Raw genomic sequence first — 59,774 nt, 5'->3', positions numbered from 1 at the left:
AGACTATGGAAGGAATAGAACTCGTTTATTGAAGGAAGAATGGTATCATACAAGACAGAAATAAAAGTTTCCATTTGCCATGAAACATATTTGCATTTGCTGTATTCTATCATCCAAGTCTGTGTATCATGAGTCTTGCATAAAACAATTTATTTAATTTTAATCATCCGTAAGTAGTATTCTGTCCATCTGATTTTGGTTCAGTTCAGTTCAGTTTCAGTTTATTTTCATATTCCACATGTTGTATAATACATCATTACATTTGGCATGTTACATTTTTTGGCAACCACTCCCCTCACCTTCGGCATCCCTCCCCCTCTTTCTCTCTCTCTCTCTCTGTGACACCCCTCCCCCTTCGAAGGGGGGAGGGGAGAGGGGGACCTCCTTTTAAAAAGGTCAATATTATGAACTAGAATGAATACATATATAATTAGGAAAAAGTGGGAATCGACCCATTAGCTCCGCACTGTGAAGCGACCATTTTTTTCAAAAGACCAATCTACCCCCGGCCCCCCACTCAGAGGTCGGAATGACCGTATGCGTGTTGCCAAAATGTCCGGTAAAGGGGTACTTTTCGTGCGACAAAGTCCGGCCCGAGAATTGTAAAAAGGGGTGTATTTGACTTTTCTTTAAAAAGGGGGTGTTTTTCTTTTTTTCTCTCATTTCTTTGGGCTCCTGAGAAGTTATTCCGAATTTAGGGGGTTACATTCAGCATTTTTCCTGATTTAGGGGGGTCTCCCAGGCAGGAAAAGCCCGCGAAAAGCCCGCGAAAGGGGGGTTCGGATGTTGGCAGTCCTCAGATAGGGGGGTGCTTTAAAAAGAGGATACGAGCATATGCGTACCGTAAATAACACTGAGTGGGGGGGGGGGGCCGGGAATCTACCTCCCCAACCTCACTTTTCGCTTTAGTCCCTTTAGCCTGGCAAAACGTCACGTTGCGCGCTATACGACCTTTTGCCGGGCGCGTTCGGGCTTTTTTGTTTCCAGCAAAATGTAGTGAAACAAAAGAAAGGTATATTTGCAAATTAATTTGAGAACATAATAAATCAGGTAAATATCTTTCTCTAAGAATAGTTTTGGCTGCATGGGACATAGACACATTGTCGTTTTTTGCACTTGAAGTAGTTGTTAAAACTTCAAAAGCGTTTTTCTCGGTCCCCCCTTTTTTTTTATCAGCGCCCACGCTACGCGACCCTTTACTGGGCAACCGACTAATATATCAAAATATGCATGATATAACTGGACGAATCAGAAAAATATATATTGTGTTTAATATCAGGCTTTCCCGCCCAAATAATGGAATTAATTCCCGCCAAAATAGTTGAATACTATAAGTGGATCGAGTTTCTCATGTCTATTTATTTATGTGGGATATGGAATCATCTTTACTTGTCTTCTTCCAACTCACCCTCCTCTCCCCCCCCCCCCTCTGTCTGTCTCTCCCTTCCCTCCCACCCTCTCTCTCTCTCTCTCTCTCTCTCTCTCAATTTCTCTCTCAATCTCTCTTTCCATACCTCTTGATCAATTCACATGTACATGTACGGACTATCCAAAATTAACACAAATTCTGTATCGTTCATGTGAAATATATTGATTTCGAGGAAAGGCATGATGATTAATTAACGGCATCAACTTATGTATTACAAAAGAGAAAATATAAAAACAAATATACAACAAATATACAACAAAATATCCGCACCCCGGTGACTTCAGCTCACGCACGCCAGCTATTCTCCACTCCTGACGACGGATAGTCAACATGTTCGTAACGTCGAGCCACTCCCTCCACCCATCCTCTCCAACCGCTATAGTTCTCCTTTAGAACTATAAGCTAAGAAAGATAATCAACAGTCTCTTTCAAGACTACACCACCAATCCTTTTCAGGACTGCACAACTTCAAGAAAGATTACAGAGAGTCCTTTTCAGGACTCCTCAATCCTCCCTCTCTTTCTCAAATGGTGCATCCGCAAAGCCTACTGTATAAATATACAACTGTAAAACACAAATGAGACATATTTAATGCATGATTTACATCAAGAATAATATATTTCATCAATTTCCAGACATTCTAGATGAGAGTTACTTTCAACATCTTGAAACTTGGATGCCCGGTAGGATGCGAAAGTTAATGTGGATACATGACGCCTGGCTGGAATGCTCCACAGGCATTCATTATGTGGCCGGGGTAATAATATATCTGCAAAGTGCTTAGAGACATCATTGATGTTTTAATCGCTATATAAAAGCGGAATATTATTGTTATTATTTATATAAATGGAAGTTTAATTTTGACCACTTAAGTTATGTCCTCAAATAAAACATCGAGAGTAAAGTAAAAACAATTCCTATTTCATATACAGATTTCTGAAATGAAAAATTACACTGAAGCATTATCAAGAAAATAAAGGATTTATTTTAATGTTTATTGATTCAAGTCCAAACTTACTTTTCCCCATAAGTTTGAAATTGATGGTTTGTTTTTACCAGCCTGCTGAAAAGCATGTATGTAACTTGCTTTAACCATAAGAAAGCCAGGCTATTTGAGGTCTTAATAAGGCCGGGGGGGGGGGGGGCATTATAGCCCCCCTAAGATATCGGCCGCGAAAATTTGCACGCTTGTCGAGTGAAGTGTATAGAATACTATCATATTAAAAATATATTTTTTGAAAAATTCACTCATTTGCACATTTATGGTAATTTATGCAAATAAGGTCATACAATTCATCTTTTTACCCATAAATCTTATATTCTTTATATTTAAGCATTCCTTTTCACTACATGTATTTGTTAGGTCATTTAAAACAATAATACAAACAAAAATTTGAAAGAGCTAGGTTATTCCTTATGTTATCTCTTGTTTTTATATTTTCATATCTATTTCAATGTTTGTTTAACTTATGTATTTTATTGTTGTTGTTATTTTATTTCATTTCTAACTACAATTCAACTATTTTGACTCCCAAAACAAACACCTAAACATTAAACAAGACCCAATAACCAATGTTTTGTCTCTTTTTAGGAAAAATGGCATTTACATATGTTTTGTACACAAATCACGGAAATGAGCGATTTTGGGGCTGACATGCAAAGACAAAAGGTCACGTGAATTTGTAACTGTACTTCCGATTTTTAAACAAATTGTTTTAAAAGATGCGCAAGACTCGAAAGAAAAAAGTCCATGAGCAGCGGGGCGTCATCAGTTCCTGAACAATAAAAAAAAAGAACCGCGGAGGGAGGGAGGCGATAATTGCCCCCGGCCTTATTAGGGTTAAGTCCTCTCCTTGGGACTCGGTAATGAGGATTAATGCCATTAGTACAACAATAACGAAATATAACAACATTATAATTCATTCTTAAATAATCATATACAGCAATTATGGTGCAAAATTGTATTTATATATTACAAGTTATAGGCATATACAATTTCAACTAAAATTATAGATAACAAAGCATGAACATAATTAATGTCAAGCATTCCATTTTGTCATATATTACTCAACAGGTCAAGCAAGAGATATACAAATCAATACACTCCTGATTATAGTTTGTTATGCTCATTATTGACAAAATATAAATAGAGAAGTACACTCAAGATATGTTTTTCATTTCATTTCTATAAAAATATATATATGATTTTGACCTTGGAAAGATTGTAGGTGCTTTTTAAAAGCGATTAAATGCAAATATGTTTCTATTATAGATTTCTCTTGAATTAACCATTCCTTTTTAATAATAAGTATTATTATATACCTCACTTAAGAAATCCAGCCATCTGATTGGTCGAAATTGCATTCATAAACTTCAACTATTTCTGTAAAATTCCCAGTAACCATGGTTATTGGGAAAATAGTTCAGTCTCCATGGTTACCCCATAGGTTTACATGTTGAAAAATGGTCTGAGCGATCGAGGATACCGTATGTGTGCGAAGAACTGGTCGGTAATTTCAATACAATTGAATCTCGATCGATCTTACCGACAATTTTATCTTGCATTGTTGACATGAAGACGAAAATAAACTTCCAAAAACAAAAAAACAACATCTGCCGATAGATCTTGATCTAAGTTCGTGCCAATATGCATTGCAAAAGTAAAAGAACTGCCCGTTTAACGAAGCAGCGGCGAAGCATCCACGTTTTCAATCCATTTTAATGTATATATTGGAGAAAACTGCTATCTATGGTAACATAGCGCGCTGGCCGAGCGGGTTAAGGCGCTGACTTTAGTATCATCACCTTTTGTACGCAAGAGATCGATCCCCATCTTCGACAAAAGTTTTTTTTATTTTTTAGTCTATTTTTTTTTCGGCATATAAAAGTATTAATGACTGCTTTAATATTCGAGAAATAGTTGTTTTTATACGCTCTCGGGAAGGTTACAATTGGGCTATTGCCCTCGGCACGCCTCGGGTAATAGCACAATTCTAACCTTCCCTTGAGCGTATAAAAACAACTATTTCTCTCAAAGCAGTCATTAATACTATAATATTAAATTAGACTAAATCATTCAAGCAGACAGATCACTGTGTCGCAAAGAAATATGATGTTCTTCTTGAGATGGGAAGCATCTAGACATTCTAGTTATATGTATGATTAGATGAATACTTGTGCTATGTACAGCTTTGTTCCTTTGGAAGTTCTAAATCACTTTGGGATGCTTCAGAATACAATACATTTCAAAACAATTGTACATGTACCATTGAGATATACATTATCCCACCAGCTGTTACCAAAAAATTGAGAGCCATTGAATATTACAAGAATCTTTTTTCACACTTCATTTTTCCAACAGGCATTGAAAGATGATGTTTTGTTGAAGATCTGTGTTTTCCTGTACAGTTGTATCTATGATTTTCCAGTCAACATTTGTCTGGAGGTGCCAAGGACATGTGTGAAACACTGGTGTCCTTTTGCAAGACATTAATATACATTTTCTACTCTCCACCCAGGCACAAATGGGGACCGGTAATATTAAATTTATTCAATGCTGTGAGTGCCGGGATCATTATTCTGTACTCTGTGCAGCAAGAATAATATTGGAACGCCTTGTGCACCATGTTTGGTAGATATGTGCGCTATAACATTATCTAATATTAATATATTTATTATTGTTCTTAACAAAGCAAAGACAATTATTACTTTTTTTTTCCCTTTTTATAAACTCTGTACACTACCGTTAAGTGAGGTCATTGAACTGATCGAGGAGATCAGAAGCGGCTGGTCTCTTCTCTGGCTTCTGTCTGAAGCATGGTTCAAGGATCTTCTGAACCTTAGAATCTACAGCTGTCAAAGACTCAGGTTTACTCATCTGGCCTGTTAAAATACGAGCCATCAGGGCAAGAGGATGCACCGAGTCTCCCCACAACCGCTTATTGGAGTATAGCTCCACTAATGTTCCTGCAACCGACCAGATGTCATGTTTGTTGGAGTGCCTGTAACCGGGTTCCGTTGCGCCAAGTGCCTCTGGGGGCATGAAGCACGGTGTGCCTCTGATGTTGACTGCGGATTGGGACATGAGGTTGCGGTTCTTGATGTGGGCCAGGCCCAAGTCACAGATGTAGGGACGAATTGTTGCAGATTCCACCTAACAGAATAAAAAACACTATATGTTATGATGGGTAAATTCCCTTATATAAAATTGAACCTGTGATAAAATACAGGACACATGGTTTTAAAGATCAATATATACAACATGAATATAAAGGGTTGCATATCAACTGTTTTTGTATAGTCTTGTATGGTGTGTATCACGGGTATCACACATATATTTAGCCTACCAGGCATCATCAGCACACAAAACGTATCAAGACATACATGTAAATCTTACCAGACCCATCCAGCATGAATTTACAGTAACCCTTTAAAAGCATGAGAAGTACAGTTGAGTGAGAAGTACATAAAGTGTTTCTCCTTCCATGGAATTCAATACATCAATAAACTTTCTGAACTTTTAAAATGGCTTCCCCCATGTACTTACTAGAATATTGGCAGGCTTAATATCAAGATGTAAGATGTTGCAGGCATGCATGAAGGTTACAGCCTGGAGAACCTCACAAGATATCTGAAGCTTTTTGGCCCAGTCTAGAGGAATCTGCAAAATGATTATTGATATGCAATAAGAAATAGGCCATTTCAACAATGTACAGAATCGTTCGGATTCATAGATGAGGAAAATTGGAGATTTTGATATGATCATAAAATCATCTATGTCTAGGGAAATGATGGTTTTCTAAAGCTCTGTACTCACGTGACATGGTAAACTACCTTAAAAAAAATAATGATATTTTGAATGAAAAAAAGATGTATGCAGCTGTGGCCCCTACTACACTACACATATTCCTGTGAGTTAAACAATGTGAAGGGCACTGGGACATGTAATTTCATTGATGTAGCTTTGTTTTTGACAATTATCACATCATATGTGAATGAAGTCGAACTTGCACTTACAATCAGGGAACTGAATGGTATCCAGTCTACCAATCATTCACTTTAATGGGTCGTTTCCCCGCTCCCTTCAGCCCTGCATTTTCCTGGAAACCCTTGAATTAATTACCTTAACGTCATCCCTATCAGGGAAAATGACGGTGTGTAAACTTGGTCCTTCAATGAACTGCATTACCAGGAAGGCCTCTCGTCCCTGGTATCCTAGAGCCATCATCTGAACGATGTTAGGATGACATGCCCGTCTTAATGGAGAGAAGAATATGGAGGAGAAAGAAAGTTTGATGATCATTTCTCATCACAAATATCTCTGGTCAATAAAGCTAAGTCCTGAGTAAACCTATACTCACTACCCTACAAAGTTAGGCATGACATTTTAATATAAATATTCTGGATCCATATATAGCCGAATAAATCAATGGTTGTGTCCCAGCACTTTATAGATATGAATCTATCACGGTCAGCGAATCAAAGCTTGCTTCCGTATAATGGATGTACATTCTGCGATTCCAGGGGAGCATAGCAGACATGCATAATGCTAGTCAACCACCAAAACTTTCTGATCTTCCAAGATACCCTTTTAGTACTTGTCAAAAAGTGTTTAGATCAAATAGTAAACAAACATTAGAAAAACTAACACTCTAGATTATCCTTTTCGAACTTCAATTGATTGTGCTATTCCCGAAAGCCACTTTCTGCCATTTTTGGTACGATGTGACACATGACTCTCAATTTCTTAGAAAAATGTAATTAGACACGAGACTATCCTAACAACACATGTGTGATAAGAATATATCTGGATACCTGTGTATAGCGACTTCCTTCTCGATTTCATCTTTTCTGCTACCCATCATGGAGATCTTTTTGACTGCCACTGGAGTCCCCCTCCAGGAGGCTCGATGGACCACTCCAAACTGCCCCTTCCCAACCACAGGACCCATGTCTAGGTCAGAGACTTCAATTTTGTGCACAAGATCGAAGACTGGAATGAGAATAACATGAGAGAAATATGATTTCATACATATATACAATCTAATATATAAATCAATATCAATATATACAATCTAATCTGTTTTTATATTGTATAGCAACATTTATTGTACATCAAATGTCACATAATAATTAAATCTATATGCACTTTCAAAGGACTTTGGATATTATTTCCCCAGCTTTAGCTCCAGCTATCATAGCACCGTCCATTCGAGGGACAATTCCTTCCACATACCCATTTCATACATCTGGATCAAGTGTGGGAAATGAAGATTAATGCCTTGCCAATGTATGTCAATTCAGCCGCAGGGCTTCGAACCCTTTACCTTGTGGTTCACAGTCTGGAGACTTATCCACTTCACCACAACACCTCTACTACATAGTACATAATAATAGTGCATAATATAATGGTGCTTAGACATTATTATCCTGGTTATAGCAAAGCCATCAAAGTAACCTGCACTCAGTTTTATCATGTATCCATTTACATCTGGGTAGAAAGTGGCTTGGTGCCGGGCTGGGATTTGAACCACATATCTTTGAGATCTATAGTCAGGTTATTTATCCACAACACATTTAAAATAGCTTTACAGTGCATACCACATTATCACACAACTTCCCTCTGCCATTTCAAAAGTGGTTTGAGAATTTAAACTGTAGCTTTAGCTTTGGCAGCTTTTATCAGTGTACAGTGCATTTCAAGCAAAGATATCAAATGACAATTCTCTTCATATGGTACTCTTGTACTTCGCACTAAGTCAATAAATCTATTTTCAAAGACATCTTAAATACTTAAACCTAATTCACTTTAGGCTTTCCTAAATATTGTATTGGCAAACACACGATAGCTAGGATGGTACTCTTCCAGAAGTAATTGAAGCAGCTTTAGGGTAATGTGCATAGAAGGTACTGTATGTCTAAATTCCTGGTCCAACCTGGCTGACCCCAATATATGTAGGTCTACAAACATTTCCATTTAAAAATCAATCCAACCCTTGTAATAAGTTCATTTGAATGAACGCAGATAGATGAAACATAATGAAGAGAGAAAGAGAGAGAGTGACTTGCAATAGAAAAAAGACAGAGAGAAGAGAAGAGACTGTAGAATTCTAAAATATCAGACACCTGATAACATTAGAATACATGTTTATAACGCCAGGTCATTTAACAATTGGTAGTTGAATGAATAACATAAAATGAAGATTAAAGCACAAATTATTGGTAATGGGTTAGGAGCATAGTCTTTACAGCTATTTTGGTAGAGAATGTCGACTTCAGATTTTGAATTACAGTAGGGAGTGAATTCCAATTGTATCTGGACCAGCATGCCAAATGGATTTGAAGGCTAATACGGTTTTTGGATCTCTCAAATGGAATTTGTCAGCTTGTCTTGTGGAATACGAGTGTACATGTTTATTCATATCAAATAATGGGGAGAAATAGAAGGGAAGTTGCCCGTTGTGTAAGCGGAACATAAAAAGTGCAGTCTGCAGTTTGCAGGGTATAAATATCATCAACTTTTAGAGTTTTCAGTTTAAAAAACAGTGGATATCATTGTTCACGATAAGAAGAATTAGTACAATGAGGTACTGCTTCTGGTTCTAAATAATGATAAGAATATTAACATCTTGAATTTCAGTGTATTTATCTCTTCAAGTCAGTATACAAAAGGAACTACCAGCCTCAACGGACGCGTTGTTTTGACATGTACTACCGAAAAGGAGTAAAATCATCGATAAAACTCCTATTTCATAACGCGATGGTCTCTTGTTTTGCTGCTGTGTATTTTTATGCCAATTGTGGCACTTTGAAATGTGATTTGGAAGTTTGATAGTGGATTCTTCGAAGTTTTATGGAGGTGAAAGTGAATGATCTGATGCTTGTTACTGTTCAGTGAATGACTATACAGTCCCATATGCTATCGTTGAGTGCGGGTGACTATATATACAGTTATACACATTTGTGTTAGTTCTTCAACCTACATCATAATTTGTGCAGTATACTCCGACCTATTATCTGTTTGTGTTGCTACACAAGAACATACATGAGTTAACTGATGTTTGATATCATTTTTAGCGAGGAATTATCAGACATGTTTTGAAAGATTGTCTCCTCTATTTGCGGAAATGTGTTGGTGAATATGTTTAGTATGAACGAAGGTCTAGTTCGTCAACTTCAACTGTAATATTCTGGTTGCCTGAACAATTTTTCTTCGACTCTTGGTTATATTCATATATTTGTACCGACATATCACATTCCCCCTGAGTGAATCACTGGCTTCAGCAATATGCCAGTTAAATCTAAGGCTGAAGAAGCAGCCATGAAAACTATTCGTGAATATCTCCAAAGCGACGATTACTACGACGGCATTGAAAAGGCAGTCGATAAAGCCGTAAGCAAACAATTAGGTAAACTTATCAAGCGACTGTCAAAGATTGAAAAGGTTCACGAAAACATAATAGAGCGACTTGACCATAATGACGTCAAACTGTTGGAATTTGAGTCCATCCTGCAATCAAAAGAAGTAGAAATTACGAGATTGAATCATCAGTTACATAACCATCAATCATCTATAGACAACTTCAAAATGTCCCTAAACGATACTGAATAATACTCTCGGCGAAATTGCATCAAGTTCTACGGTGTTGAGGAGATGAACCGTGAAGGGAATGGCAGTATGAGTGAGAACACTGATGACGTCATATGTAAGTTGGTGACGGAGCGTCTCGGGGTATCCCTTACCCCGAATGACATAGACCGGTCCCATCGGATCGCTGCTCCCAAGCGTGACGAAGCACACGGAACTACGTCACTGGCACCAGGCACAGCGCGAGCATCGAAGAAACCAAGACCGCGAGCAATCATCGTGAAGCTCACTACTTATCGCATGAGAACTGAAATCCTGAAAGTGCGCAGGAAGCTAAAGGGAAGTGGTATCGGAATCGACGAGGCATTGACGAAGACCAATCAGGACCTTCTCTATGCCGCTAAGCAGCATGAGAAGGTGAAAGAGGCATGGACCTCAGATGGGCGCGTAATCGTGTTACTGCCGGCAACCAGAGGAAACACCATCAAGCGAGTGATTTGCCCGGCCCCCCCCCCACTCAGTGTTATTTAGGGTACGCATATGCTCGTACCCTGTTTTTGAAAGCACCCCCTATCTGAGGACTGCCAACATTTCCGAACCCCCCTTTCGCGGGCTTTTTGCGGGCTTTTCCTGCCTTGGAGACCCCCCTAAATCAGGAAAAATGCTCAATTTACCCCCCTAAATTCGGAATAATTTCTCAGGAGTCCAAAGAGATGAGAAGAAAAAAAAGAAAAACACCCCCTTTTTAATCTCCGGGTGAAAAGTCAAATACACCCCTTTTTTTTTAACAATTCTCGGGCCGGACTTTGTCGCACGAAAAGTACCCCTTTACCGGACATTTTGGCAACACGCATGCGGTCATTCCGACCTCTGAGTGGGGGCCCGGGGTGATTCGTAGCAAAGAAGAATTAAAGTGGTTATAAAGAAAGACAATGAATGACCGAATGAGAGAAACTGATGAAAATAAAATGGACAGTGAATGTTATGGATAATGAAAATAAGTTAATGAACCATTTTGACACTGGGAAAGAGACAAATTAATGAACAAATACTAGTATACAATCATTTTCACTGATGCATTTCCATATGCATTCAATTTTATATTTTCTGTTTTGTTTTTGCCCGATATATTATATATATATATATATATATATATAGATATACATATATTAATTTGGACTACTCAATAGACCTGTTTAATTTTGTAGTTTACGTAGTTTTTTTATGAATATTTTGTTCCCGTATTTTGCATGTCTATGAATTTGTGTTCTGTCTTTCCATTCTCTTCTGTCAACAATGATGAATACCTTAACTGTGTTGCACAAGTAAACAAAATACGTATAACTTACGATGATTTAAATGACATGAGTGAAGATGTAAGATTAAACGATTCTATTCCAATTCTTGATTCTGACTTTGATCAACAATATGTAAATGATTGCAAATATTATTTGGAAGATGAATTTAAAGAGTCTATAGATCCAAATTTAGTACAATTTAGTGCTATACACTTTAACTCGAGGAGTATGGCCAAAAACTTTGATCAGATTTCTGCCTACCTTAGCAACCTTTCTTTAAATTTTACGGCTATTGGTATGACAGAGACGTGGCTGAATTCAGAAAACGAAAATTGTTACATGTTGGATGGATATAATTTTATTAATAATAACAGAAAAATTGGTAGAGGAGGAGGCGTGGGAATATTTTTAGACGAAAAGTTGTGTTATCGATTACGGGATGACTTGAATCCCACGTGTTCTTCATGTGAAACTGTATTTGTTGAAATTAATATACCTCGATTAAAAAGTATAGTAATTGGTGTAATCTACAGACCCCCGAAGTCCAATTTATATCAATATATGACATATTTTGATAAACTATTGCAAGAACTCTCCAAGGAAAATAAACAAATCTATCTCCTTGGAGACTATAATATTGATTTATTGAAAATTACTTCAAATAGTATTATTACTCTAATGAACATAATTGCGTCACACGGCTTTTACATTCAAATTAATCTTCCAACCCGTGTAACCAACTCATCCCTTTTTATTATTGATAACATATTAACGAATGACAATGATGTTACTCCAGGTATTTTGTATTCCTCAATTACTGATCATATGCCAATTTTCTGCTATAAGAGAGGTGTTTATAAAAATGTTTCAGAACAGTCCTATACTTACAGGAAAATCAATGATTAAACGATTAATAGTTTTTTTTGTTGAATTAAGTAACATTGATTGGGGTGACGTACTAAGGTGTATGGATGCTGATAAAGCTTATACTTTATTTATGAATATATTCCTTAAATTGTATGATAAACATTTTCCTCTTACATCAACAAAAAAGAGAAGAAAAAATAGGAAACCGTGGGTTACCAATAAAATATTGAAATTGACTAAGAAAAAAAATAAAAGTTTTAAAACATTTTGTCAAACAAGACGTACAAGTGATGAGAGAAAATTTAAAAAAAATTAGAAATAAAGTTATTAATGCCCTTCGTAGAGCTCGTCAAGAATATTATAAGAACTTGTTACAATTGAATCGAAATCTAAATTACTTGAACGACTAATCTATAATCGGTTATATAAATTTTTAAATTTCAACGATATTTTAAGTGACACTCAATATGGATTTAGACCCAGCTATTCCTGTGAACATGTTCTTTTAAAAGTGCAACAAAAAATATTAGATTCATTTCAAGCTAACGAACATATAATAGGGATTTTCTTAGACATATCTAAGGCATTCGATTCTATGGATCACTCGATACTTTTATTTAAACTACAACAATGTGGAATACGAGGGATTGCATTAGACTGGTTTAGGGACTATCTTTTAAACAGAGTTCAACATACTTTTGTCCACGGTGTTTTGTCTTTTTCGTTAAATGTCTTTATTGGGGTACCTCAGGGATCAATACTGGGTCCCCTGCTATTTCTTTTATACATAAATGATCTTTGTAAATCATCTAACTTATTAACCTTCTATCAATTTGCTGATGACACTAGTATATTTTTTCATCTAAAGATTTGAATAATACTGTCCGCGTTCTAAATAATGAGCTTAAGAATATATCTGACTGGTTAAAAGCAAATAAATTGTCCCTGAATGTTGACAAAACTAAATGTGTTTATTTTCGAAAAACTAAATATAATATAGGATCTAAAATTTCCAAAATTTCCGATATAGCTAGCAATAACGGTCCTTTCATTAATAACGATAATATTCCCATTTACATTAACAATAAACTTATTCAATTAAGTAATTCCGTTAACTTCTTGGGTGTCGTATTAGATAATTGCTTGGGATTTAAGGACCATATCACAAATGTTTTACATAAGATCAGCAGAAATGCTGGCTTGATAAATAAGCTAAAATATAGTTTGTTACCCGAAAATTTGATAACTTTATATCATTCCATTATTTTCCCTTACTTGAAATACTGTAATATTGTATGGGCCATTAATGCAACACAAACTGAATTAGACTCACTATTTAAAGTTCAAAAGAAATGTTTAAGAATAGCTACCAATTCTCATTATCTAGCACCATCAGCACCCTTGTTTAAGAAGCTATCGTTATTAAATATATATGATATAAATAAGCAAGAAATTGCAACGTTCATGTACAAATATAAAAACACTAGCAGGACCCGCGGAAATCCGCGGGATTTTAGAGGTGGGCGGGGGGGGGGGGGTGTAAATAGATATATAGAGACTGTCTAAATTAAAACCACCAAGAACTTTATTTGCCATTCAGGCCATTAAAAAAATATACATGTTTAGCGTCCCCGCCCGCTTCCTTTTTGGGGGCCGCCTCCTATTTTTTTTTTTTTTGAAAGAAAAAAAAACAGCGTCCCCGCCTGCTTCCTTTTTGGGGGGCCGCCTCCTATTTTTTTTTTTTTAATTTATTTATTTTTTTTTTGAAAGAAAAAAAACATGAAAAGCACTGCTAAAATGTATTTCTGATTTTAAATAAGAAAAAAAAAAAATTGTCGGCCGCCATCTTGAAAAATAGCCTGAATGTCAGGGAAAATGTACGGAGCGGCCATTTTGAAAGAAAAAAAAAAGGGCCTCCTCCTTCCCATTTTTCGAAAAAACAGGATGCTAAAAATTTTTTTTTTTAATTTGGCCTTATATAAAAATTTAAAAAACGATCCAACTGTACCGGTAATTATTCTTTAAGCCACTGGAACTGCGTAGAGTTCCGTATTGTGGCGTACCGACTACGCAGAAATTAGGCTGCGTATTAATGGGAAAATAGTCCCTGCGTAGGTTATGCGTAGGCTGGCGTACAGGTTTGCTTATGGTTGCTTACTGTGTGGAAAGCTTTTACTGCTTTGTCGATCTGGCGTAGGGTAGCGTACTGTTGCGTAGGCATGTAGCGTAGTGTTGCGTAAAAAGGCTGCTTTCTGCGTCAAGTTTCTACGCCGAAAGTACGCAAAAAAAATTAAACATGTTGAATTGTTTTCTTTCATCTTGCGTACCCCTTTTCGTTCCTCAGCATATAGTAACGTAGGCCAGCGTAGTTTGTACGCAACACTACACAACTCTACGTATTGACCCCACGCCAATTAGTGACCCGCAAGTGTCACAAATAAAGTATTAAAAATATACTCATCTGACCCTAATTAAACACCTAAACCCCCCGAGCTTTCGGGGGTTTATAGACCCTTGAAACCCGTGGACCCCACGCCTATATTATATATACACTCAACTCGCTGCGATCTGATCTCGATCTCCCACCCCCCCCCCTCCCAACTTTGAAGAACGTAACCCCCGAGCTTTTGGGGGTTTATGGCCCCTTGAAACCCGTGGACCCCACGCCTATATTATATATACACTCAACTCAGGACACGCGGAAATCCGAGGGATTCTAGAGGGGGGCGCAGGCAAAAAATTAAGTTTTTCATTTCGGGGGCTCCATTTCAAATTTTTGGGAAATTTTCGGGGACTACTTTTTCCAACTTTCGGGGGCTCTTTTTTCTGGGGCTACTTTTTCATTAATTCATAAAAGGATAGGCCTACACTTTGTTGAGATTTGTTTAGTAGGCTCAGGACAGGTTACAGGCTTCCTATACTTCATAATTGCCTATTTAAAAAAAAAACATTTTTCTAGTTCAATAACTAAGTTTTCATGCATTGATTTGATGCAAGAACTGTAACATAATAGACCCTAGATTGTGATTATTTCTGACCATGAATTTCGATAATCATTTTTCAAAGTAAAATTTTCACAAGAAAATCAGACAGTCGTTTAAAAACGTAAACATTAGTAATACTTTTACTAATTCTAAGATCAGGTTTCGTAAATCTATTCACGAAACTAAATCGCGGCAATAATGATGCAAACCAACAGATAACAATTTCAAAGTGTCAAATCTCTTCGACTCGAGCTCAGCTCAGCTGAACTCACACACACACACACACAGTGTAACTCCAGAAAGCTCGAACACCGGCGCCGCAGGCCTCGGACGCCTGCGGTGCGCGGAGCCGGTGTTGGAGCTTAATTGCTGGAGTTAAATTGCAGCTCACACACACTGCACAGCAGCACTGCACTGACTGAAGGCAGCTTGCGACTGAATTGTCAGTCCAATGGTTTTCTTGTGAAAACTTTCCTTTAGAAAATGATAATCAAAATTTAGTAGCATGGCCGTAATAATCACAAAATAAGCTTTCATTTCATACCTCCATTCATGAAAACTATATAAAAATCGCGGCAATAATGATGGAAATAGGTCCCTAAGTTTGGACGTGGACGGGAAGCTTCGTGTGTATCTCTGTGGCTTGTGCAGCTACTATACAATGGATATCCTATAGAAAGATGCTTTACTCGGGTAAGCCCGACCCTGTGCGTCGTGCATTTAATACGCAACTTAATGTGAGTGGATAGTCATCGGTCGTGTGTCTACGGATGTAATTTTGAATATCCATGAGGTATCTCTATCGTCACGCATATCCTGCATTATGCATATCGCGTCTGTTTTCGCCCTGGACGTCGACACGGAGGAGGACCTCGGGCGGAGTATAGCCAATTCCACAGAGTAGACTCTCCCGCGGACGATGGCACAGGGCACGGGTACCCCGAGGGGAGGGTTCAGGAGGAGATAGCTGCACCAACTTCGGTCGGCGATCTCATTAAAAAACAATAGAATACAAAGGCTCGCCGAGACGTCGCGCCCCCCGCGGAGCCTTAGCGTATTATTATTATAGAAGTTGTTACCTGCCCCCTTTTCAGACCTCTTTCAATATAATAGTCAAATTCATAATTACAATACACGGCTTTCCAACAAATTTCATTTATGGTCTGTTAAGTCTAGTTATGAAGCTAAATCAATGAGTTATCTAGGTCCTAAGCAGTGGAATATGATTCCCCAAGTAATAACGAAATCACAATTCATATCTTCCTTTAAAAAACAATATAAAATCTTACTACTAAATAATTACTAATCAGCTCAGTTGTTGATTTTTTTCTTCTAAATTGTATATCTGAACCCTCTTTCATTGTTATCTTGTTTTCCTTTCCTTTCTTTTCCCGCTTTATATATTGTTTTTCTTCTCTCTTTTTTACTTTCTCTTGTCTTATAGATAGTTGAAGTGTTTGTACTTTGCTTATTTTACTTAATTTATTGTTGTGTGCTTATAATATGTTATATTTCTTTTTGTATTTGTTTTTCATTCTTTAATGGGCGATCCAACTTCACAGGTTTTCGCATCCTTCATGGAAAGCCCCGCATATAACCTTTGTAAACATAGTTAAAATGTACTGTTACTTTGTATATTTTGATTTTTATATTGCGAAATAAAATTGAATTGAAATTGTAGACGGCTTCAAATTCTCGCACTCCTGGTATGACGTACTACGATTCTGAGCCGATTTAGCTTTCCCCCCTTAAAAGGAGCATGAAATCCCCTAAAATTTAGATTCTTTTAATCAAATAACTAGTCAGCTCCTTGGTCATGTAAACGTTCAAATAAAATGCTATCACAAGTTCTTCCGAAATCGGATCATAGTCATATGGTGTAGCGTGCAGCAGGCTTAACTTGTTTATATTATATAAAGATGTTTACCTTCAATTTTTGGTTTGCCAGATTTCTTTTGGTTTCCTACTGGACGGCCATCAGCTCCACTCTCACTCTCAGCTGAGTCCTGTCTTATCCGATTTGGAGAGCCTTTATCAGTGATGCTCAGACCATCGTTTCGCTTAACGATAATATCATCGTCATCAACACTGATGGAGTTACTGCTCAGGCGTCCCTTCTTCACATCCTCATCTTCCCCGAGGTCCTCCCATGATGACATATCATCAGATCTAAAAAAAGGTATTGATAAAATGCATTATATCCTAGACATAATTACATTGCAATAAGTGAAGAAAATATATGTGTAAGTACACTAGTTTCATGAATGACGAAGGTACAAGTACTTTTGTTAATAATGCAAGGTGACAAGAAAAATGATTATTATGTAAGATCATTTAGATAAGAAATGAAAATGTGAAGATGGCATTAATCAACTAAAAATAAAACAGAACTAATGATTCAAAAATGTAATAGAACAAAGAAAATATAAGAAGGGACTATAAATTATGTGATTGGCCAAGAAAGAATATAAAATTGTTAACAGGAATTAAAATGGTAAATATTTATCAACATCAGGTTTGAAGGGTATGAAGAGCATCATGTACACAGAATATTTTGCTTCGCATAACACAAAATAATAACAATACAAATTACATTTTTTTGATCTCATATGATTTTTGACATCTTCTATAATTCTTTATATAACACACAAATGATTCCTCTGTGCCACATTGGCTTATTCAAGTATTAAACACTGTTTCCAGTGCAAGATTTATCTTTACAGGTGTTACAAGGGTTTTCTTGGAGCTATTTATTAAAACTGAAACCGGGCTATTTTGCAAAGCTATTGGGTTGCACAAAGAAATCCTTCTGTCAATTGTTGCCTATTGTTTTGTGAAAAATTGCATTTGTGCAACCAAGCGACCTTGCAGACAGGCAAAGAAGGCAACCAAAGTGTTAAGGAAATTGACTTACATCTTTTCACGAGCAATCTTCTTCAAAGTTTTCTTCAGCTCAGCATTCCTGATGTAATATAGCGGTGTTCGACATCTGACATTATCTATGTCTATGGACGCTCCTTTAAGAACCATGAAGCAGAGTGCAGCATCAGCACTGTTATCAACTCCACAATCTCTAAAACGCTTGCGAATCTGGTAGAAAATACAGAGCAAAAAGTCAATTAATCTTTGCACAAATGTGGATCGATTTGATATTTTTAACTAGAACACCAAGTTACGATACCTGAAAATCTGAAAATATAGGACCACTGGTTATCATTTGGGGGATGGTACCAGTTGATTTAAAAAAGGTGTTTATGGAGATTCCTCCAAAGTAATGAGCATCAAAATCATATAATAAACTATTATCACATGATCTTTTATTTACAGTAGCTATCAGTGAATGTATATGAGCCCTGGCAGTCGAACTGATTGTTGCTTTGCATTTTAATGGTGGCAGCGGTGGGATATTCTAGAAATGACTTGTCTCAAAGTCACATGTATATCATTCATCCATATATGTCTCTCCATTAGGGACGTCACCTGACCATAACCAGGCCATGAAAGTGACTGCATGATGTTTGAAACTCCTTCACTAACATTGGGTGCTCTGTCTGGAATATTACACAGCACCAAATATCATTCCTCCTTATCCGTCTCTCCATTAGGGTAAGCATCTTGTGGAAACAGAACATAATGGATACCATCTTACATCAGCGCCCAACTAAGCTATCTTAATAAATTGCATTTATATTATGTTTTTTTCTTGAAAGATCATGGTATAAGTACAGTCATTGGCAACTATTATATCAATATACATCAATAGCAACAAAATAATTTCAGACATTTGTGTACAAACACAACATTAATTAAACCTAAATAGCTTAAAGCTAAAGACCAGTTATGGTCATGCGATTGCATTGTGAAAGAAACGTTGTGGAATCGATCAGAAAAGGTTGATCATCTAGCATCTAGCATCTGCAAGGTTTTGGAATCATCAAAATGATAAGAAATTTGGCCCATTCTTTGTAAAGTTACAAGCACTATACACAGAAAGATGTATATGGGACTACCCTATATCTCTCACAGACCATGAGAGAAACAAATTTACCAAATATATGAATTAGTAGGCGGTTTCCCGGCAAATTGTTTATCATCATGTATTAGTCAAAACATATTCTTTCACATGATTGGTAATGAGAGCTTCCATTTCATTTTTTGAAATTGGGGCGTTTCCAATACTGGTCTTTACCTTTAAGCAAAACATCTTTGGTATGTTTTGGATGAAAAATTCACAAACGAAATATGGTTTATTTCATAAAATATTTGACTTAATAATTTCAGTTTTGGAGAATATGATCTCTGTATCAAATTGATCTCTATTCACACCAGAGCTTTTACTATGAGACATTCATACTCTTTTCCCTGGGCACACACAAACGTAGACATACCTTCCTCAGTGTAGGAGTGTCTTTGATATCACTTGGATCTTTCACTGCTTTGTGGGCAAGGAGGTGCAGGGCAGTGTGATCATGTTCACCATGAAGATTGATATCAGCACCCTGTGACACCAGAAACTCTATGCTGTGGGAATATCCCTTATAAGCCGCCAGGTGAAGTGCTGTATCTGCTTTCACGTTCTTAGCGTTCACATCCAACCCATGATCCTTCCATCAGCACAAAATATACAACTTTCATTATTTAGTCATCGTAATAGATACATAAGTTTCATCCTTATCTAAATAAGACTGTTCAACATGCTTCACCATTGCCTGCATAAACTGTGAGGCCCCTGTATTATAGGCCTGTGGTAATTAGACAAATTAGTAGTCATACATAGAGATATACGTTGCACAATGTGTCTCATGTATTGATAGCCTACATGTACATGTATTAGCTTCTACTACACAAATAAAGTTGACTTTCAGGAACATGTATCTTTACACATTCACCATACCATAACAACTACAGATATTCAACTGTCATATATCTCATCCAGTCCATTAAATTTGTAAAATCAGAAGTACATAAACATGAAAATTAAAACAAGCTACATGCAGATGGGGAATCTCTTTTTCTCAGACAATAAATTTGCTTTTATGTTTCATACTTGTCTGGTAGCTTACTCAGAGAAGGAGGTATGTAAAGTCATAACTGAAACGCAAATCCCTAATCGTTTAAAATTGAAATTTTTAGCACAGGCTTCAAAAATAAATAACTGTTTCCATTGCAAGATCAATCTATACTGGTGTATTAAGAGGGTTGTCATGGATCAAGACCGGAAGTGGGTAATTTTGTAAAGCCGTTGCGTTGCACAAAGCAATCATTCAGTCAATTGGTGCTTACTGTTTTGTGCAAAATTGTTTTTATGGCAAAGTAGTGACTATGCAGAGAGGGTACAAAGAAAGCAACAGAAGTGTTAAATTCAAGATCATCACCAACAATTGTGTCTTTGCATTCCAGACGGGTGTTGATGTGCCTTAACGTTTTGCTAGGGTACTTGATAGTCTTAGTAAATTACCTTTATAGCCATAACAACCTTCATGACTTCTACATGGCCATTGACTGCACAGATATGCAGTATGGTGAAACCGTCATGCTTTACATAAGCAATAGATTGAGGAAAACTTTTTGCAATTAACTCAGCAGGTCTAAAATGTAAAATAAATAAAACGAAAATAGTCAAGATCAGACAGGAAATTTTCATAATCATAAATTTCAAGTTGAAGTCAAAGTCCTTTTATTATTCTTCATCTTAAACCTAAACGTAACCTAAAATACAATCATAACCCGATCTCTTCGACAAAGTAAAGAACAGGACAAATGTCCCCAGAGCTTAACAAGCTCGGGACAAATCAAAATATACTCTTGGCCACATCTCAATCCTGGCTCAATCAAGAAGATGAATCATGCCTGCCTGTGCTTGACTGACACAATGGAACAAGCATAAAGGATACTTGCCGATGGTGTGATATCATATTCAAAGGTGAAACCCATGATCAGTAGCAAAATTGAAAAAAAGCCTTCTATTTTTCATACATTAAAGAATTTTTTCAGACAAAAAAGGTTAGAAATGTGCTCTAAATAAAGCCGAATTTGGGAGCTCATCGAGTACAAATTTACAAAAAGTAGGCTTATTTTTCTGAAGGCAGGTACAAACGTATTTCCTGCGTGCAATCATTGTGAAAATATGACCCCCTTTTCATAAAATTTCTTGCTTTTTCCAAAAGCATACTCTTTTTCCCAACATTCTTTCACCCCTGGAAATCACCCCTTTTAACTTTGCATGAAATATCTGTTGGTCATGCAAACAATATTAAGGTCAATGTGAAGTGATAGTACCAGGGGAATACTTACTCTAGTTTGTCCTGGACAGCTGCAAACTGTAGAGCTGGAAACCCTCTCTTGTTGACCAGAGTCACATCAAGGTCTGGAACTTTCACCAATAGTTCAATGACATCTACCCTGCTATTTATTATAGCCTCATGGAGGGGAGTATCTTTCTCTGAATCCTTATATCAAATTATAGGAAACTATGTAACATTAATGTCATAATTCCAATTCTTCTATATTCGTCATTAATTGCCTTCTAGGCTAAACGTTGCAATCAACTGCAATAGCATGTGTAATAAACACATTCATACGTATGGCCAAAGTAAATGAATTCATGGACGTATTCGTAATATTCTTTAGAGATATTAACTGCAATTCATTTCATGATCAGGGTGACTAGTCCGTTACAATATCCCCCTTCCATCAAATACTTAATTTTGCACATTGCTTTGAGTTTCGGAACACCAACTTGTTTAACAACTCTTGTAACCTAATTTCTTTCACTGTACTTATCTTATCTTATAATGCATCTAAATTTTATTTTACCTGCATATATGTACAGTTTTGAGCTCTCTTTCGTTGTTTGTTTGTATTACATTTACATATTTTATGGTTTGAAAATCATAATCTCAATCAATCAGACAATCTTTGTGGACTACTCCGTCATTGATTCAATAAACATGTAACTTATCAATTCTCAAATTTCTGTTTTACCCAAAGCAAATGGTAACTTATATTAACAACGAAACTTGTAAATGGCATGTAAATATATATAATACTTGTTCAGTTTTCAATATGTTTGAATGTGTTATTAATGTACTTCATGCAATGTTCTTTAACCTTTTAAAGTTAACAATTTCAGCTCTTAGCAGCATGTTCAATGATTTAAAAATAATCTTAATAAACCAAACCAAAAAACCAAAACGAACCCAGAGGACAATGATTTCCATGACAATTATACCCTCAACAAATTCTTTACTAGGAGAATTCCCCCGCCCCAACCAATTAACTCATAGACAAATAAGAACCCCAGGGTAATCTTTTATAATCTAGACTTGATATTGTCAGTCTTGTAGGCTGTCAGTCATATCGGCTGACCGTCTTGTGTATGTCCATCCTGTGGGCTAGCTGCAGCCCTCTTTATTAGTTCACTCTCACATCTATAATAATAATGGCCAAACTGATACATACCTGTACATTAATGTCACATCCATGGTTAATTAAGACCCTTGTACAGTCAACAAACCCTTTGTAAGCTGCTCGATGGATCGGTCTCCTTCCTTTATCATTACCTCTGTTTATATCTGCTCCTTTACCAATCAAATACTTTGTGATAGCTGGTTCATCCCTGTGGTAGGTTTAAGAATAACACACACATTTGCCTACTGTGTACACCATTTACTGGACATTTCACATACATACAATATGAAACTTCTTGAAATGTGCCTTAAAAGTCAGAAATGAACATCATGGTGCAGAGCCTACATCTTTTGTCATAATACATGTTTCAACTCTGCACAAAACAGGTTTCCTAGGAATCAACCTCCATAATTTTACATCCAAGTAGACCTATGCAATTTTTGTTCTTATTTTAAAGGGGACAAAACAATTATCTGAAATTGTTATGCTCTGTGTGCTTGGGTTCCTATTTTAGAAATTAAAATCATAAGCTAAGAATATTCCTGTAAAATTACATTATTTAACAAATCATTACATAATGATAAACTGTGTCTGCAAAGCCAACTTTATCTATACAGCGGGTTCTACAATAATAGTAATAATGAGGAGAAGAAGAAAACTAACATTTATATAGAGCTGAATTTCAATGTTTCTAGTGCTGTACTGCTAATACCCTGGCATTAGCTGAGGTCCCCTGATAAGGCACTCACCGGCTACCCACTAACACAACATGAGTAGAGAGTAGAAAACATTTGTGTGCTGCGGCAGGACTCTAACCTTAAACCATTGGGTGTGCCCACTATAGACCATGACACCTTTGAACAGATTTAGCTGTACATTGTATATCACATCATACATGTATCTGTCAAAATTGTAAGACACATGCTCCAATCTCTCTGCAGTAACTTCCTACACTAAGCGGATTGCTAACTTCAACCCTGGAACAAACACCATACCTAACCCTAGTCCTAATGCTACCTTTACACTTTGTTCCATGCAGGCGGCCAAGGCAGCCCCATTTGCCCGAAATCTAGTGCAGCGTGAGATTTTGGTCAATTTTATCTCTGTATTCAAGTTTAGTTAGCTCTTGCCAAGGTCTTGCCAAGTTTTCTCACGGTCTATAAGGTTTCTGCGACGGGCCGGGCGGGGGAGGGAAAGGGGATGCTGTCCTGAAGGCTCCAAGGCACACTACGGTTCGGCCTGCTGTCTACCTCCGATGCCAGTACGGGTCGTTCCCTCGAGGGAACTCGATCTCGGCCCGTCACGTTCTGATGGGGTTCCTCACATTTTTCACGTTCTGTCAAGGCTTTCTACGGATGAAACATGGACGCCGGGCAGCTTTAATTGAAGCATGTTTGTGCCCACAATATTTAAAAAAAAGGCCTCCCAAGCAATAGCAGTCATTGTATCCCGAGACCAGCACGTCCTGTCAGACTGTAGTAGAACGCAACGCTCCTTAGTGCGCCGGGCCTGACAAATGTCCCACTATGGACCACCTCCGAGTTTTGTTACGGCCTAGCTGTCAAGTTTCATTGCGTTCACCTCGTTCAAGGGCCTGCTAGGTTTCTCATCCGCACCGTGACTGCCGTGGCAAATTTGTTGAAAGTTTAAAAATCTGGCCTAGCATCCACGGCAAGGTCTGGCACGTTTGTCCATTCCGTCCCCCAGCGTTGTCTCATCGTTGTCCATCCTGTTTTGTCCACGGTGGCCCGAAACTAATTGCCATGGCCACCGGGGAACATAGCTTATACGTAGCAATTAATACCTAAGCCGAACCTAAAGCCCAAACACAACCCTGACTTTTTACGGTGATGTGAAGAACAATACGCCTCACATTTCTGTGTCTAAATCACAGGGCTCGTTGAATATGCAAAGAGCCTTAGTATAGCCAACATTTTTCATTCATCTACATGTACATGTAAAAAACAACTCAGCGTTTGTTTCCTTTGCGGGGAGCCTTAACCCTTTACTTTTGACACAAAATCTTCAGAGCAAATGTCACCATAGCGATTGTTGCTCGAGCAAATGTCAAATCACTGCCTGTTACATGACCTACCCTTCGACAGAGTAATGAAGCGGAGTGTTTTCGTCATCATCAGTGATATCTATCTCAGCCCCTGACTCAAGAAGTGCCTGGACTACTTCAAGATGACCCTGGGCAGCTGCTTTGTGTAGGGCAGTCTTCCCACCAATTTTTGCATTTGCCTGTAATATATTAATCACAATAGTACAGAGTTATTTACCTAAGGTAGCCTCATTAAAATTAATAGTGCTCTTCTCAAGGAACCTGCAAATATCATAACCCAAGCATTATATATTTAATGCACTTGGCTTGAGAGAGACAAATTTGGGCAAAAAACATGTCATAGGAATCAAGCATTGAGCAAGGTTCAAACTGGGACCTGTGATATCGAGGAGGCGCGATAGCTAAAAAAGCTGCCTCGTTTGCATTTTTGGAACCATATGCAAGCTTGCCGCATGGTTGCCAGCTACATAACTTCTTTAAACAAATTCTGGAATAATTACCAAAAATAAAATGTTGCAAATATTTAAAAAACATTTTCAAACTGTTGTTGAAGTATTTGCATAATATCATTTGCATAGTACAGTGTACTTTTGTGTACAAACCCTGTCTATGACGCGACAGCTCAGTCGGTAGAGCAGTAATCCGGTGACCTGGGTTCAAAACCAAGGCGATGCGCTTTGGTAAGGCATTAATCCTCATGACCAGGTCCATCAGAGAGGACCTAAAGCCGTCGGCCATCTGGTTGCTTACTAACAAGCATTTATTCTTTCTTGGCAGTCAGGTAAAACAGCCACCACTTCCAAAAATAGTCATAAGCCTAATTCACCAAAATACCACGATGCTTGCCTTTTGAAGTTTAAAGGATTTGATGTGCAAAAAGATGAATTCCATATCAATGAAGCAGCTTAGAAGTATATACTAAAGTTGCTTTAATACAGCTTATGATGGGTACTACAATGTACAAGTAAAAGTTCAACTCAATATTGAAAGACGTTTTGGAAAACAAGGAACTGTCAAGCATTTTGAGATTGGGCAAGGTTCACAAAAGTTTTATGCCATGAAATATTAAAATTATATCAAAACAGACAACATTTACCTTTCGTGTAACTTTGATGCTATAAAACTTTCAACAGTATAATCGTCAAAGTCTAATGTCTCTTAAGTGTTTGGTTTTTTATTTTCGGAAGTAAAACGGGATTACCTTTTCCGGCGATGTGGATAGAATCTCCACGACACGTTCAACATTGCCTCTCTCAGCGGCCTTGATCAGTTGAGATTCTTCACCTCCTTCGTCTGAATCACTATCGGATGAGCTGCCAGCTTCTGTCTTGAGTAGTGATAGCAAGGCCTTGAGCATTTCAGTTTGTCCACTTCCATCTGGATCAGTTACAGAAGATAACAATAATAACAATGAAAACATTTGTATGGTACTTAATACTACGTTCCTACGCGCTTTACATTGTAATTATTATATATCAGAGTCATTGGATTCAGTTGCTAACCCCAACATCACAAAGGACACACTCTGTTCCCTGGGGAGAATTTTGGCAAATTCTCTTTGACAAGGGTAGCAGCAAGGTTATTTAATATGCCAATGCATACTTTCAACCTGTCAAATTGTTCTGGTCTTCATAAATCGTTGATATTCCAACCCACCTAGCTTGAGGTCTGTAGATTCAGCACCCTGCTTGTCATCATCTGATGAGTTCTTCTTGATGAGGATCAAGGAGCAGGGATGCCATGACCACATTTTCTCCAAACCAATCAATCGCAACCGGCAGTTGTAACGTGAGTCAACGTTCATCACCGTCCCTTCCATTCCTAGACACTGAAATTGACAAGAAGTATTTTTGATAATCATTCAGTTTGCAAGCAGTGAATCATCTTTGAAGCGAACACCCTTACATCAAACTCCCAAGACTATACTCTCTCCAAACCAATTAGTCACACATGGCTATTGTGACGTGCATCGCTTTCCATTCCATTCCTAGACAATAAAATAGAAATTGAGTATCAAGACTGAAACAGATAAATGTAAGAGAGCATCCAATTGGATGAGTAACACTCATGTGACATTTATAAGCACAAGGGCGCAATATTTTTACGAATGTTTTGAGAAAAGCTACAGGATTATTTAATACAAACTTTTTCCACCTGTCTTCCAAGAAAACCAAAGTTGAATAAAATAATCATTTACTACGCATGCATCGAAACCTTAAAGAACATTTTTTTAAATACTCTCATCAAAAGAAGGTATTATACTGGTCCAATTCTTTGTATTATTTATTATATTGTTCTTGATTCCTGGTAATATAGGATCCCATATAAAAAGGCAATACTTGGTCCTAAAGAGTTTCCTAGAAAGACCACAAATCGACATTCAGAAACATGGTAGTTATACCTTTCTTTGTCATAATCACCAGTGGCTCCCTGTAACCATACTTTCTCATGGAAGGCCATTGGACTTTATGTTTCACATGATAAGAACTTAAGTTGCATTTAAGTATTTTTATTTTTTGCCTAAAATGAACAGTATTATAACCTAGCAGCTACAGAAGTGTCAAAAACTTGGTACAATCATCAGATTTATTACAAGAATTGAAGTAATTTGTAACAATAGAATCAGTCCAATCATTATTTTTTTTTTTTTTGCAATTCATTTCATAAGTAACATTTTCGAAATGGAGGAGGTTTTACATTTACTTTTCTTCTCTGTGTGATGCACAAACCAAGCACAGTGGGGCTCAATTACTGGTACCAGACTTGCATGGTACTCTATGACCACATAAAGGGTTAACAAGTAATATAAAACTTTATATTATTTAGAACTTTGTTTTGACTGACCTTTTCCATTCCATCGATCCATCCATTTTGACTGTTTTTTTGAAGATTCATCACAAACTTTAAGTCTTTATCGATCTGCACACGGTCTCCCTTACCTAGCCTAGGAACCTAAACAAAGAGATGAAGATGATAATAATAGAGAAAAATTTAAAAAGATGGAGATGGAGAGAAATAGATACGATGAGGGGCAGGGATTAAAGATGAGAGAGAGTGGGGGAGAGAGAAATAGAGAGAGATTGTGTAAGACAGTTAAAGGGTGTGAGAGAACGTTTGGGTGTGTGTGTGTGTGTGTGCATGTGTGCATAAAATAGAGAGAGAGAGAGAGAGAGATTGTGTAAGAGAGAGGGTGTGGGAGAGCTGGAGGGTGTGTGTGGGTGTGTGCGTTGGGCTTAAAAGAGAGAGATCTTGTGTAAGAGAGGGTGTGGGTGTGTGTATGTGTGTGCCTGTGTGCATAGCATAGAGAGAGAGAGAGAGAGTGGGAGAGCGGGAGGGTGTATGGGTGCGTGTGCTCATAAGAGAGGGAGAAAGGGTTAGCAGGAGAGGACGATACAGGCAGAGAGAGGGACAAAAGACAGACAGAAAGAGACAGAGATGGGGCCAGAGTTACAGTGAGTATGAGTGATCACGTGTAGGAAGGAGAAGAAATTAAAGTTACAGTGAAATTACGAAATTACAGAAGAGCACAAGCAAGTGATGTACAACTTCAGACAATACCTTGTTCAGTCCATCTGGATGGAAGGTGAAAGGCTGTTCCTTTCTCCCGGGGTAAGTGACCTCTGCATCCCCGCTTGAATTGATACCAGTAACCTTGGCAACCTTCCCATACAGCTGGAAGGGTAAAGAGTGTGAAAAGAAGATCAATGGAATTATAATTTATTTCAAGTGACAATGATCATTTATATTTTATTTTTGTAAAAACGACCCTATTATACTATGTATGTTAGTATATACACATATCATACATATACATCCATTGATGTATTTAGATATTTGGGGGAAATTTACATGAACTTCCTGAAGCTATTAGTGTTTGTTTTCGTGTATTATCTTTCATGTCACATACAGTCTGTATAGATGACTTTACTAATGTTATTCAAAGCTCCTCTGAAACCCAAATAATGTGTTCAGCTGAAAATACATATGTATTTGTTTGCTTATCTTTGTTTGCATACATTTGTTTGTTTGTTTATCTAATTATTCGTATTTATATCACGCTACTCACATTTCTCATTTCTGGTAACCACTCTCGCCCACCCATCTGTTGCATGATATGCAATGTTTCACTGTCCAGAGTAATAGCTACCAGATCTCCAACCTTCAAACCAACCTCTTTACCTGTTTTCAAAACAACCACATCAATGGAATTAAGAGGTTGGACATTAAAAACAAATATCTTTGTCGAAATAACATGACATGCAGCTCAAAGTTGATTTTATCTGTTTTACCAAATAATCAAATAAAGTTACGTACATCATAATAAATAGAACAAACGAAAGTCACTTAAAAAAAAAAACGCAATATGCATGATAGTGAGAACATCATACAATACCTATTCATATAACATTTGAAATTTAGTATAGATGAAGATAAAAGAACTTATCACAATAGTATTCAAGAGTATATAATTCATTTGAGCCTATTCAGGAATAGAGTTATAAACAGGCAAAACAAAATGTCGCAAACTGAAATCCCATTCAAAATTAGATTAAACGAATGACATACATATATGTTGTTGTGTGCATGATAATAAATGGTCCTAGGTGAAGAACCTTGATAGATATTGGAAAAAGATATCCCGACATTGGGATGAGTCATTACTTTTGCAAAGAAAATAATAAACAACAGATTTGCAAATACAAAGTTGTTTTTTTTTCCGAAAGAAAGATAAATATCATATGTTACACAGGGTGTCCCTGAAAAAAGAAAAACCCAAGTTTACGAATAAACAACTCGTCAATTTCAAATTATTCCTTGATTACTGTAGCTATGATTGATAAGGTTATTTTCTCTTAATTCATATGACACCACAATCATGATCAAGAAACCATGAATAATTTCGGACGGCCTGAAGTGGCAGTGTCAGAAACCAAATTGTCCAAACAAAAAATAATAAACATACACATATTTGAAGAACTATTATTTCTTATATTTGAGACCAGAACCATCAAGAAAGGATCAAGTCTTAGTGAGTGAGAAGCATGATTAGCGATTGGTTAGGCACATGCCGTATTGTTTTAGGAAATAAAATGAGGCAGTTAAACAAATGCCATTTTGTCTAGCTATTACAAATTGTTCCTGCTTGATCCATCATTACTAATGTACCATATACTAAAGATGAGATTAATAACTTTTACATGTTGTGTAATTCTAATGATAAATAATTCAACATCATTTCCTTTCCTTAAAAAGCATAATGCACCAAATGTAATAGCCATTCACTTATTTGGGACAATTGGTTTTCTCATATTCTTACATGATTCTAATGATTATGACATTTACTAAAACTAATACTTGTTACAGTGATAAAGATGGTTATGAAGATAAGAGTGATGGAAAGCAGACAACAGGTGGAGCAGAATCCAAAATCAAAAAGTGAATGGAGAAAAAAAGATATAGAGCAGCCAATATTGTGGGTCAATAGGACAAACTGAGTGATACATTACCTAAAACAGGGAGATGTGTAGCGTAGTAACCTATCCCTGTTCCTGGTGTGGTGCATTTTAGATCCATTTTCCCATCAAATCCAACTCTATGAGTAGTGACCAGTTTAGACTGAGTCCAGCAAACATTGACGCCTGACCGTGGTCTTTCAGAGAAGGGACATATCTCAACAACAGTCCCGCCGTCGCCTGAATCATTGAGAGAATATTCAATCACTCCATTTTTTAGACTAAATAATTACAAAAGCTAAACAAAATCAATTAGAATTAAACAATTACTCAATAATTATCCGCAAACATACCAGTAGTATCAGGTACAAGCCAATTTTCTTACTGAATGTAAGCCATATCTCCAAATATTTATATATAGATAAGGGACATGTCTGTAGGGATATGTATACTACATATTTTCATTTTGTTAGAACGCTCACAGTATCTACCACAAATTTAGTTAAATGATAACGAAATGGTAATTTTACATTTAAATGGCAGGTTGCATGAATAATTTTTGGGGTAGTATTCTTGCCTTTGATAAATTTGCACTGGCAATAGCTAAAGCATTCACTGTACTGCATTATGTGCTAGGTAGGAGCCGAAATCTACAAGTTTTATTAACTCTTTTTGTTCCACATAAATACTCCCCCCCCCCTTGCCACATTTTACTTATCATGGGATTAAAATACCAAAGGCTTTGAGATTAAAAACTATTGTAAAAGGTTACAATTTAGAGTTATTATAAGGCAATTAAGATAGGAAAAGGCTGATTTTGGAAAGACAATAAATGACACAAAGCAATCCTTTCATCAATTGGTGTTAACTGTTTTATGAAAAATGGCGCGTGTGGCAAACAAGCAACCATGCAGAGAGGGAGAAAAAGCAACCAAAGTGTTAATATCTTGCAAAAGGACTAAGAAAATGAAGAAAAAAATCATCCCTAAGTTCTGTTACTGTTAAGCTAAAGCTCATGATGATTTGTAAAACTACTTTTAAAACAAATTACTAAAATCAACTACTTACAGGCATTGCACTGGCAAATAGGCAAATCTTAAATGAAAATAAAATAAAAGGAAGAAGTGGAAAATATGTATTTCATACCATCTTCATCATCTCCCTGCCAATCCTTCCCTCTACAGACCTCTGCCTCTGGACACAGCCCTCTGGAAACTGTCTTCGCTTCTCCAAATCGAGGTGTCACTGGTGTCCTGAGGAATCAAAGATATCTCCCTTTTTATTTTTTAAGAGAAATGTATGAAGCTACTAGAACAATCAGATTGTGGGGAGATATTCCAATCAAATACATCAAAAGAGGTAAATACATTTTGAGATAGTTCCAACTCAAATTTCATGAGTCAAAAGTTTGCCTGCAGGGATAAAACAGGTGAGTAACGGTATTGTTATGAGTGATCTTTATTTATGACTAAAACGTTCTTTATAGCAAGGCTTAGAAAAAAAGAAAAACCTTGACATCACAATCTTCACATGAATTATGACGATATCACTCAAATAGGCTGAACTCATCTCATGCCCCCTGGCGTGGGAGAGGGCCCAACTATCTATCTTTCATTTTAGTAGGGCAATCCCCCCATTGCCCAACTTCTTGAGTATATCCTGAATAACATTGAGTTTTCAAGTTCTCTATCCCACTTTCCCACACAAGATATATACATATTCACAATATATATTGCATTTTAATGTAAAATACACAAGAGCAAAAACTCATAATTAAAAAATGTCTTTTGTTTACATACCCTGTTTCTTTCCGTTTGGTGAAGGGAGTGAATCTATGAGTCAAGTCATGTCTATCATTCATGTAGCACGGAGTACAAAGGTCATAATCAGGGCAGCTTTGATCATTGCATTTCCAGCGTATGCCAGCTATAGGATTCATCAAACAGCTATCACAAAATATACCAACATGAATCACACCTGGAAAAACAATTAAGAAATTGTGTAGCAGCATTCGTGTAGCTGTCAATATGAATTGAGAAGTGATGCCCTTTCCCCCTCCTCCCCAAATAAGATACTTAAGCTTAGAAAGTTTTTGTCACTGTAAATAGATAAACAATATAGTTATTGGCCATTTCATAAAACATCTGTTGATTTAAGTACTAGTTTTATTTTTTATTTTAATATAGACTAAAAGAAAAATTGTTACAAGATTCAGTGAGGGAATAATTACCTGCGGGGGCATTGTCGAAGAGCGCAAGATCATATGACCCATTGGACCCGACCTGATAATTGTTACCATTACCATTATCCCATCTGATCTTGGCCCAGTCTGCAGGAATGGGTTCCTGAGGGTCTTGATCTTTTAGCTTGACCACTGTCCCGAGATGACCCTCACCACCATCTTGATTTCGCCATGTCCAAGTGGCGCTCCGGACAACTCGCTGTCTGACCTCCACGGTTGCCATCCTGATTTAGATGATCTGATCTGATTTATTTGGGCCTGAATTAAATATAAAAATATAACAACATTCTAATAGTAAATAATCCTTTTCAATTGTACCAATACCTTCATTCATACCTTCATTCACTCACCACCCCTTCTCCCTTCATCCTTCTCTCTCTCTCTCTATCTTTGTTTCTCTCTGTTTCTCTAAAAAAAAATCCTCTTCCCCTGGATCCCCCATCCCCCCTTCTCTCTTACTATCTACAGTTAACAACAACATTATTCATGCTTACCAAGTTTTGTAAGGTTTTTAAGTATGTGGAATCGTCATATGTTCTGATATATGATTCTTGAGAATGTGACAAATAAAAGCTTACATCAAAAGGTATTCAACACAATCCCTAACTTAGCCAATCCACTTTTAATTCTTCAGTTACGAAAAAAAACACACACCAAAGCATCACATTTACAAAGGGTATGAATAATTCAGTTGAAAAATGTAGATCTATCTTTCTCTCCCACTCTCATGTAGAACGTGACAGGGCAAAGGTGCAATATAATAATACACAGTTGCCTTTCGAATTCACAAAAGCTTGTTTTGCTTTGTGGCTACAGATTTAGGTAAACAAACATGGTGCCAAAGTAACTGTTTAGAATTAGAAAATAAATATAATGAACTATCTGCAGCAAAATGGTTTCATAATCCTAGGTTGATTATTTCCTTGTAACAAACACACATATGAACATTAATGCTTGCTTCCCTATGAATTCAAAATGCAATTTACATTGGCAAAGTTACTTACAAGGCTATATTTTTTAAGTGAGGATAAAGCTTCAAGCATTAACCCCACCCCCGCCCCCATCCCAGTAAAAGAACTTTTATTGTTAACCAGTAATTTTTAACAGTAGGCCTTATGTGTAACTAGATTTGGAAATACTACTGTAGAAACGTTCCCTCTATACCACAGTAGAATTTCAATAAACATACAGAATACGTACAAGCCTGGTTGCAGGTGTAGTGTATAACAATCTGTTCTAGCACATATCACATTAACGTCCCTATGCGCTCCAAAAAAGCTTCAGAAATTATTACCCTACCTTTAGCTCCAGCAGCTGTTATCAGCGTTTCAGTGTATAGCAGGGATTATAACTGCTTTACAATGTGACTTCTGAACCATACAATAGCCATCCATTTTCCAATGCCCAACTTGACTATGATAAAGGTACATGCATGTACACATCCCAGCTCTTTGCTTGAGGAGACAGGAAAGTGATACCGGTAGTAATGTAAGCTTAGAGAGGAAGGCAGATATGTGTGACCAGGGTTCTTTTCCACAATATCCGCAATACCCACATTCTCTGCATGCGTACATGTTCCTCTTACATGCATATATAAACAAATGGCTACAAAAATCATTCCAATTCATGACTAGGTTCATAGGTCATGAGTTTTTATCTTTTGACCAGCTCTACTGGAATTTGCCAATATAGGGCTGCATGCGCAAATGTTCATTCAGTTGTTAAACTTGAGAATAGAAGCCCAACGAGCAGATCCAAAGGCAAAAATGGCAAAGGACCCCCCCCCCCCCAATCACAACCTTTGAGGCAAAATGGGGCATAAATTGAAAAACAAAGATAATACTATGGGGAAATTTAATGAAAGTGAATGAGTAGGGATATAGAAATAAAGAAACATATCAATAATACTATATTAAAAATAATAACAGACAGAACAGTAGCAACAACAACAACACTATGGTAATAGCCATAGTAGTGGTAATGATAATACTAATAATGACGATGACAAAAATAACAATAATAATAATAATAATAATAATAATAATAATAATAATAATAATAATAATAATAATAATAATAATAATAATACTAATAATAGTAATAACAAAAATAGTGACAATAACAACATAAATGATGGTGATGATGATAATGGTAATAAGACAATAATAATAATAATAATAATTATAATAATAATGATAATAATAATAATAATGAAAATGATAATAATAATAATAATAACAACAATAATGATGACTATAACAATAGTACTGATGATGGTAATGCTAATGATGATGATGATGATGATGATGATGAGTTGGAGGGGACGAAGGATAAGAAAAAGTACAATAATGATATGACTGTAATTTAAAAACAATTGCATGCATGCATGTGTGGCAACAGTTCAATATCAAAGTGAACTAGATAGGCTACTAGTCTACAACTACTTTTCAAGTCTCACTTAATCTATGTTTGTCCTCAATCATATGCAAATTTAACATGTTCTCAAAACTACACATCATGGTATTAATGATAAGTCAAGTATGATTTAATGAATATGCTTATAACATTGGGGTATGTTGACCTACATAACATATGGATTGTTTAAAAAAAACTTTAATAAAGGCTACTAAGATCATGATGCTAGCTGTTTCAAGTTTGAAAGCCATATCGCATACACCTTGTGCAATATCCTGGCTGATAGCCTATATCAGACTGAAATCTTTCTCTTTTAGTATCAACTGCTGTTCTAATGACACGGTGGCTCCATCCACTGACCGCCTTTTCAACATACCATACAATTATTTCTGCACGTACACATGCCTTGCCGGACTGGCACATTGACTCTCGTACGTGTTTCACGTTTCGAGATAAAAATTAAGAAAACATAGCATGCATGAGAAAAGAAACCAAACAGGGAACTTACTTGATCTGTGGATCAACAGTAAAAGTCATACCTCAAAATATGATTTGCGACAATGTTTACTAGTGCTGTGATGACGTAGTATAAACACATTCACAGTGTCCTTTGCCTTCTCGCCTGATTCTTAACTGTCAACAAAGCACGGGAGTTCCCGTACCGTCGCTGTAGTACGAATAGCAGCGAGCTGGCTGGGTGTGGAAATTCCCGTCGGGAAATCCCCTTTAGTTACATAACTCATCATCTACTTATCAAACGCGCATGCGCGTTTTCTGCATATGCTAAACCGCGATTTTGGTGTCTGCTGGGCCGACATAACATAATTCTACGATCATATTATTCTTCTTTCTTTCTTTAATAAGTGATAACCTCTCACGTGACTCCTCGATAGTTATTTTTGACACATAACTCCCCCAACCCCCACCAAAGGCCCCCTTTTCTCTCCTCTTTTTATTAGAAATCCATTTCGCTTTAGCCCCCTTTACCTTTTTTCAACAATGCAACTGGACGAATCAGAAAAAATATTTATGGTTTAATATCGGACTTTCTCAGCAAAATAGTTGAATTAATATGTGGATTGAGTTTTTCATTATACTTGACATTAATTGATTTATGGGTATATTGGATCCTCGTCGCTTGTCTCTTTCCTGCTAACTCTCTGACTCCCTCCCCCTCTCTCTCTGTCTCCCTCTCTCTCTCTCTCCCTCCCTCCCTCACTCCTTCCTCTTGCCTCTATGTGCCCCCTTTGGCATTCTCTCTCGTTCTTTAGGTGCAGACTATTAACAATTCACACAAATGTTTCTGTTCAGTTCATGTGAAATACATTTATTTTGAGGAAAGGCGTGTTGATTAATTAATGGCATCAATTTATGTGTTACGAAAGAGAAAATATAAATAAGACATATTTAATGCATAATTAACATCAAGAGTAATATATATATATATATCATCAATATCCAGACATTCTTGATGAGAATTCCTTTCACCATCGTGTAATTCGGGATTAATATACATAAAAGGTTAATTTACCACTAAAGTTATGTCCTAAAAAAAAACATCGAGAGTAAAGTAGAAAACATTCCTATTTCATATACAGATTTCTAAAATGAAACATTAAACTGAAGCATTATCAGGAAAGTGAAGGATTTGTTTTATTGTTTATTGCTTCATGTTCAAATAGGACTCATTTTATGGGCAAGTCCAAACTTATTTTTCCTCATAAATTTGATATCATGTTTTGTTTTTACCAGACTGCTGAAAAGCATGTATGTAACTTGCTTTAAGTCCTCTCCTAGGGACTCGGTAATGAGGATTAATGCCATTAACGGATAAATAAATGTTACTCAAAGAATCTATGTAGTACAATGAAATTGATATACATGTATTTAATGTTTAACATGTAAATGAATTTTCTATATTTATACAAGATTTTAAGTGAAAATGATTTTTGCTCCAAAGAGGTGACTTCCAGATATTGAATAAGTAATTTTGCTGAATATTACTGAAATAATGTCATTAAATTGTCGTTTTGTTGTTTTCCATGGAGCTCTAGTATTTGGATAAGTAACTAAATATATTTTATAATATTATCAAATCCTTTTATGGGAACATTTGGAATTTGTATCTAGTCATCAAGATCCCTCCATATGGGATAAAGATAAGAATTTACACACATTTGTAGCAGGTCTATACCATTTTGTTTATTGACTTGTTTAATGTGTTTTCATTATTACCAATTATAAAACTATTTAATCAACTAAATTTCCCGTCTTTTACATTATCTTGTGTTGACAATTTTTGTAGGGGGGGGGGGGGGTGCGCATGTCTGACAATCTTTGAGAGCTTGAAGCGAAAGAGGTTTATCCCATTTTCGGGACAATTTAAAAATATTTGTCAAGAAAGGAAAGTGTTTTTGGAAATTTGTTAACACAATTTTTTAAAATAGTGCCAGGGAATAGGGGAACCATAAAAAAATCTTTCTGTTTTCATGCCGACTAAAACTTCTTATTTTTCATTACAAATTAATACAAGTGAGACATCATGTACATATATTATATATAATCATGTACCTAATTACAAACAATGTTATTATGAAGAAATGATGTTTCATCACAAATACATGTAATATTGATTATTATTTTCATGTTGATGTTCTTTAGGAATCTGGACAGATATCTTTTGGTATGCTCGTACAGTAATAAAGGTTCTACTTATTTTAAGAAAAAAATAGAAATTTGCAGTAATTTTTTTTAAAATGAACAACACCATGCAAAAAAGCGGTCAATTTGAATAGTAAAGCTACAAAATGACCCATTACGTTTCAAAAAGTCTAAGTTCATACTAAAGACTATAATATAAAAGTGCGAGAATGCTCAACTCTGACATGACAACGGGTGTTCCAGAATATGTAGGCAAGTCGAAATCTCATAATAAAATTGTAAAGTTCAGCTACGTCTCACGTTCCTAGACCATTTTCTTCACGCCTATATGCATATATACAGGGCGTATCATAATAAAGGATATTGAAGTTTAATGACGATTTATATGAAAACTACTGATTTCATAATCAAGCATTTTATGTCTGTTGTAAAGGACAGAATGTCCTTTTGTTAATGACACCCCGATCATACTACTACTGTCACAGTTGACTGAATAACAAAGCATTGCTGTCCACCATGTGAAAGGTGCATTGTGCCAAGTTTGATAACATTTCCTTCTTAGACACATAATCAACTCATTGTTCATCATTTCAATATGTCTGGGCTGACACAAGCACTAATCTTTAGAATTTATCTGTGAATGCTAACTTGTCACAGTGCACCTTTCACATGGTGGACAGCAATGCTTTGTTATTCAGTCAACTGTGACAGTAGTAGTATGATCGGGGTGTCATTAACAAGAGGACATTCTGTCTTTTACAACAGACATAAAATGCTTGATTATGAAATCAGTAGTTTTCATATAAATCGTCATTAAACTTCAATATCCTTTATTATGATACGCCCTGTATATATATGATATATGTACATTATAATCAGGAATTAAAAATGCATACCTGTGTTTTAGTTCCTTTACCTCAAGCATTCCATTTTGACATATATTACTCAATTGGTCAAGCAAGATATATACATATCTGATCTGGTTTGTTATGATCATTATTGACAAAATATTTTAAAAAAAGTACACTCAAAATATATTTTTCTATTAATTTCTATGAATATACATGAAGGATTTTGACCTTGGAAAGATTGTAGGTGCTTTTTAAAAGCTATTAAATGCATATATGTTTCTATTTGAGATCTCTCTTGAATTGACCATTCCTTTTTACAATAAGTATTGACATTAAATTAGACTAAATCATTCGAGCAGACAGATCACTGTGTTGCAAAGAAATATGATGTTCTTCTTGAGATGGCAAGCCTCTAGACATTCTGGTTATATGTATGATTAGATGAATACTTGTGCTATGGACAGCTTTGTTCCTTTAGAAGTTCTAAATCACTTTGGGATGCTTCAGAATACAATACATTTCAAAACAATTGTACATTTACCATTGAGATATACATTATCCCACCAGCCCATTATCCCATGGGTGAAGCACTGGTGTCCTTTGGCAAGACATTAATATACATTTTTTTACTCTCCACCCAGGCACAAATGGGGACCGGTAATATTAAATTTATTCAATGCTGTGAGTACCGAAATCAGTTGTCTGTACTCTGTACAACCAAGATAATATTGGAACGCCTTGAACACCATGTTTGGTGGATATGTGCGCTTTAACATTATCTAATATTTATTATCTTTATTATTGTTCTTTACAAAGCAAAGACGATTATTACTTTTTTCCCTTTTATAAACTCTGTACACTACCATTAAGTGAGGTCATTGAACTGATCCAGGAGATCAGAAGCGGATGGTCTCTTCTCTGGCTTCTGTCTGAAGCATGGTTCAAGGATCTTCTGAACCTTAGAATCTACAGCTGTCAAAGACTCAGGTTTACTCATCTGGCCTGTTAAAATACGAGCCATCAGGGCCAGAGGATTCATCGAGTCTCCCCACAACCGCTTCATGGAGTATAGCTCCACTAATGTTCCTGCAACCGACCAGATGTCATGTTTGTTGGAGTGCCTGTAACCAGGTTCCGTTGCGCCAAGTGCCTCTGGAGGCATGAAACACGGTGTGCCTCTGATGTTGACTGCGGATTGGGACATGAGATTGCGGTTCTTGATGTGGGCCAGGCCCAAGTCACAGATGTAGGGACGAATTGTTGCAGAGTCCACCTAACAGAATAAAAGCCGTTATATGTCATGATGGGTAAATTCACTTAGACACATGGTTTTAAAGATCAATATATACAACATGAATATAAAGGGTTGCATATCTTTTGTTTTTGTATAGTCTTGTATGGTGTGTATCACATGTATCACATACATGTATGAAAGAATGTGTTTATTCTATTTCTACCTAGATTTAGCCTACCAGGCATCATCAGCACACAAAACATATCAAGACATACATGTAGATCCTAGCAGACCCATCAAGCATGAATTAGGAGTCACCCTTTAAAAGCATGATGAGAAGTACATGCAGTTGTGTGAGAAGTACATCAATTGTTTCTCATTCCATGGAATTCAATACATCAATAAACTTTCTGAACTTTTAAAATGGCTTCCCCCATATACTTACTAGAATATTGGCAGGCTTAATATCAAGATGTAAGATGTTGCAGGCATGCATAAAGGTTACGGCTTGGAGAACCTCACGAGATATCTGAAGCTTTTTAGCCCAGTCTAGAGGAATCTGTAAGATGATTATTGATAAGCAATAAGAAATAGGCCATTTAAACAATGTACAGAATCATTCGGATTCATGGATGAGGAAAATTGAAGATTTTAATATGATCATGAAATCATCTATGTCATGGGAAATGATGGTTTTCTAAAGCTCTTACTCACGTGACATGGTAAACTACCTTTAGGAAATTAATGACATTTTGAGTGAAAAAAAAATGTATGCAGCTGTGGCCCCTATATATGTTCCTGTGAGTTAAAAAATGTGAAGGGCACTGGGACATTCAATTTCATTGATGCAGTTTTGCTTTTGAGAATTATCACATCATATGTGAATGAAGTCGAACTTGCACTTACATGCAATCAGGGAACTGAATGGTATCCAGTCTACCAATCATTCACTTAAATGGTTCGTTTCCGCGCTCCCTTCAGCCATGCACTTTCCTGGAAACCCTTGAATCAATTACCTTAACATCATCCCTATCAGGGAAAATGACGGTGTGTAAACTTGGTCCTTCAATGAACTGCATTACCAGGAAGGCCTCTTTTTCCTGGTATCCTAGAGCCATCATCTGAACGATGTTAGGATGACATGCCCGTCTTAATGGAGAGAAGAGTATGGAGGAGAAAGAAAGTTTGATGATCATTTATCATCCCAAATATCTCTGGTCAACAAAGCTAAGTCCTGAGTAAAAATATACTCACTACCCTACCAAGTTTAATAGGCATGACATTTTAATAAAAATATTCTGGATTCATATATAGCTGAATAAATCAATGGTTCTGTGCCAGCACTTTATAGATATGTATCACGGTCAGCGAATTAAAGCTTGCTTCTAAATAATGGATGTACATTGTGTGATTCCAGGGGTGCGTAGTAGTTATTCATAATGCTGACCAACCATCACAACTTTCTGATCTTCCAAAATACCCTTTTAATACTTGTCAACAAGTGTTTAGATCAAATAGTAAACAAAAACTAGGAAAACCAACACTCTAGATTATCATTTTTGAGCTTTAAATGATTGTACTATGCCCCAAAGTCACTTTCTGCCATTTTTGGGTGATTTGACACATGACTCTCAATTTTTTAAAAATGTAATTATACACGAGACTATCCTAGCAACACATGTGGGATGGGAACACATCTGGATACCTGTGTATTGCGACTTCCTTCTCAATTTCATCTTTTCTGCTACCCATGATGGAGATCTTTTTGACTGCCACTGGAGTCCCCCTCCAGGAGGCTCGATGGACCACTCCAAACTGCCCCTTCCCAACCACAGGACCCATGTCTAGGTCAGAGACTTCAATTTTGTGCACAAGATCAAAGACTGGAATGAGAATTAAATGAAAGAATTTGATTTCATACATATATACAATCTAATACATAAATCAATATCAATATATACAATCCAATCTGTTTTTATGTCGTATAGCAACATTTATTGTACATAAAATGTCACATTATAATTATGTCTATATGCGCATCCAAAGGACTTTGGATATTATCTCCCCAGCTTTAGCTCCGAAAATCATAGCACCGTCCATTCAAGGGATAATTCCTTACACATGTCCGTTTCTTATATCTGGATCAAGTGTGGCAAATGTAGATTAATGACTTGCCAATGTATGTCAATTCTGCAGCAGGGATTCGAAACCCTAACCTTGCGGTTCACAGTCTGGAGACTTATCCACTATACCACAACACCTCTATTACATAGTGCATACTAATAGTGCATAATTCAATGGTGCTTACACATTATTACCCTGGTTATAGCAAAGCCATCAATGAATAACATAAAATGAAGATGAAGCACAAATCATTGGTAATTGGTTAGGAGCATACTTGTTACAGCTATCTGAAAGAGAATGTCGACTTCAGATTTCGAATTACAGTAGGGAGTGAATTCCAATTGTATCTAGAACAGTATGTCAAATGGATTTGAAGGCTAATACGGTTTTTGGATTTCTCAGATGTAATTTGTCAGCTTTTCTTGTGGAATACGAGTGTACCATGTTTATTCATATCAAATAATAGGGGGAAATAGGAGGGAAGTTGCCCGTTGTGTAAGCCAACATAAAACGTGCGTTTTTGCAGGGTATAAATATCATCAACTTTTAGAGTTTTCAGTTTAGAAAACAGTGGATTTGAATGTTCACGATAAGAAGAATTAGTACAATGACGTACTGCTTTTGGTTCTAAATAATGATAAGAATATTAACATCTTGAATTTTAGTGTATTTATCCCTTCAAGTCAGTATAAAGGCCAAATCAGCTTCAAATTGTAGACGGCTTCAAATTCTCGCACTCCTGGTATGACGTTACTACGATTCTGAGGAGCATTTAAAAGGAGCATGAAATCCCCTGAAATTTAGATTCTTTTAATCAAATAACAAGTCAGCTTATTGGTCATTAAGATTTTACATGTTTAAACGTTCAAATAAAATGCTATCACAAGTTCTTCCAAAATCGGATCATAGTCAGATGGTGTAGCGTGTATATGAAGATGTTTACCTTCAATTTTTGGCTTGCCAGATTTCTTTTGGTTTCCTGCTGGACGGCCATCAGCTCCACTCTCACTCTCAGCCGAGTCCTGTCTTATCCGATTTGGAGAGCCTTTATCAGTGATGCTCAGACCATCGTTTCCCTTTACGATAATATCATCATCGTCAACACTGATGGAGTTACTGCTCAGGCGTCCCTTCTTCACATCCTCATCTTCCCCGAGGTCCTCCCATGATGACATATCATCAGATCTAAAAAAGGTGTTGATAAAATGCATTATATCCTAGACATAATGACATTGCAATAAGTGAAGAAAATATATGTGTAAGTACACTAGTTTCATGAATGACATAGGTACAAGTTCTTTTGGTAGTAATGCAAGGTGACAAGAAAAAGGATTATTATGTAAGATCAGATAAGAAATGAAATGAAGACAGGATTATTCAACAAAAACGAAAGTTGAAGAGTAGAGGAAAAGAAGGAACCCAATCATGTAAAGTTCAGAGGAGATCAGTTCAGATCATAAAAAGATATGAATATGGCATTAATCAACAAAATCAAAACAGAACTAGTGATTCAAATATGTCTAGAAAAAAAAATATGATGACACTAGAAATTATGTTATTTAAAAAAAAAAAATTTGAAATAGTTTAGGGGCAATAAAATGGTAAATATTTATTAGTATCATGTTTGAGGGGAATGAAGCGCATCATGTAGACAAAATACTTAGTCTATCATAAAAAAGAAGAAGGTTAAAACAACTAAAATGGCAATAACTCTATCTCAAATGACTTTTGACATCTTATTTAATTATTTAAATACCATACAAATAATCCCCTGTGCCACATTGTATTAATTGTGGGATAAATATACCAATGGTATATTTCGTCCCTATTTTCACGAAGTGACGGTAGTGAGAAAAATCGTCACGCAAAGTGAATGCAATTTTTTTTTCACTACCGTCACTTCGTGAAAACAGCGACGATTTGACTGGGCCTGGTGGCTCAGTGGTAAGAGCACCCGCCTCATGAACAGGAGGTCGTGGGTTCGATCCCCGGCCGAGTCATATTAAAGACTTATAACAATAACAATGGGACCTTTTGCCTTCTAGCTAGGCGCCCAGCATATTAGATTGGAGAGGGGTAGTAATAACATATTATGTTATGCAGGGCCCGCAGGAAGAGCAGTTTCATAACTGAAGTGGCTACCCTGGGTAAATAAAACGTTATTATTATATTATTATTATCATGGTTTATTCCAGTATCAAACACTGTTTCCAGTGCAAGATTCATCTTCACTGGTGTTACATGGGCTATTTTGGAGCTAGAAATGGGTAAGTTTGCAATGCTATTGTGTTGCACAAAGCAATAATTCTGTAAATTGTTGCCTATACTTCTTGCAGACAGGCTTAGAAGGCAACCAAAGTTGGTCCCAAAGGACATTAACTTACATCTTTTCGCAAGCAATCTTCTTCAAAGTCTTCTTCAGCTCAGCATCTTTGATGTAATATAGCGGTGTTCGACATTTGACATTCTCTAGGTCTATGGACGCTCCATTAAGAACCATGTAGCAGAGTGCAGCGGCAGCACTGTTATCCACTCCACAATCTCTAAAACGCTTGCGAATCTGGGAGAAAGTACAGAGCATCAATCAAACAGTCAATCAATCTTCGCTCAAATGTGAAGTGATTTGGTATGTTTAATTAAGAACACCAAGTTAAGATATTTGAAAATCTGAAAATCTAGGACCACTGGTTATCATTTGAGGAAAGGTACAAGTTGCTTCAGAAAAGATGGTAATGGAGATTCCTCCGAATTAATGAGTAGTTAAATCATGGAATCAAACTATAATCACATGATCTTTTACTTAATGACTAAATGGAGTGAGTTGCTATCAGTGAATGTACACAGTAGCATACGCAGGATTTTTACAAGGGGGGGGGGGGGGGTTTAAAATTTCGCAACGACTCAGCCGGCCGCTGAATAAGGGGTGGGGGGGGGGGGAGTAGGAGCACACTTTTTTTTTGATCCAGTTTTTGAGGGAAAATTTTAAAACGACTCAGCCAGCTGCTGAATAAGCAGGGGGGGGGGGGGGGGTTAAAGGACATTAGGAAAATTAGGCAGACTGATATTTCGTTCAGTGTGGGGGGGGGGGTCTGTTTTTTTTTCTTCACCCTTTAGTACACACAATTTTTTTTTTTTTATTACTTTTTTTTTAATTTGACAAAAAGTGAGGAGGGGGGGGGGGGGTTATCCTCGTATACCCAAACGTTGAAACAAAATGAGGGAGGGGGGGGGGGGGGTTAACCCCAGACCCCCCCCCCCCCTCGTCTGCGTACCGCCTTAATGTACATGAATATGAACCCTAGCAGTCGAACTGATCCTTGCTTTGAACTCCTTCATTTAATGGTGGCAGCGGTGGGATATTAATCCTAGTAAAGAAATTGACCAGTGAGTCATACTCCTTCATTCACATGGTGATAGCAGAAGGAAATTAACCCTAGCAACTAAAGAGATGTGTCTCAAAGTATTTTTGTCTGGAATAACACATGAATATCATTCATCTATATATGTCTCTCCATTATGGAAGGCATCTGACCAAAACCAGGCCTTGCAAGTAATGGCAGGTGTCTGAAACGCCTTTATTAACATTGGTTACTCAGTCTGGAATATTACACTGTACCAAATATCATTCCTCCTTATCCATCAATAAATTGCATTTATAATATGTTTTGTTCTTGAAAGATCATGTTATAGGTACTGTCATTGGCAACTATTATATCAATAAACATCAATGACAACAAAATAATTTTAGACATTTTTGTATAAATACAACATTAATTATTACCTTATTAGCTTATGTTAAACATCTATGATATTTTTTGGATGACAAATGCACCCAGAGATGTGGTATATTTCATAAAATATGTGACTTAATAATTTCAGTTTTGGAGAATATAATCTCTGTATCAAATTTATCTCTATTATTGAACTCTAGGGCTTCTACTCTGAGACACTCCTACTCTTATCCCTTGGCACACACAAACATAGACATACCTTCCTCAGTGTAGGAGTGTCTTTGATACCACTTGGATCTGTCCCTGCAGTGCTGGCAAGGAGGTGCAGGGCAGTGTGATCATCACGACCTTGAAGATTGATATCAGCACCCTGTGACACCAGAAACTCTATGCTGTGGGATTGTCCTTTATGAGCGGCCAGGTGTAGTGCTGTATCTGCTTTCGCGTTCTTAGCATTCACATCCAACCCATGATCCTTCCATGAGCACAAAATATACAACTTTCATTATTTGGTCATTGTAATAGATAAATCAGTTTAATCCATATCTAAATAAGACTGTTCGACATGCTTCACCCATTGCCTACATAAAATGTGAGGCCCCTGTATTATAGGCGTGTGGTAATAAGACAATTTATTAGTCATACATAGAGATATACGTTGCACAATGTGTCTCATGTATTGAAAGCCTACATGTACATGTATTAGCTTGTACTACACAAATAAAGTTTACTTTGAGGAACATGTATCTTTACACATTTACCATACCATAACAAATACAGATATTCAAATGTCATATTTCTAATCAAATCCAATACATTTGTAAAATCAGAAGTACATAAACATGGAAAATTAAAACAAGCTACATGCAGATGGGGAATTTCTTTTTCTCAGACAATAAATTTGCTTTTATGTTTCATACTTGTCTGGTAGCTTACTCAGAGAAGGAGGTAAGTAAAGTCATAACTGAAACGCAAATGATTAATTGTTTAAAATTGAAATTTTTAACAAAGGCTTCAAAAATTAATAACTGTTTCCATTGCAAGATCAATCTATACTGGGATTAATGGGTCGCCATGGAGCTAATCAAGACCGGAAATGGGTAATTTTGTAAAGCCATTGTGTTGCACAAAGCAATCCTTCAGTCAATTGGTGCCTACTGTTTTGTGCAAAATTGCATGTATGACAAAGTAGTGACAATGCAAAGAGGGTAAAAAGAAAGCAAAAGAAGTTTTAAATTCAAGATTATCACCAACAATTGTGTCTTTTGCATTCCAGACGGGTCTTTATGTGCCTTAACATTTTGCTAGCCTAGGGTATATGAGCGTCCAAGTAAATTACCTTTACAGCCATAACAACCTTCATGACCTCTACATGGTCATTGACTGCACAGATATGCAATACGGTGTGGCCGTCATCCCTTGCAACAACAATAGATCGAGGGCAACTTTGTGCAATTAACTCAGCAGGTCTAAAATGTATAATGAAAGAAAATGAAAATATTTAAGATCAGACAGGAAATTTCCTTTTCATAAGTTGATAGATTTAATCTCTTTTCTAAACATTTCCAGGCCCCTTGCATTTAAATCAAGATAACTTGTCAAATGGATTTGCCTTTGTTCAGAAAGAGTATAATGCCCATTGTACAACGCATGCTTTGGCAAGTAGAAATGGGCCCTAAATAAAGCCCTATTTGGGGGCTTATGGACTACAAATTTACAAAAAGTATCTTATTTTTCTGAAAACAGGTACAAATGTATTCATATGCTTGCAATCACTGTGAAGATATGATCCCTTCTTCATAAAGTGTCTTGCTCTTTTAAAAAACATACTCTTTTTTGATTCTTACACCCCTGAAAATCACCCCTTTTATTTGCATGACATTTCTAATGATCATGCGTACAAATTCGAGATCATTATGAATTGATACGACCAAGGGAGTACTTACTCTGGTTTGTCCCTTAAAGCTGCATACTGTAGAGCTGTACACTCTCTCTTGTTAGCCAGAGTCACATCGAGGTCTGGAACTTTCACCAATAGTTCGATGACATCTACCCTGCTCTTGATTATAGCATCATGGAGGGGAGTATCTTTCTCTGTATCCTTATATCAAATAAATGGAAGTTATGTAGCATTAATGTCATATTCCTAATTCTTCTATATTCGTAATTGATTGCCTTGTATGCTAGGTATTCCAATAAACTGCAATACCATGTGTAGTAAACACTTTCAGTGACCTATCACCAAGGTAAATGAATTCATGGATGTAACAGTTGTATTCTTAAAATATATTAACTGCAATTTTTTCATAATCAGGAGGACAACTCCCATATCTTATCTCCTTCCGTTCCTCAACTACTTAATTTATAATTTACCAATTTCTTTGAATTTCAGAACATCAACTTTTGTTAAACCTTTTAACATTTAACCATTCTTGTAACTTGGCTTTAATCTTTTGTCTTTTACTGTACTTAACTTTTTCAGGGGTGATAGTGAGCACTAATACAAAAAAGGGTTTTCAACCATGCCCCCCTTGAGTAAAAAAAAAGTAAAAAATGGCATCTTACAAAAATGCCCCCCTTTTGAGTGAGAAAATTGGGAAAAAATACAGAAAAAATCAGGAAGATGAGGGGAAATAAGGGAAAATCTGGAAAAAATCTCGAAAAAATCTGTAAAATAGGGGTAAAATCTGGAGGAAAAAAAATACATAAAAAAATCTGAGGAAAAAAAAAAAATCAGGAAAAAATCAGAACAAATTGGGAAACCCATTTAAATCGGTTAATAACCAAACCTGCTTTTTATGCATCTAAATTTTATTTCACCTGCATGTACAGACTTTAGCTCTATTTCTTTATTATTTATATTCCCCACTCTGGGCCAAATTGCCTATTTTAACAGAAATTTCAAATACTTCTTTCACAATTTCTGAAATAACTTTACCCTTAATTTGCATTACCCTATTATTGTAATATATTTAATCATGTTGACGTTGCTGATATTTTGTATGGAGAATTTTGTACATGCATGGATAGGGTCATCTAGTTATGGACTGTACGTACTATACCTCTCATTAATCCATACATTATACCTATATCTTAAAATCCCAGTACACCGATAGCCATGAGACTGACAGCCTACAGCAACAATGGCCAACAAGAATGACAGCACACAGGAACGACATTAGCAATTTGGTCAACCGGCCCTCAACAAAGTTGTGGGCTGTCAGTCTATGGGCCTTGAGGAAATCTATTAGAAGGTTCACTAGACTTGACATTGTCAGTCTTGTGGCTGACCGTCCTGTCTGTTGGGATGCAGCCCTCTTTATTAGGTCACTCTCTCATCTATAGAAATACATACCTGTACATTAACGTCACATCCGTGATTAATCAAGACCCTTGCACAGTCAACAAACCCTTTGTAAGCTGCTTGATGGATCGCTCTCCGTCCGTTATCATTACCTCTGTTTATATCCGCTCCTTTACCAATCAAATACTTTGTGATAGCTGGTTCATCCCTGTAGTAGGTTTAAGAGTAAAACACACATTAGCCTACTGTGTACACAATAATGAACATTCCCAAAATACTACAGAATATTGAAATCAGCCTTTAAATTCAGAAATGAGCACCACTGGTACGGAGCCTATATCATTTGTCATAATATGTGTTTCAACTCTGCACAAAAAAGCATTCCCAGGAATCACATACCATGATGTCCCAGTACATCTATGCCTTGTGTGCTTGGGGTCCTTTATATGATTTTTTTTTACATCATACGGTAAGCTAAAAATATTCCTGTAAAAAGATATTCTTTAACAATTAAGCATTTAATACATAATTATATAGCCTGTGTCTACAAAGCAAACTTTAACTATACAGCAGGTTCGATAACAATAAAGACGATGAAGAAGAAAAGAAAAAGAATAACAAAACCAATATTTTACTGGCTCAATATAAATGTTTCTTATTGTTGTACTATTAATACCATGGCATCAGCTATAAGCTCTCCTGATAAGGCAATTTCGAATTTAATTTTGGGAAAATCTTCCCACCGTGTTCCAATTTACACCACATGAGTGGATCGAGAGTAGAAAACAGCTGCGGCGGGACTTGAACCATGACATCCACAAGACACACCCACTACACACGATTCATGTTTCTGTCAAAATTGTAAAACACATGCTCTAATCTCTCTGCAGTAACTTCCTACACTAACTGAATTCCAAACTTCAACACTGGAAAAAACACCATACCTAACCCTAGCGATAACCTTAGCCTAACCTAAGCCTCAACACTAAAGCTTTTTTACAATGACGTGTAGTGCAATACGCCTAACATTTCTGTGTCTAAAATGTATAACACAGAGCTCATTGAATACCCAGTATGCATGAGGTGCCAACACTTTCCATTCATCGATCTACATGTACAAAAAACTCCCTCAAAGTTTGTTTTCTTTCCGGCAATTCATAACCCTTTACTTTCGACAAGAAATTTTCAAAGTAATTGCAACATAGCGATTGTTGCTGGAGCAAATGTCAGATCTCTACCTGTCACTTGACTTACCCTTCGACAGAGTAATGGAGCGGAGTGCTCCCGCTATCAACAGTGGTGATATCTATCTCAGCCCCTGACTCCAGAAGTGCCTGGACTACTTCAAGATGACCATGGGCAGCTGCCATGTGTAGAGCAGTCTTCCCACCAACTTTCATATTTGCCTGTAATATAATAATCATGATAATACAGAGTCACATACCTAGCACGGTAGCCTCATCAACATTAATATGGCTCTTTCCGATGGCCCCCCAATATTCATTACCCAAGTATTACGCATTTAATTCACTTGTCTTGAGGGGACAAATTTGGGCAAACAACCATGTCCAAGGATTCAAGCATTGAGCAAGGATCAAACTATGATTATTCAGATATGTATGATAGTCATGAGCCTTTATCACCAATATACCCAATGCTTGAGGGATTCCATGTGCAAAAAGATACATTCCATATCAATGAAGCAGCTTAGAACTGTATTCTAAAACTTCTACTGGGAACTGTGCAATGAACATGTTCAACTCCATATTAAAAGACATTTTGGAAAGCAATTAAGAAACTGTCAAGTACTGTCATGCATTTCATGATATAAGCTAGGCCTAAAAAAAAAAGATGTTGTATTTCCCTCAAGTGCCAAAACATGGGTAGGTCGGTTGGAAATCTTTTTTTTTTACTCCTTCTTTGGGCTGATATTTCTTATTTTTGAATGCTTTCATAATTTTTTCTTCTAAAAAAACTGTAATTTTTTTTAATTTTTTAAAGCCGATAGTAGATTTCAAGATTTTTGGGTTGGTCGCAAAGAGCAATACAACATATTTTTTTTGTTAGGCCTAACATAAAAAAACAGACAACATTTACCTTTCATGAAAATTTCGTGCAACAAAACTTCCAACAGTATACTCTTGAAAGTTCAATGTCTCAACAGTGTTTGTAATTTTAATTATTTTAAGTAAAACGGGATTACCTTTTCTGGTGATATGGATAGAATCTCCACGACACGTTCAACATTGCCTCTCTTAGCGGCCTTGATCAGTTGAGATTCTTCACCTCCTTCGCCTGAATCACTATTGGATGAGCTGCCATCTTTTGTCTGAAGTAGTGATAGCAAGGCCTTGAGCATTTTAGTTTGTCCATGTCCATCTGGATTAGTAATAGAAGATACTAATGATAACAATATTATTATTTGTATGATACGAAATACTGCGTTCCTAAGCACTTGACATTGTAATTATTATTATATACCAGAGTCTTTGGATTCGGTTGCTAACCCCCACATTAATAATAATGATAATACATTATATTAATAAAGCGCTTAATACTAATGTTTCTAAGCGCAAGAAAAAGATGAAAGGAAAAGGAAGGAAAAGTATTGAAGTAAATGACACGGAAGAATATGACATTACACAAAATAATGCATACATCGGTATTAATTGAAATTATACATAAACCAGATATGGACTCAGAGTTATAATATACAAAGTAAAATGTGAAAATGCAACTTATATACCATAACCTGGTTTTATTACATTACCTCCTTCACCTCCTTCGCCTGAATCTGTCCCGAGTAGTGATAGCAAGGCTTTATTGAATTCAGTTTGTCCACTTCCATCTGGATCAGTAATAGAAGATACCAATCATCACAATATTAACATTTGTATTGTACTTAATACTACGTTTCTAAGCACTTTACAATGTAATTATATTATCTACCAGAGTCATTAGATTCGGTTGCTAATACCCACATTACAGTGTGCACACTCTGCGGCCAGGCATCATATTGCAAGTTCATATGTCAATCAAAACACATTGAAATTCACTTCCTTCCGGGTAACCATTCAACACCAGGATGGAAAGTTGCAAATGTAGATTAATATCTTGTTTTATGAAGCAGGGCCCAATGTTCTTGCCAGAAGACAATAGCCTTGGTGCTAATATCAAACATGGGGGACTACAGCGAAAGTTGCCTAGGGAAAATTGTCTCTGACAAGGGTAGCAGCAAGGTTATTAAATATCCCAACCAACCTAGCTTGAGGCCTGTAGATTCAGCACTCTGCTTGTCATCATCTGATGAGTTCTTCTTGACGAGGATCAAGGAACAGGGATGCCATGACCACAAATTCTCCAAACCAATCAATCGCACCCGGCTGTTGTACTGTGAATCAACGTTCATCACGGTCCCTTCCATTCCTAGACACTGGAAATAGACATGAAGTAATGTTTAATAATCCATTTTGCACGTAGTGAAACATCTTTAAAAAGAACACTTTTACATCAAAATCCCAAGGTTTATCCTCTCCAAACCAAATTTTGTTATATTTGCCTAAAATGAATGATCAGCTTTGATTGATTACAATCATGATCATGAAAGATTTTAAATGTCTTGCGACATACTGACTGATCCGTGTGAAAGATTTGTATTCTTAGTTAGTTACCGCCAAGCCAATCATATTTCAATAATTTCCCTGGTTCATGCCAAGCCCAAACAAAGTGGGGCTCTATTACTGGTACCGGACTTGGTACTTTATGGGCACAAAAAGTGTTCACAAGTCACACAGAACTTCATATTGTTTAAAAGTTTGGTTTGACGGACCTTTTCCATGCCATCGATCCATCCATTTTGACTGTTTTCTTGAAGATTCATCACAAACGTCAAGTCTTTATTGATCTGCACACGGTCTCCCTTACTTAGCCTAGGAACCTAGAAAAATATATTTGTTTAATAATTTTTATGGAGAAAGAGTTAAATATGATAATAATAGAGAAGAAAATGTGAAAATGGAGAGAAATAGATACAATGAGGGGAAGGGATGAAATAACGTAGGGAGGGAGAGAGAGAGAGAGAGAGAGATATTGTGTAAGAAAGAGGGTGTGGGAGTTGGAGAGCGTATGTGTGTGTGTGTGTGCATGCATAACAGAGAGAGGGTGTGGTAGAGCGTGTGTGTGTGCATGTGTGTTAGTGTGTGTGAGAATAAAAGAGAGAAAGGGTGAGGGAAAATGTGTGTATGCATAAGAGAAAGTAAGAATGTGTGAGAGAGGGTGTCGGAGAGAGAGGGTGTGGGAGAGAGAGAGGTTTGTGTGTGCATGTCTGTTCATGTGTGTGTGTGAATAAAAGAGAGAAAGGGTGTGGGAGGGTGTGTGTATGCATAAGAGAAAGAGAGATTGTGTGAGAGAGGGTGTTGGAGAGAGAGGGTGTGGGAGAGAGAGAGAGAGTGGTGTTTGAGTGTATGCATAAGAGAAAGAGAGATTGTGTGAGAGAGGGCGTCGGAGAGAGAGGGTGTGGGAGAGAGAGAGGTTTGTGTGTGCATGTCTGTTCATGTGTGTGTGTGAATAAAAGAGAGAAAGGGTGTGGGAGAATGTGTGTATGCATAAGAGAAAGATTGTGTGAGAGAGGGTGTCGGAGAGAGAGGGTGTGGGAGAGAGAGAGAGAGTGGTGTTTGAGTGTATGCATAAGAGAAAGAGAGATTGTGTGAGAGAGGGTGTCGGAGAGAGAGGGTGTGGGAGAGAGAGTGGTGTTCGAGTGTGTGCATAAGAGAAAGATAGATTGTGTGAGAGAGGGTGTCTGAGAGAGAGAGTGTGGGAGAGAGAGAGTTTGTGTTTGAGTGTGTGCATAAGAGAGAGAGAAGGGAAGCAAGAGAGGGCAAGAGAGAGGGGCAAGCGGTAGACAACGAGAAAGAGATGGGGCTCCAGTTACAGTGAGTAAACATTAAAACTTGATACAAAGAAAATCTCTAGCAGATGTGAAATTACATGTAGGAAAGAAAAGAAAGTAAAGTTCAATATGAACAATCATAAAAACATATAGTATACGTAAAGAGCATGAACATCCCTGACTGAAAATGTTCTGTAACAGGTATAACACGCGCACCGGAACTTCAGGAACCTCAATTCAAGAAACATATTAATGATCATCATCACTGCTATTTCACTTCTTTATATAATTTTCAAATGGCCCCTCAACTCTACACTGCAAGTTTAATGCAATGTTTTACATTTTGTTTTTACTATTGCCTTTCTCCATGGCATTTCTTATAGTGGCAACTATTTTGTTGGGGTTTAATTCGTCAAAAGTATAGAGTTAATTTTAGGGTTAGTGTTAGCAATAGTGTTTGGTCCAAGTTTGAAGTCAGGGATTCAGTTACTGTAAGAAATTACTGCAGAGCAATTGTCCCAAGAGCAAGTAACGTAGAACTTAAGACCATACCTTGTTCAGTACATCTGGATTGAAGGTGAAAGGTTGTTCTTTTCTCTCAGGGTAAGTGACCTCTGCGTTCCCGTCTAAGTTGATACCAGTAACCTTGGCAACCTTCCCATACAGCTGAAAGGGTAAAGAGTGCGAAAAGAAAATCAATGGAATTAGAAGGTATTCCAATATATGATCATTAAATATTTAATTTTAAAACAACAACCCTGTTCTACTCTGTATGTTACGGTATATACACATATCACACATATAAATCCATTTAGGTATTCAGATATTTTAGGGGGTACTTTATATGTACTTCATAAAGCTATTGGTATTTGTTTTTATTTTTTGTCTTTTGTACAGTTGACCTTACTAATGTTATTCAAAGCTCCTCTATAACACAAATTACGTGTTCTGCTGAAAATAGATAGTTTATATTAGTTTGTTGAACATTTGTTTGCTTATTGGTTTTTACTTATCTTTGCATCCATTTATTTGGTTGTTATTTGTTAGTATTTGTTGACATTCCTTTACTTGAATTTACATGTTAAATTTGTATGAATTTACATATTTATTTGGCTGTTTATCTTTGTTTACATACATTTATTGTTTATTTGTTTGTTTATCTAATCATTTGTATTTGTATCATGCAACTCACATTTCCCATTGCTGGTAACCACTCTCGCCCACCCATCTGTTGCATAATCTGTAATGTTTCACTGTCCAGAGTAATAGCTACCAGATCTCCAACCTTTAAACCAACCTCTTTACCTGTTTTCAAAACAACCACATCAATAATTTAATAGGTTGGAAATTAGAAATAAATTGAATTTTTAAATTGAATGGCTTTGTCAAAAGAAAATGACATGCAACTCAAGTTTAAAATTGTCTGTTTTATCAATTAATCAAATAGAATTAATTACATCATAATAAATACAAATATCGAACTTCACCATACTTCACTCGAAATACAAACACAATGGTCCGAATTCACAAAGGAGGTTTGTCGACAAACCTCCTTTTGTTTCGTCAAGCCTCCTTTTGTTTCGTCAAACCTCCTTTTGTTTTTTACAAACCAGGTTTGTAAAAACCGCGTCAAAACGCGTCATATGACGTACAAAAACCTGGTTTGTCGACAAACCTTCCTTTGTGAATTCAGGCCAATATGATAATGATAACATTTAATACAATACAATTATATTCATATAAGATTTAAAAGTTGGTACAGATGAAGAAAAAGTAACTAATCGCAATAATTCAAATACTGTCCACTAGTATTCAAGAGTATACATTTAATTTAAGGCTATTTAGGAAAAGTGTCCCTGAAGAAGGGAAACCAAAGTTTACCTGTAAACAACTCGAGAGAGAGAGAAAAATGATGATGATAATGATGATGATGTTAATGATGGGGATGAATATGAAACTGATGATGGTGCTGTCGATAATGATGATGAAGGTATATGGTGGTGATGATGATGATGTTGATGATGATGATGATGATATTGCTGAGGATTATAGTGGTGACTGTGGTTATGATGAGGATGAAGAAGGTGATGGAGATGATGATGATAAGGATGATGATGATGATGATACTGATGATGATGATAAGGATGATGATGATGGTACTGATAATAATGATAAAGATGATGATACTGATGATGATGATGATGATGATGATGATGATGATGACGATGATGGTGATGAGATGATGATGATGATGGTACTGATGATGATGATGATAAAGATGATGAAGATGATAGAAATGAACATGATGAATATGATAATGAAGATTGTGATGATGATAATGCTGTTGATATTGATAATGAAGGTACAGTTGTGATAATGATGATGGAAACAATTGTGACAATAGTAGTGAGGATGATAAAGTAGATCGTATGAAACCGGGATGATGATGACGGCGATGATGATGATGATGATGATGATGTAGATGATGATACTGATACTGATGATCCAAATGATTATGACAGCCACTGATACTTAATTCTTTACAGTGATGAAGGTGAGCATGAAGATAAGAGTGATGGAAAGTAGACAACAGGTAGGGAAGAAAATATGTGTGTGTAATCCAAAATTAAAAAGTCAAAAGTGAATGTAGAAATAAATAGTGATTAGCCATTATTGTGGAACAAAAGGACAAACTGTTGGATACAATACCTAAAACAGGAAGATGTGTAGCATAGTAATCTATCCCAGTTCCTGCTGCGGTGCATTTCAGATCCATTTTCCCATCAAATCCAACTCTATGAGTAGTAACCAGTTTAGACTGAGTCCAGCAAACAGTGACGCCTGATCGTGGCCTTTTAGAGAAGGGACATATCTCAACAACAGTCCCACCGGCACCTGAATCATCAAGAGAATAATCAATCACTCTACTTTTTAGACAAAATAATTGTAAAAGCAAAACAAAATCAATTATTATAAATAAATTACTCAATATTACCAGACATAACATGATACTACAGGAACGAGCCAACTTTCTTACGGAATGTATGAAGCCAAACCTTCTTATATTTTGTGATCAGGGGCATGCCTGTGGAGATATGTATACTTGATATTTTCCTTTTGTTCAAACGCTCACAGTGGCTACCACAAATTTAGTTGAATAATAAAGACATCATAATTTCATATCAAAATAGCAGGTTGCATGAATTCGTCGTACTGCATTCTGTACTAGGTCAGAGTAGAAATCTACAAGCTTTATAAACAACACAAATACCCCCCCCCCACCCTTGTGCCACATTGATTTTATCATGGGATAAATATACTAAAGGCTTTGAAACTGTTTCACAAGGTTATAATTAGAGTTATCATGGATTTAATAAAGATTTTAAATGGTTGATTTTAGAAAGACATTACACAATGCAATCCTTCCATTAATTGGTGTTTACTGTTTTGTGCAAAATGGCACATGTGGCAAACAAGCAACCATGTAGAGATGAGAGAAAAAGAAACAAAAGTGTTAATATCTTTCCAAAGGGCTATCAAAATGAAAACATTTATCCCTAAATTCTCTTACTGCTAAGCTAAAGCTCATGATTAACCCTAAAAAGGCCGGGCTATTTGAGGTCTTAATACAGCCGGGGGGGGGGGGGGGGGGGGGGGGGGGGGGGGGGGGGGGGCATTAAGATCTCAGCCTAGGAAGGTCCAATTAATGTGAAAATTAGCATGGTGATACATTGAGTATATTGAATAAGATGGTAATGTTTATTTTCTTTCATGTTTATTTATATATTTTTTATCAATGTTTTTATGACAATATGCAATTTTTTGGGGGAAATATACTTACACACGCACAAGTTTGTGAGAATTACATATTTTGATAGACGTGTGATGATATTTTGTCACCTAACACCCAAACCATAGGTCTGCCCATAACAAATTTGGTATCAAAATGTGCGAAAGATATGGGGGAAAAAACTTATGAAATTTCAGGGCCATAGGTTCAGGGGTTTTGATGCAGGCAAAAATTCACCTCCGGCCTTTTTAGGGTTAAACAAGTTACTTAAATAAAAAACTTAAAGGCATTGCACTGGCAAATAGGCAAAATCGTAAAAAAAGAAATGAAAATAAAAGGAAGAAGTGAAAAATACATATTTCATACCATCTTCATCATCTCCTTGCCAATCCTTCCCTCTACAGACCTCTGCCTCTGGACACAGCCCTCTGGAAACTGTCTTCGCTTCTCCAAATCGAGGTGTCACTTGTGTCCTGAAGGAACAAACAAATCTCTTTTTTTAATAATTTTTAAGAGAAATGTATAAAGCTAGTAGAACAATCAGATTGTGTAGAGATCATATTCATCAAAAGAGGTAAATACATTTTGAGACAGTTCCAACTCAAATGTCAAGAGTCAAAAGTTTGCCTGCAGAATGTAAAACGAGGTAAGTAAGGGTATATTGTTATAAGTAAAATTTTTCATGACTAACAAGGTCCTTTATAGTAAGGCTTTAAAAAAACACAGAATACTTGAATCGACTTCACATGAATTATGACAATATGACCCAAATAGCATGAACTCATCTCATGCACCCTGGGGTGAGAGGGGGCCTATTTATCTATCTTTCATTTTGAAACCCCACTACTTGAATACATCCTGAACAACATTAAGTTTTCCAGTTCTCTATCCCAATTTCATATAGAAAATATATTCATAGGCGCAAAATATATTGCATTTTAATGTAAAATAAACAAAAGCAAAACTCATAGTTAAAAAAAATACTAAAAAATACTCTGTACATACCCTGTTTCTTTCCGGCTGGTGAAGCGAGTGAATCTATGAGTCAAGTCATGTTTATCATTCATGTAGCATGGAGTACAAAGGTCATAATCAGGGCAGCTTTGATCACTGCATTTCCAACGTATGCCAGCTATAGGATTCATTGAACAGCTATCACAAGTTATATGAACATGATTCACACCTGAAAAAAAGAATTGAGGAAGATGGAAAATTAAGAAATTGTATAACAGTATTGGTCTCGTAGCCGTCAATATGAATTGGAAATTAATACCCCGCCCGCCTCCTCCCCCCTCCTCCCCCCCCCCCCCCCCCCCCAGCATCAGATACTTGAACTTATAAAGCTTTCATCACTGTAAAATAGATAAACAATATTCAGTTATTGACCATTTAAAGAAAATCTGTTGATTTAATTGCTAGATTTAATCTTAATTTTAATATAAACTAATAGAAAAATTGTTAAAAAATTAAGTAAGGGAATCGTTACCTGCGGGGGCATTGTCGAAGAGCGCAAGGTCATATGACCCACTGGACCCGACCTGATAGTTGTTAACATTTCCATTATCCCATCTGATCTTGGCCCAGTCTTTAGGAATGGGTTCCTGAGGGTCTTGATCTTTGAGCTTGACCACTGTCCCAAGATGACCCTCACCGCCATCTTGATCTCGCCATGTCCAGGTGGCGCTTCGGACAACTCGCTGTCCAACCTCCATGGTTGCTATCCTGATTTAGATGTTCTAATCTGATTTGATTTATTTGGGCCTGTTTTAATGCAAAAATATAACAACATGCTAAGAATATAATGTACCTATATACCTGCATTTGAAATTCACTACCATCTTCACCTTCTCCTTTCTCTTTTCTCTCTATCTCTTTCTTTCTGTTTCTCTATTTTCTTTTTTCTTTCTTTCCGCTCTTCCTGGATCCACTCCTACAAAAAAATAATCCTCTCTCTCTATACCTGGATCTACCTCTCTCTCTCTCTCTCTGTCTCTCTCTATACCTCCTGTACAACCCCTCCCCTCTCTCTCTCTCTCTATCTCTTTCTCTCTGTTTCTCTATATTCTTTTTCTTTCTTTCCTCTCTTCCTGGATCCACTCCTACCAACAAATAATCCTTTCTCTTTATACCTGGATCCACCTCTCTCTCTCTCTCTGTGTCTCTCTCTATACCTCCTGTACAACCCCCTCCCCTCTCTCTCTCTCTCTAGCTCTCTCTCTCTCTCTCTCTCTCTATATATATATATCTATCTACAGTTAACAACTAAAATTATTCATGCTCTTACCAAGTTTTGTAAATTTGTCCCGATTTATGTTTCTTGAAATGTGACACAAAAGCTTACATCAACAAGTATTCAACAAAGGCCCTAACTCAACCAATCTACCTTTCATTCTTCAGTTATAATAATTCAGTTCATAACTGTAGATCTATCTTTCTCTCCC

The 59,774-nt window shown here is 36.6% G+C and overlaps 2 protein-coding genes across 2 annotated transcripts in view; both read right to left on the bottom strand.

Annotated features, from left to right (window-relative positions):
- Nucleotides 1–4,623: 4,623 nt before the first annotated feature.
- LOC100892721 (E3 ubiquitin-protein ligase MIB2) lies at nucleotides 4,624–35,411 on the bottom strand. The gene is made up of 21 exons (XM_030987640.1): nucleotides 35,259–35,411; nucleotides 32,324–32,593; nucleotides 31,893–32,070; nucleotides 31,240–31,346; nucleotides 30,148–30,333; nucleotides 28,707–28,819; nucleotides 28,199–28,312; nucleotides 27,485–27,592; nucleotides 26,297–26,468; nucleotides 25,842–26,017; nucleotides 24,671–24,819; nucleotides 22,627–22,783; nucleotides 21,460–21,614; nucleotides 20,624–20,753; nucleotides 19,554–19,769; nucleotides 18,080–18,255; nucleotides 17,093–17,334; nucleotides 7,244–7,421; nucleotides 6,552–6,684; nucleotides 5,976–6,089; nucleotides 4,624–5,582 (listed from the first exon to the last, which is right to left on the bottom strand). Exons 2-21 carry the CDS (start codon nucleotides 32,556–32,558, stop codon nucleotides 5,175–5,177), a joined length of 3,447 nt encoding a protein of 1,148 aa, XP_030843500.1. The 5' UTR covers nucleotides 32,559–32,593; nucleotides 35,259–35,411; the 3' UTR covers nucleotides 4,624–5,174.
- Nucleotides 35,412–38,516: 3,105 nt separating this feature from the next.
- LOC115924440 (E3 ubiquitin-protein ligase MIB2-like) overlaps nucleotides 38,517–59,774 on the bottom strand; it is a 23,638-nt gene continuing 2,380 nt past the window's right edge. The window contains exons 2-22 of the mRNA XM_030986523.1: nucleotides 58,820–59,094; nucleotides 58,339–58,516; nucleotides 57,700–57,806; nucleotides 56,253–56,438; nucleotides 54,736–54,848; nucleotides 54,096–54,209; nucleotides 52,485–52,592; nucleotides 51,917–52,088; nucleotides 51,426–51,503; nucleotides 50,859–51,034; nucleotides 49,910–50,061; nucleotides 48,707–48,863; nucleotides 47,298–47,452; nucleotides 46,691–46,820; nucleotides 45,611–45,826; nucleotides 44,005–44,180; nucleotides 42,564–42,805; nucleotides 41,202–41,379; nucleotides 40,513–40,645; nucleotides 39,942–40,055; nucleotides 38,517–39,535 (exon numbers count right to left, since the gene is read on the bottom strand). Of these exons, the coding sequence (XP_030842383.1) occupies nucleotides 39,128–39,535; nucleotides 39,942–40,055; nucleotides 40,513–40,645; nucleotides 41,202–41,379; nucleotides 42,564–42,805; nucleotides 44,005–44,180; nucleotides 45,611–45,826; nucleotides 46,691–46,820; nucleotides 47,298–47,452; nucleotides 48,707–48,863; nucleotides 49,910–50,061; nucleotides 50,859–51,034; nucleotides 51,426–51,503; nucleotides 51,917–52,088; nucleotides 52,485–52,592; nucleotides 54,096–54,209; nucleotides 54,736–54,848; nucleotides 56,253–56,438; nucleotides 57,700–57,806; nucleotides 58,339–58,516; nucleotides 58,820–59,045 (3,519 nt within the window). The 5' untranslated portion in view covers nucleotides 59,046–59,094 and the 3' untranslated portion in view covers nucleotides 38,517–39,127. The remainder of the gene's footprint in view (nucleotides 39,536–39,941; nucleotides 40,056–40,512; nucleotides 40,646–41,201; nucleotides 41,380–42,563; nucleotides 42,806–44,004; nucleotides 44,181–45,610; nucleotides 45,827–46,690; nucleotides 46,821–47,297; nucleotides 47,453–48,706; nucleotides 48,864–49,909; nucleotides 50,062–50,858; nucleotides 51,035–51,425; nucleotides 51,504–51,916; nucleotides 52,089–52,484; nucleotides 52,593–54,095; nucleotides 54,210–54,735; nucleotides 54,849–56,252; nucleotides 56,439–57,699; nucleotides 57,807–58,338; nucleotides 58,517–58,819; nucleotides 59,095–59,774) is intronic.

Source organism: Strongylocentrotus purpuratus, unplaced genomic scaffold (assembly GCF_000002235.5).
Source record: "Strongylocentrotus purpuratus isolate Spur 01 unplaced genomic scaffold, Spur_5.0 spur5_scaffold_16, whole genome shotgun sequence".
NCBI lineage: Eukaryota > Metazoa > Echinodermata > Echinoidea > Camarodonta > Strongylocentrotidae > Strongylocentrotus > Strongylocentrotus purpuratus.
Note: the sequence above shows the minus strand (reverse complement) of the source record. Positions and strands in the feature narration are given on the sequence as shown.

Coding starts and splice junctions, on each gene's coding strand:
- LOC100892721 (XM_030987640.1), bottom strand. CDS start 32,558: ATGGCAACCGTGGAGGTCAGACAGCGAGTTGTCCGGAGCGCCACTTGG. Junction 28,820..30,147: donor TACACATCTCCCTGTTTTAG/GTAATGTATCAC, acceptor TTTTGAAAACAG/GTAAAGAGGTTGGTTTGAAG. Junction 26,018..26,296: donor ATCTACAGACCTCAAGCTAG/GTGGGTTGGAAT, acceptor TAACTGATCCAG/ATGGAAGTGGACAAACTGAA.